The sequence below is a fragment of the Triturus cristatus genome, chromosome 11 (genome assembly GCF_964204655.1).
Source record: "Triturus cristatus chromosome 11, aTriCri1.1, whole genome shotgun sequence".
NCBI lineage: Eukaryota > Metazoa > Chordata > Amphibia > Caudata > Salamandridae > Triturus > Triturus cristatus.
The window spans coordinates 545,584,183-545,656,271 of NC_140594.1; positions in this window are offsets into that span (position 1 = coordinate 545,584,183).

Genomic DNA, 72,089 nt, shown 5'->3' on the forward strand with positions numbered 1-72,089 from the left:
TGAATAGAAAAGAGAAGAAAAGAGAGAAAAACAGGATAGAATAAGAGAAGACAAATCAATCTCCATTTCACCATCCAATGGCAATTTTTCGCACTATCGTGTTAGGGTCCATGTGTCCAGCGGCCGGTCATCACCACTCCAGAAGCGGGGCTCCCCCCACCAAGGCCGAAAACACTGTCTCCTGGGCTTGGACCATCTTCTTCACCTCTGGGCCTCGGTTCTGCAACTGTGAAGATCACTCACTGGCCGGGTCACCAGTACCCTCCCGGTTCTGTATCTGACGCAGAGGGCCTCCCTTTCTTTCTGGCACTCTTCCTCTGAGGGCTTAGTATTGTTTCTTCTCCTGAGGCCTTGTCTCCTGCTCGGTTTAGGTGGCTTCCCAGAGGATGGGCCTCCCTCCGACAACTCCGAATCTCCTGCCTCCGCCAGGGCACTCCCAAGGATTTCCTTTGTCTCCTTTAGATTCCGTACCACCTGCAGCTCCTTATTCCAGATAAAAGACAGTCTAAATGGATGTCCCCATCTCTAGGACACTCCCTGTTCTCGGAGGAAGTCTGTGACCGGTCTCAGATCTTTGCGTCTCTGAAGGGTGAGTGGCGAGAGGTCCTGGAAAACACCCACCTGTATCCCCTCAAACTCCACCATCACCCGATCCTGTGTGGCAGCCATGATGATCTCATTCTGGTGGTAGGAGTGTAAGCAAGTAAGAATGTCCTGAAGATGACCGGGGCCGGAGGCAGGCCTCCCGGCGTGGTGGGTGTGGTCCAGTGTGATTTCCTTATCCTGCAGGTCTGGCGCTATATGTCAAAAGAAGCAGAGTACCCAGTTATCCAATCTGCCTCAGTCCACTTGGAGTGGCACACCTTTGATGCGGATATTGGAGCCGAACAATTTTCCAAATCTTCCAGTTTGAGATAGAGCTCCTCATTCCGTTGGCGCAGATCTACAAGTTCCCGGGCTTGTTCAGTGATTTCTTCCGCCTTGCGGTCCCTGTTGCATTCCAGGGAGTCCATCTGGTCTCCCACTTCTTGGTGCTCCGTTCGCGGTTGTTTGATATCGGAGGCCGAATATGTCTCTTTACACCACAAGCAAATACCACGCGGTAGGTTCCAACACGGACGTTACATCGTCCGCGTTGTTACCATGCATGGCTTTACAACGCAAATCATTTCTACGACTTGCACTAGAGGGCGCCCTGGACTTAGGAATGTATAAATTACTATTCCTACTCCAGTTAGCGCAACAGCAGGGAATGTGTTGGATTTGAATATCCAACACATTCCCTGGTGTTGCGCGCTATGTAGCGCAACAAGTCGTTGAAACGACTTGCGATGTAATGCCATGCGTGGTAACGGATCACTGACGAAATATCGAGAAGGAGAATATCGAAATGCCAAAATATCGAAGGAAAAATATAGAATGCCAAAATATCGAAGCCCTATCTCCAAACAGGTAAGTACAAAAATATAGAATCCAAAATATAGTTGTAAAAAATATCAAATATTTTTAAATGTCTTAAAATTAATGTAAAATTAATGAAATAAAACATAATTAACTGAAACATACTTAAAAATACTTAAATAACTTTAAAATTAATAAATAATTAATGTAAGTAAAAAAATATTATTAATACATATATATTAAAGTAATATTAATTTAAAAAATACAATATCTTTTGCATAGGATAGCGGGCGGGTAAAATGTACTATTACCACTCCAGTAAGTGCAATAGTAGGGAAAGCGTTGGATAGCGGAAGGGTAAAAATTACTATTCCCACTCCAGAGAGTGCAACAGTAGGGAAAGCGTTGGATAGCGGGAGGGTAAAAATTAGTATTCCCACTCCAGACAGTGCAATAATAGGGAAAGCATTGGATAGCGTAGGGGTAAAAATTAATATTCACACTCCAGAGAGTGCAACAGTAGGGAAAGCGTTGGATAGCGGGAGGGTAAAATGTACTATTCCCACTCCAGTGAGTTCAACAGTAGGGAAAGCATTGGATAGCGTAGGGGTAAAAATTACTATTCCCACTTCAGAGAGCGCAACAGTAGGGAAAGCGTTGGATAGCGGGAAGGCAAAATTTACTATTCCCACTCCAGTGAGTGCATCAGAAGGGAAAACGTCAGATGGTGTAGGGGTAAAAATTACTATTCCCACTCCAAAGAGTGCAACAGTAGGGAAAGCGTTGGATAGCGTAGGGGTCAAAATTACTATTCCCACTCCAGAGAGTGCAACAGTAGGGAAAGCGTTGGATAGCGTAGGGGTAAAAATTACTATTCCCACTCCAGAGAGTGCAACAGTAGGGAAAGCGTTGGATAGCGTAGGGGTAAAAATTACTATTCCCACTCCAAAGAGTGCAACAGTAGGGAAAGCGTTGGATAGCGGGAGGGTAAAATTTACTATTCCCACTCCAGTGAGTGCAACTGTAGGGTAAGCGTTGGATACCGTAGGGTTAAAAATTATTATTCCCACTCCAGTGAGTGCAATAGTAGGGAAAGCGTTGGATAGCGTAGGGGTAAAAATTACTATTTCCACTCTAGTGAGTGAAATAGTAGGGAAAATAATAATTTAATATTTTATTAAAAATAAATAAATTATTAATACCAAATAAAAATATTAAAATTAATTACCAATCACACAATCTTTAATAATTAATTTATTATAAATACCAATATGTTTTTTTATTAATAACCTATTAATAATTAATTAACAACCGATTAATTTTCAATACCAACAATTAATACATAAAATTAATACCAATTAATAATTAATTAGGAATAATTAATTAGCAATATACAAAAATTATTTCAATAAACCCCCTATAAACCCAAAACCCGCTACAAATATTAAATTAATACAATTAACATAATTATCAATTAAACAATTAATACTAATTCATTCCCTATTAATACAAATTATTTACCAATTAATAATTAATCAACAACCAATTAATTTTCAATACCAATTAATAATTACCTAAAAACAATTTAATTACTTCCCACCCTATTCCCCTATAAACCCACAACCCGCTACAGAAGTTAAATTACACAAAAATTAAATAACATTAAATTCATTACTTTAAAAATATTCAAACATACATTCCAAAATTTATACATACTTTTAACACAGATACTAACACTTAAAACACTATAAAAACATTCGATATTTTTAACAACTATATTATGACTGTCGATATTACTTACTTCTATATTATTTAAATCGATATTTTATTTCTTACCTGATTTTCGATATTCTTCACCACTATATTTTGGCAATTCGATATTCTGTCCATTCTATATTAAAAACTCGATATTCTGTCCTGTCGATATTTTTAATTCGATATTATGTCCGTTTACCGTGGTAACAACTCGGACGATGTAACGTCTGCGTTATAACCTACCCGCGTGGTATTACTCGCGTTGAAACCGCTGTTTCCCTCGGAGGCCACATCTTGCTGCAGGCCTGCAAAGTCGTCCCTGAGTGAGCTAAACAGCTTCTCTGTAAAGCCCCTCATGATCGGGACCTCTGCTCGCCCAGCCTCCAGATTCATCTCCTTCTTGACCGGCTGGGTCAACTGTTGCTCGGTTCCCAACCCCCCTGTTTTCTTTGCACCAGGCTTCTGAAGCAGATCTTTAATTGAGATGTCCTTCTTGGACCGTGGTGTAGTCATTGCAGTGGTCTGGTGTTGTGCAGGCCCATGGACCCTTCAACCAGCTTAACTTCATATAGGGACCAGTTACTCACCAATCTCCCACTGGGCAGTGGCCTTGAGGCTCTGATCGCTGAGCACAGTGGCCGGTCGCCAAAAGGTGTGTGTAGGGACCGCCCCCGGTCACCCGCTTTCGGAGCTCTTTGACCCCCATCGATCCTTACACCGCTAAGAGTTGCCGTTACCCCCTGGGCTATTTCGTCTGGTACAGTAGGTCTGGGCCTAGTCACAGCAGTCACAATAGCCGATCCACCAGTTGAGTGCAGAATCCACTGCGGCTGCACTCCAGGATTCCTCACACTGCCTTGGGAAGATGCACCTCCGGCCCTGACTCAGCAGTGGGAGCACAGGGCTGTCACCTGGTTACTCACTCCCAGTGTCCCTCCTGGCCGGCCTGCCTGCTAGAGGGAGTCAAGGCCCCACCGGGCCACCCGATATGAGTGAGTGTGAGGCTGGGATTCCAGGCCTAGTCCATTTTCGGGGCAAACGTAGTTATGTACACCCCACACGCTAAGGCACCTGCTGAGTTTTGGGCCAGGGATCCACTCCAATGTTGCCCCCTAGTCCCCAGGGCCTCAGAGTTTATTTAGAGACCGACTCTAGTCAGAGTCCTGCAAAGTCTCTTCCTTGCACCACTCACTACGGCTCCTTGGGTTTCCTTGCGCCACACTGTGCCTTTCCTCACGCTGACACGCCGGCGGCAGCCGGCGGCAGCCCCTTCAGCGCCAACGGATCCGCGCAGTGCTGACTAGGCACCCACCTTCTATGTGCAGCTCCTTGTGGCCACCTCAACCCTGCCCCAGAGACGACCTCTGGTCCAGGCTCCAGCCTCTATGGCGCCGACGGTAGTGATGGTAGTTGTCGATAACGAGGCCTCCCAATCCTACGTTATCATTCTGGGGAAGTATTGCTGCCTGCCTCTTCTCATCTAGATTCCCAGCAGTTTCTCAGCTCTGGCTCTGGGCCTCTCCCGAAGCAGCTGCCTCATGGTCCCGGGCCCCGAGAAGGCCTCCACTCCGCTCCGTGCAGGGCCGCGCTCCCACGGAGACAGGCACCTCTCTGCTCTGCCGCCTCACCTCCTGGTATCGCCGAGGCTCCGCCGGCACCTATATCTATGAGTGCCGCAGTCACCGCACCCCTCCTCCACCAACGGGCTCCTCATGGTGGCCTCCGCGCTATCCCCTTCTCCGCTGCCGCTCTTAGCACCGGGGTCGCTACAGCTGGGTACAGCGGAAACCAGAAGTCGCCCTAGGGTCTGCACAGTCCTCCGTCGTTTAGGGCACCCTGAGACTTCTTTGTAGCTGCCTCTCAGGTCTCAAAGCTGCAAATGGACGCCGTATGTCAGCCTCGGCGAGCAGAGCCCCAACGAAACGGTGTTTCTCCACCCCCATCTTGGCCACGCCCCAATGTCGCATATTTTTAAAGCCATCATATCTCGATGCAGCTGTAAGGTCTGTCTGCCGGGCCCTCATGCTATGCTTATCAGGTGTCTAAATTACACTGACTTTTCAGTTGATAAAGTTTTGACCATGGCAGAAAGAATCTTTTCATCTTTACCATAAGCACTAGATACTTTGGTTTATTTCTTCAATCTTGTTGAGTGGGCTATACTTCACTCTTCTCTCTCAATGTGGGTAGGCTTCCATGTTATAATATTAGGAGCCATAATTCTTTTGAGAAGTTGTCTAGCAAAATGTTAACCATAGTGAAAGAATGTTAACATTTCTATAGTCATTTTTTATATCTTTTTATATATTCTCCTCCCATATTTGGTCAGGTTGAGTTACTTTTCCAAGATAAAGCACTCTGCACTTTTACGGAAATATATTTTTCTCTATGTGAATAGGTCATATGTTTTGTCAGTTATGCTCATATGTTATGTACAAGCACTTGTCACTTTGTATTGTAATGTAGCATTTCGTGAATCTTTCTCCCTGTCTGAATAGGTCACACGATTGGACAATTGCGGCCATATGCTGAATACAAGCACTTGGCACTTTGAAGGAACCTGTATGGTTTTCTGTGGACCAGGAAAAATACAGCTTTACTTTTAACTTTGAATAATTTTTGTGGATATTGGTTTTAATTGAATAGCAGTATGAACTCATAATGTTATATGGTCTAAATAAAATTAGTTTATGTTAAACTGCTGGATATGTACTGTAATGTATCATTTTGTGATGATTTTTATTAATCAGACAGTAAAACTGACTTGCTTATTATTGGGTCTGACCAAAATCCTTGTCACACAGTACAGGTGTCATTGTTTGCAGAATTATGGGCAAGACCACCCTTATATCAATGAAGGTCCTAGAACAGTGAGGACACTAAGGGGCATATTTATGACAGTTTGCTTCACGCTTGCATCCCGCAATGTGTGCAAAAGCAGAAAAAGGTTCTATGGAGCATCATCTGTTATGACTAAAAAACTTAAATGATGGAAAAATAGCACTAATGGCATAAAATAGATATCGTAATCTAATACATACTTGCATGCACTGAAAAAATAAAGGCACTTCCATTCAGGTCAGCATTTAAAAGCGAATTGAGCAATATATTTCCGAAAAATGAATACTTTACCTTACAAAGTAACCTTAGAAATTATAGATTGCAAATATGAACACAGCAACTATATATTTCCTTAAATCAAATGACTGTAACACCTGCATACTTTCCTAAAATGTTTATTAGCCTGAGTAATCCTCTACAGAGACAGTTGAAACCTGTTTCTTTCAGATACCAACACTCTGTCAATGTGATTACGTCTGAACTACGTTCTCGCCAAGTAGAAAAACACATTTGTCATTTAATTAATTACTTTTATACGTTTTGTAAATTGAAAAAATAAATTAAATGCAGCTCCTTATAACTTTTGCCTTGGGCTTTAGTTCATTCATTTCAACTTTCACTTCAATTAATTTTAGAAGAGTAGTTATCATGCAAGACTATGAATATGAATTTAGTAAGTTTTAGACCTGAATATAAAAACATATTCTTTGGAGCTTGCCATGTATTCATCGATATTAGTGAAAAGGTATACAACAAATGTGTGTGTCCCTTCCTATCAAAGTGCAGATCTATTAGCAGAAGTGCAAAGGATCTGTCTGTGCATTCTTACCAATCAGCGGATCGATGCTTGTCAGCATTTTCTAAAAAGGTGGTGCCTACCACTGCACACACACACACACACACACACACACACACTAACCTTTATATAAATACCCATAGACACACAGAAGCTTATAAACACAATGATCACATGAACTTGTATGGATGTCTACATATTTGCAAACCTACTCATCCACATTTAACCCATATTTACTATGTGCTAATTTCCAGCTGATACAGCCTCCTCTTGACTGACAGATTCTATGTCAAATATGATCTTGTTTACAGCCTATTCACAAATAAATGTATGGTCAAGAGTATATGCGAGGCGCAAAAACATATTTGCACGAACAATATTTTCTTTAGCCGACGTTAGAAGATTGTAGACAGCTGAGCAATGCATTCTGAGCCAGAAGAATCTGAAAAAGAATGTGGAAAGGAGGAGCACTATTCTAACAGCGCAACCGAGCACCAGTATCATTAGGGAGAGAGTACAACCGTGGTGTAGGCCAACACCCGCAAGGCATAAGCGAAGGTCAGTATGACGTGGCATGGCTTCGATCTGTTGATGTTAAGAACTCGAGCTGATGACATCAGAGCTGGACACCCATGCCTGCACTAAATATAGACATCAATTTACAAGGGTAGGGATGCACTCCATTATTTTTCTAATTGTTTATTTACTTTAAATCTGTGTGCGTGCGACTTGGTAGATGCCATGCCCCAGCGGCATCTGGGTCATTAACATTCATAACTTGGAGGTACCGTTTCCTCCATCCAATCGCACAGCTTGAATGGCCTGCTGGGCCGTCATCTAATCTTTCCAACTTTCGCCTTATAGTCCATATTATTCCATATATTTAAACTTGTACATTCATCTTGGTATAACCCTTTTTCCTTCACACCCGGAGTAGTTATGCCAATTTTCACAGTTTCTAGTGTTAGAGTTGGGCCATCCGAACCTCTGACAAAAACACGAAAAGTGCAAACTCGTCTAGGCAGTGCTGTTTATTTAAAAACCAAATGCATTTTGGGCCACTGGTGCCCTTCGTCAGGGGCCACTACAACAACAAGTGAAACAGAACAACCATTAGTGTTTCAACAATAAAAACACAATTATACACATAGTTATGCATTTGTTAAAACAAAAACATTTTACGATGTATCATACTTCCTATTCTGGCGCTTTAGAACCTAAGGATACTAAAGGGTTCAACAATTTGATAATTAATTATATTCACACCTCGATGCTTCCCAAAACCCAAACTGTGTCGTATCCACGTTTCCTTAAATAAACAGGGTCTAAATGTGGCGTTTGGTTTATTCACAAGTACCTCACAATGTTGATTTATTCAACCTGGCATATAACTCCACAGCTCTCGCTCCCCATAGATCTATTATCACCTCCCCTCTGCTTCCCCAGCGTTCCACTCATTGGCCCGACATCCTTAACAAACGTTCCTGCAATCTATTGATGTACCCATGTTGCATTGGCCCATTTGCCCACTCAGCTCGAAAACCGCTCGCATTCAAATCAAAAGCCACAATGTTATCGTTACTGTACTGCAACAAGCGAAAACACAACATTAGTCTTTCTACACTGCAGTGTTAAAGATCCATACCTGCCACGGCCGTTGTGAAGCACTCGGCCCCATATTCTCCATCAAACAAATGTGTGTTCCCACCCTAGATCCGCCTCCTATTTAAGTGATGCTACTCTCCCTCATTGGTCCGCAATACTTTACATTTCCCGCCAGAAATACTACATCACAATCCTGCTTGTATGATAAGTGGACTCCATCCCCCATAATCCATTTCTGTGGCAAAATGTGTCCTCTAAACATCGTAATCCCATAACTATGTTGAAACTGAAAATATTTGTTCATCATGTCCGCAAAATACGTGATGAACAAATATTTTCAGTTTCAACATAGTTATGGGATTACGATGTTTAGAGGACACATTTTGCCACAGAAATGGATTATGGGGGATGGAGTCCACTTAACATACAAGCAGGATTGTGATGTAGTATTTCTGGCGGGAAATGTAAAGTATTGCGGACCAATGAGGGAGAGTAGCATCACTTAAATAAGAGGCGGATCTAGGGTGGGAACACACATTTGTTTGATGGAGAATATGGGGCCGGGTGCTTCACAACGGCCGTGGCAGGTATGGATCTTTAACACTGCAGTGTAGAAAGACTAATGTTGTGTTTTCGCTTGTTGCAGTACAGTAACGATAACATTGTGGCTTTTGATTTGAATGCGAGCGGTTTTCGAGCTGAGTGGGCAAATGGGCCAATGCAACATGGGTACATCAATAGATTGCAGGAACGTTTGTTAAGGATGTCGGGCCAATGAGTGGAACGCTGGGGAAGCAGAGGGTAGGTGATAATAGATCTATGGGGAGCGAGAGCTGTGGAGTTATATGCCAGGTTGAATCAATCAACATTGTGAGGTACTTGTGAATAAACCAAACGCCACATTTAGACCCTGTTTATTTAAGGAAACGTGGATACGACACAGTTTGGGTTTTGGGAAGCATCGAGGTGTGAATATAATTAATTATCAAATTGTTGAACCCTTTAGTATCCTTAGGTTCTAAAGCGCCAGAATAGGAAGTATGATACATCGTAAAATGTTTTTGTTTTAACAAATGCATAACTATGTGTATAATTGTGTTTTTATTGTTGAAACACTAATGGTTGTTCTGTTTCACTTGTTGTTGTAGTGGCCCCTGACGAAGGGCACCAGTGGCCCGAAATGCATTGGGTTTTTTAAATAAACAGGACTGCCTAGACGAGTTTGCACTTTTCGTGTTTTTGTCAGAGGTTCGGATGGCCCAACTCTAACACTAGAAACTGTGAAAATTGGCAAACCTACTCCGGGTGTGAAGGAAAAAGGGTTATACCAAGATGAATGTACAAGTTTAAATATATGGAATAATATGGACTATAAGGCGAAAGTTGGAAAGATTAGATGACGGCCCAGCAGGCCATTCAAGCTGTGCGATTGGATGGAAGAATACGGTACCCCCAAGTTATGAATGTTAATGACCCAGATGCCGCTGGGGCATGGCATCTACCAAGTCGCACGCACACAGATTTAAAGTGAATAAACAATTAGAAAAATAATGGAGTGCATCCCTACCCTTGTAAATTGATGTCGATAATTATGCTCCACTATGGGATTGCACCCGCATGAAAGAAAATGAAAAAAGAAAAAAAAGGAAACATTATGAACTTCATTCGACTTCACACAGCAGGCGGTACATCGTAGTTCGTCTTTTAAGCAAGTGTTGCAAATATAAGTATTGGCAAACCTTCAAGAGGACTAAATGACAACGTATTTTGCGGACATGATGAACAAATAGTTTCAGTTTCAACATAGTTATGGGATTACGATGTTTAGAGGACACATTTTGCCACAGAAATGGATTATGGGGGATGGAGTCCACTTAACATACAAGCAGGATTGTGATGTAGTATTTCTGGCGGGAAATGTAAAGTATTGCGGACCAATGAGGGAGAGTAGCATCACTTAAATAAGAGGCGGATCTAGGGTGGGAACACACATTTGTTTGATGGAGAATATGGGGCCGGGTGCTTCACAACGGCTGTGGCAGGTATGGATCTTTAACACTGCAGTGTAGAAAGACTAATGTTGTGTTTTCGCTTGTTGCAGTACAGTAACGATAACATTGTGGCTTTTGATTTGAATGCGAGCGGTTTTCGAGCTGAGTGGGCAAATGGGCCAATGCAACATGGGTACATCAATAGATTGCAGGAACGTTTGTTAAGGATGTCGGGCCAATGAGTGGAACGCTGGGGAAGCAGAGGGGAGGTGATAATAGATCTATGGGGAGCGAGAGCTGTGGAGTTATATGCCAGGTTGAATAAATCAACATTGTGAGGTACTTGTGAATAAACCAAACGCCACATTTAGACCCTGTTTATTTAAGGAAACGTGGATACGACACAGTTTGGGTTTTGGGAAGCATCGAGGTGTGAATATAATTAATTATCAAATTGTTGAACCCTTTAGTATCCTTAGGTTCTAAAGCGCCAGAATAGGAAGTATGATACATCGTAAAATGTTTTTGTTTTAACAAATGCATAACTATGTGTATAATTGTGTTTTTATTGTTGAAACACTAATGGTTGTTCTGTTTCACTTGTTGTTGTAGTGGCCCCTGACGAAGGGCACCAGTCGCCTGAAATGCATTGGGTTTTTTAAATAAACAGCACTGCCTAGACGAGTTTGCACTTTTCGTGTTTTTGTCAGAGGTTCGGATGGCCCAACTCTAACACTAGAAACTGTGAAAATTGGCATAACTACTCCGGGTGTGAAGGAAAAAGGGTTATACCAAGATGAATGTACAAGTTTAAATATATGGAATAATATGGACTATAAGGCGAAAGTTGGAAAGATTAGATGACGGCCCAGCAGGCCATTCAAGCTGTGCGATTGGATGGAGGAAACGGTACCCCCAAGTTATGAATGCACTACATATAGGGCACACTGTCCTTATTTGCACAAAGGCACACTTTAAAGGAGCTGCACCAGGTGCTAACAGGGACAGTTTGCCCTATTACAATAAATGCACTGCCCCCAGGGTAGCCGCAAACTCACGGTGCCCTGAGCACTGCACATTAGGTAAAATAAGCATTGGCGGCTTCAAAACCTCCCCAAGTTTATCTGTCCTCAGGGGGCAGACTGACAGTGTGCCACCCTTTTGTGCTGCACTGTCAGTATGCCTTCTAAGGGCAGGTTTGCCTTTACACCCCTGTCCCCAATACAGTACGGGCTTAGAGGCAAAGTGATAACCTCATTTGAAAGAAGCTACGCCTCTTGCAAATGAGGTAACACCCTTTCAGGATAGAACTGGCACCACATAACCAGTGCTATCATATTACAGAAGGGACCGCACAAGCATCTGCAGCCCCTGCTGTACTCCCAAAGTGCCCAGGGGAAAAAAGAAGAAGGTGCACTAGCCTGCTGCACCCCCAGAGCTATATTTTTAATACGGTACCAGATGGTTTTCTAGCAGCTTATGTACAGGTAAGAAGCGGTATCAGAGGGGTCAAATTTCAAGACCTGGTAATGGGCATTGAATGCAGCACCACCCTGACATCAGTATGAAGCAAAAACATGTAGATCTACTCAGCGCAGGGGAGTAATGTTATGTTATGTTATGTTATGTTATTTTAATTTATTGAGCGCGCAGATACTCGAGAGTGTCCCGGCGCTAGCAACAGAAAAGGCAGCCATCCAACAAAATTCATCAAAACAGCAGGGTCTTCAGGGACTTCCTAAACAGGTGAGGACCACGAATGGCCCTCAAAGACAGGGGAAGGGCGTTCCAAGCAAGGCAGGCTCTTCGGGCGAATGAATTGCCCCCCAAGCGAACACGCTCAAATTTAGGGGTCTGCATGAGCAGCAGTGAGGATGACCTCAACTGTCTCCTAGGAATGTAAAAGGAGAATCTGACCTGCAGATACTTGGGGCCCAGACCATAAAGGGCCTGTTGTACAATTGACAACATTTTAAATTTAAGACGTGACTGGACGGGGAGCCAATGAAGTGCCCGCAGTTGTTCCAGGGCACTTTGCCGGGAAGACAGGCCGCCCAGAAGTCTAGCTGCCGAATTCTGGACCACCTGCAATTTCCTTACAAGGTAGCCAGGGCTCCCTACCAGGAGGGTGTTAGCATAGTCTAAAAGGGAGAGAAGCAAAGCACGCACCACCGTTTCTCTAGCCCTGTCTGGGAGCAAGGAGAGAAACTTCCTAAGACTCCGCAAAAACCCAAAGCATGTGCCAGACAGTTTTTTTATATGCGAGGCAAAGTTCAGGTTTTCATCAAACCACACAACGAGGTTTTTGACGGCTCCATTGATCGCTGGGGGACATGGAAAGCCCGAGGGCCAAAGTCTTGTTCTAAACTCAGAGGAAAAAGAGCCGAACAGCAAAACTTCCGACTTTGCCTCATTGCATTTCAGTTGTGCATTGGCCAGCCACTGAAATACCGAGGACAGACACTGATGAGGTTTGACCACCGAGTCGTCTGCTTTGTTCCAGGTAAACAGCAGTTGGGTATTGTCCACATAGGCCATCACTTTAGCCCCCAAGGACTCCGCCAGAAAAACCAGTGGAGTCACATAGATATTAAAAAGCAGAGGGCTAAGTGACGACCCCTGTGGTACCCCCGTGGTGACTGTCAGGGGAACCGAAGCGCACGGAGGGAGCCAAACCTGCTGCAACCTACCCTCCAAAAAGGACCTGATCCAGATCAAAGCATTCCCAGACACTCCAATGACCGAGAGGCGGTCGAGGAGCATGGCGTGAGGCACCGTGTCGAACGCCGCCGAGAGATCCAGCTGTATAAGTGCTGCTCTCCCGCCGGCGTCCAGACACTCACGAATCGACTCCGAAACCTCCAACAGAGCGGATTCGGTACTGTAGGAGGCACGGAATCCAGACTGCGCAGGATGAAGCACGCCAGCCGCCTCAACATAATTAGTCAGTTGAAACGTGACTGCCTTCTCGCAAACTTTGGCCAAACTGGGCAGGAGTGAAATAGGACGGTAGTTCTCTGGGAGCAGAGGATCAAGGGAGGGCTTTTTGAGAAGTGTCAGAATAAGGGCATGTTTCCATGCCAAGGGGACAAGAGCTTCCCTAAGAGATTGGTTGACCAAATAGTTAACCTCGGAGTTGATGGTGATAGCCAAATCGGAAAGTAATCTGGCGGCACACGGATCGTGCGGAGAGCCAGACTTGAGGGCTTTAAGGATTTTAAGAGAGTCAAATAACTCAATAGGACAAAAATCAGAGAAGCAGGAGAGAGGAGAGAGCTTAGGCAGGGTGGGAACCAGCTCAGTGCTAGCCGACTTCATCAGAGGCCGAAAGGTCTCCTGGATGCTGATGATCTTGTCCTTGAAAAAAGATGCCAGGGTGTTGCACCAAGTGTCCGAAGGAGGGGCCACAGCTACCTGAGCCCTAGGGGCAAGGAAAGACTGCACTATGGCAAAGATCTCTTTGGCGTTGTTGTTTGCTCGTTCAATACGAGCAGCAAAGTACAGGCCCTTGGCCTCCCCAGTCGCTCTATAATAGCGTTTTTGCTCAGATCTGAGAAGTACTTTGTCTTGGAGCTGGTATCCGCCGGAGCGCCAGGACCTTTCTGCAACTTTGCAGCTGTGCTTGAGACTCCGTAACAAGGGGGTAAACCAGGGTTTGGAGGGGGACTCTCTTCTCAACCTGGGTGGCCCAGTCGCCGAGACTGAGGCGACAGCACCTGTAATCCACTCATTGAATTGGATAAGATTAGCCTCCAAAGCTGAGCCAAAAATGGGTCGAGAGGCAGCAAGCGCGAGGCTAAGCTGGGTGGAGACCAACTTCAATGAAAGAGGCGGGCGATAACAATTGGATGGTCTCCAAGCTTCTTGCAGTGCCCAGGAGAAAAAGATGGGAAAGTGATCTGACCATGACACAGGGCGCGGCTTCAAGACAGAAGTGGGGAAATTAGTACAAATCATGTCAAGAGTGTGACCACCCTGGTGAGTGGGAAATGCGACTATTTGGGACAGGTTTGCAAGATGTAAAGAGTCCAGAAAAGCAACTGAATCTACCTCTTTGCTGCAATCGAGGTGGATGTTGACATCCCCAAGAAAGATAAATTTCGAAAACCTCAAAGCTCGCTCAGCTAAAGCCTCGCTGCAGAGAGCTAAGAAGTTTGCAGCTGAGCCCGGGGGGCGGTAAATTAAAGAGCCACCAAGAGTGAAATGGGCCGAAAGTTGCAGGCTGAAATGCAAGGCCTCGCAGTTACCCCAAAGAGTAGAAGTTTAATTTCGAAAGGTCCAATTGTCCCTATACCAGATGGCCAAGCCACCACCTCTGCCAGTACCGCGATCCAATCGATAGACTTTAAATCCTATGGGTGTGGCCATGTTCACTAAGGGATTAGACGCGGCATCAAGCCAAGTTTCAGTTACAAACAGGATATCCAGATTATTATCTAAAATCAGTAATCCTTTGACTCAGTGGGACCAGGGTGGGTGTTCCACATCTCTTCATTAGCAATGGCAGCAATGGCAGTGATATGGGTAAGGCTGTGGCATCGTGAGATAAGAAAAACACACCAGAAAGCTAGACCACTGAATGAGATAAGTATTTGTTCATGTTTCTATCTGTGCTTAATGTGATTATGTTTTTTCTAGAAATCAATTATGAGGGTAAGGATTTGGATGAATTCATAATAACATAATTCAGTTACACAAAGGTGACTGTGGTCGTTGTCTTAGAAGTCTACCAGCAAATTGTATTCCAATTTCCCCTCTGTCACCGACTCTGTGTGGCTGCTACAAGTGCAATCAATGAATTAGACACGTCACTCCACAAAACCCTAGAACAAGACAAGCTAAAAGAAAAAGAGGAGACATGGAGCAAATGAAGGGCCTAAGGAAAAGAAAAATGTCCACATTTACAACCCATAAGGATGGATGAATTTTCCCAGCATTTTATTTATTTGAACATTTGGTTTCATACATGACTCACTCCCGGAGGAGTTTCTTGGCACTGCAGTGCTCAAAAGAGGATAAAGCATTCTAAAATAGCCAGGTCTTCAAACCCTTCTTAAAGGAGGTGAACTCTGAGCTAGAGCAAAGACTAAGAGGGAGTCTGTTCCAAGGATAAGGGGCTGTGTAGGAGAAAGATCTGCCTCTTATCTTAAGGTACAGACACATGGGATCACCAGAAGTGCCTTATCTGAAGCTCTTAGACATCTAGGAGGCAGGTAGGATGTAGTCTAGTGAACAGACAGGCTGGATGGGACTTGTGGAGTACTTTATGTGACAGGCAACATAGTTTGAAAATGACTTGCTTTTGTAATCGGCAGCCAGTGATGCTTCCTGAGACTCGGGGAGGAGGGCCAGAGAGAAGGAAGTTTGCATATTAGCCAGGCAACAGTGTTATGGATGACCTGCAGTTTGGACAACAAGGAGTCATTTACTGATGTCAGAGTGTTCCCATAGTCAAGGTGGCTGGTGATAAGGGCCAGGACAAGAGTCTTCCTGGCAATGTCTGGAAGCCATTGGAGAGTTTTTTTTTTTAAAGACTCATGGTGGCAAAACCGAGGCACAGGTGGCATTAACTGGGTTTCTCATAGAAATAGATTGATATAACTTCACTCCAAGATTTTTTACTACCTGCTTAGGAGAGGGAGTGGTACCAAGTTCTGAAGGCCACCATTCAGCTGACTATATCTCAGTCACTTTTCCAAATAACATGATCTCTGTCTTGTTGCTGTTTAATTGGAGACAGTGTTACTCATCCAAGTGGTGATTTACCTCAAACAATTTGCAAATTTGCCTTTCACCTCGTCTGGGCCAGGGCCAGGAGATAAGAAGTTGAGTGTCATTAGCATACAACACAATCTTCACATCGTGAGCTCTAATGATTTGGGCTAACGGGGCTACATAGATGTTAAACAGAGTTGGGCTCAGGCAAGATTACTGAGGCAATCCTTTGTTCATTTGCATAAGTTGAGACTTAAAAGAGACCAACCAGACTTGCTGCGTTCAACTGGCAAGGAAGTTCCAGAGTATGTGTAGCGCCCTGCTGTACAGCCCAGTTTGTGAAATGAGACTGACAAATCCAGCAGTACCAACATGATTGGGGTTCCAACAGCTAAGGAGAGCCTGATGTTATCAGCCACAGCCAGCAATGCTGTCGCTGATAATGTGAAGCTCTCTAAAACCCCATTCCGAGGAATCCAAGATGTGATTTTCTTTAAGAAAGGCTGAACATTGTTTATTGATAAACCTTTCAAGAGCTTTTGTAAACAAAGAAAAAAGCATGGAGCTACCTCTAATCAAGGAGCTGAGCTAAATAAAAGAACTGGCACAACCACCAGGTTAACTAAGGTACAAGTGAGTTTGTCTTTTTTCTTATTCCCCTATTTATATAGCTCGACAATGGTAATGAGTGATTGCGGGTTCAAGTTGGGTTCCCGGCGATTCAGGGTCCATTGTAATGGTTAAAGATGGATTATTTACCTTCTCTTATTTTGAAAGGAAAGGCAGGAAGCTTTTTTGTTTGCCAATTTTTATTATTATTTTCTGGTTTCTCAGATTAAGTATATAAAGGAAAATGATTAAGTCCCTAGGCATATTACATCTCAAATTTGAAAATTACTCCACTATTTTAATTGCCCAGTGGAATGTACCACTTGTTGTAACTAGGCAATATTTAAACATGTACTTCAGGCTGAAGAAGGGGGGAAATGTCAGGTTTACTCACGTCTCCGCTGGAACGCCATGCAAATGATGAGAGATCCTCAAACTTCCCCGGTCACCATTTGTAACCAACCAAATCTCAGTACCAAACGGTAACAAGGGGAAGAAGGGAGAAAACGAGGAGGAAAAAACAAGGTCCCACGCTGCACCCCACTCAAGGACGGAATCCAGACAGCCAAAAATGGTCTCTGTTAAGAATAAGGACAGATAATGAGGTAAGTATGCTCAGTATTGCTACCCCTAATGTGTGTCTAACTATGCATGTTTTATATGTGTATATTAATAGCTCCCTTTTTCCGGAATTCTGGTAACTGGTGATAGGGAAAGGATGTTGTGTGTCTAGAATGAAGAAAGGTTGAAGCAATAAAGTTATTCAAATCTTGAAGAATAATAAGGAATACCTATATGCAGGAGAAAGTTATACAAAAAGCTCACCTAAAAACATGTAGTGGCTGACATTTATCTGTGATCCAATATAAGGTAGTCTTTGACTCTTACTAATGCATTTTTTGTGTACTCCACCATAGCTTCAGGGGAGCCTAACTAGGGGGCATATTATGAAGCACGGTGTTAAAATTATCGCCGCTTTAGTGGCAGAAAACTGCTGCTAATGCGGCGATAATGGGCTTGATAATATGCCACAGAGAATTTCATTAGAAGCCCCATGTTGACAACAGAACATGGGCTTCTATGGGAATTCTCAAGGGCATATTATCAAGCCCATTATCGCCGCTTTAGCGGCAGTTTTCTGCTGCTAAAGCGGCGATAATTCTAACGCCGTATCTTGATAATATGCCCCTAGATCCCTTGTCTTTTCAGGAATTACAGAATTGAGAACTCAAGAAAAAAGAAAGAAAAGCTGACCTCCATAAACACTGAGTCCACTTCAGATAAGTAGCATAAAGAATAAAAAATAATAATCAGTATATTCAGCACACAAGCGCTGTTACCCAAAATGAATTATGTAGCTTTCTTCTTTCTCCTTTTATATTTCAGGATACAAAGGCCGGGACCATGAGAGGAAGGGCAGAGCTAGGAGAGGAGATGCCGCTTTTGAGTTCAGAGTCCAACTGGAACCTGGAGACGAAGAATGGAGCATGGAGAAGAGGAGCCGTGTAGACAAGAGGAACGCCGATGCCGGGACCCAGAAGTGCAGGTAAGGACCGGAAGCACTACTCTCTTTCCTGAAGCAGGAACGTGAAGCGTCTCTGCCCGGAATCCAGGAGAATTTGTGCTCTTCCGTTGGCTCCCGTGCATGCGTGTTTGCGGGAGCCAGTCATTCTTTTAGTTCGCCAGTTGCATACGACTAAGCAAATCTGACAGTACACCCCCCCTATGATCCCTCCTACTGGCTTGGGTTTATCAGGATGTCTTCTGTGAAATAGATGCAGTAGACGAGGGGCATGTACTTGGCTAGCTGGTTCCCAGGTACATTCTTCAATATCAAATCCGTTCCAATGTATCAAATACTGAAGTTTATGTCTCACCCCTCTCGAGTCAATGATACACCTGATTTCATATTCAGGTTATTTGTCTACGGTTACTGGAGCTGGAGTGTCAGCGATACAGGTGGCAGATTCTACAGGTTTTAAGAGAGAGACATGAAACACTGGATGTATCTTTAATGTAGCAGGAGGGTCTAATTTCACAACTAGAGGATTTATAACCTTACATATCTTGTAAGGTCCAATATATTTAGGTTTAAATGTACAATGCCCTTTCAAGGAAAGGTTTTTAGTAGATAACTTCATTTCCAAGGGCGTACATAGGCTCAGAGTGTCTATGAAGCTCCACTTTTTCTTTGTAATTAGCTTTAGCTTTTTTAAAGTTGATTATTGTCATCTTGTGTATGTCTTGTAGGTTTTTTACAAAATCAAGAGCTGCAGGAATAAGACAAGAGGGAGACAGCAGAGAGAGCATAGTTCGTGGGTGAAAACCGTAAGTACAATACAAAGGAGAAAAAACAGTAGAGGAGTGGCAATTATTGTTGTAGGAAAATTAAGCAGCCCATATAATTGTATCCCAGTCTGATGAAGAGTCTAAGGACTGACATCATATATACTGTTCAAACCATTGATTTACCGTCTCTGTTTGGCCATCTGACTGAGGATAATGGCTAAACGATAATCTCATATCCATTTGTAATAGAGTACCCATCCCTCGCCAGAATTTGGAAATTAATTGAGCACTTCTATCGGATATAAGAACAGAGGGAAGGCCGTGTACACCTACAATGTGTTGGACTAACAAGGAAGCTAATATCTTAGAGGTTTGTTTTGCCTTCAGCGGGATAAAATGGCCCATCTTAGTTAATAAATCGACCATGACAAGGAGAGTAGTGTTTCCCTGAGCTGTCCACAATGAAATCCATAGACACTATATGCCAGGGACTAGGTGGAGTGGGCAGGGGTCTGAATAATCCGTCAGGGGCCTGATGTGAAACCTTCTCTTAAGCACAAACATGGCTGGGTTGTATGAATTTTCTAGCATCCTACCCCATAGTGGGTCACCAAAAGTTTCTTTTCAGTTTTTCCATAGTCCTTTTATACCCAGGATGACCAGAAAGAAAATGGGCGCATAAGCCAATATGATATAGACAGGTCAAGCACAAATGTGAAGACAAAGTTATTTAAAGATCTAATATGTAAATCATGAAATATTCATTTCCCCTGAAGGGAAACTCCTTAATGCTAAACTAATATTTTGGGTAAAGTAGGGAAGAATTAAGCAGCAGGTGTGAACATATATAGCCCCTAAGCATAACCAAATGAAAGATCCAATCAAGAAAAGAAAAAATGTGCTTGTTCGAGAGGTTAACTCCATCAGCAGAAATAAAACAACCATGGGGTTCAAGAGCGAGACATGGACATACACCTCCAAAGGTGGATTAGAGCAAGTCTATCTGACTAAAATGAGTGATACACAATTAAAACATTAAATTTTACACTCCTATTATTTCGCAGAGAATGAATCAATCAACACTAAACATTTAAGAATATTTTGGTATTTGACCCTCTTTTAATGGGTCATATAATTAAATTTCCAGCGACATTGCCTGCATAGATATCGCACAAGGGAGGATTTTTCTCTAACGGCCCCTTTCTTGCAAAGGTGTTAAGATTTATTGTCCAACTCATTAAAAAGATACTTTTGATAGCCTTCACACACAGTCCAACAATACAGTTAATAACAGAATTGCTGCAACTTTGTTTTCTTCTAATGCGAGAGAAAAGATTATGCACAGCAAGGAAAAACCCTACATTTCATTTAACAGGGAACCTTTCAAACTAAGGTCTAAAGTAACCATGGCCAACTCAACATGCGCACACTCTAGCTATGGCTAACTGTTAATGTGAAAATCATTCATTATGGTCAATCTAAATATAAATGTATGCATCAATATAAGTAGGCATTCATTATATATAATGTGTATCAACGTGTAGTCAAATAAAAATGAAAAATAGTGACATTGCATCCCCAGAAGGAAGCCAATCCTTGTGCCGTGCTAGATTTGTGAACATAGTAATAGGCACAGCAACCGACAAGCTGTATTACTGAATCTCGACACATACAATCCAATAGAAAATTAGAGCAAAGTATTTGTTTTCATTTTTACGACAAAACACAATTAAATAGAAAGGGCAAACATTTACGCATATTGGCATATGTATAATAGATGCAAAGTGTCGTAACCATACTTAAGCATTCCAAACATGTTATGTTATATAAATTTATAGCGCGCACAGATACTCAACAGAGTGTCCCGGCGAGTACTTGGGGAAAGGAACCACAAACCAAAGCACTATTGAAAGATAAAGGTTTTTAACTTTTTTCTAAAGATCACAGAATCTTGAATACTGTGCAGCGCCAAGGGTAAAGCAATCCATGCCAAAGCAGCTTTACGCACTCAAGAACTCCCACCCTGCCTTTGACGTTTGAACTTGGGGGTCTGCATCAAAAGTTGGGAGGATGAACGCAACTGTCTCACCGGGTGAAAAAAAGCAAACCTTTTCTGAAGGTAGGTAGGACCAGAGCTGTATAGGGCCCTGTGAGCAACAGCCAGAGTTTTGAATTTTATTCGGGACTCCACCGGGAGCCAGTGCAAAGAGCGTAAGTGAGCATGCACACTACACCTGCGAGATATCCCCAGCAGGAGTCTAGCGGCCGAGTTTTGAACAACCTGCAATTTTTCCAAGAGGTAGCCGGAGATGCCCACATAAAGTGCATTGGCATAGTCCAGGCGAGACAAAATCAGGGCATGGAAAATTGTTTCTCTGGCAGGTCTTGAAAGAAGAGGAAGAAACTTCCTCGAGGCTTTCAGTGTACCGAAGCAGGTCCCAACCAGCTTTGTAACCTGGGTAGAAAAGGACAAGGTCTAATTGTACCAAACCCCCAGGTTTTTTGCAGCAATGCCCATTGCACTAGGCAAGGGGAAGACGGGGGGACATAACCTCTCTCTGAAATTAGCTGGAAAGACGCCATACAAGAGGACCTCTGATTTCTCTTCGTTACATTTTAGCTGCGCCTGGGAGAGCCAGCAGAAAACCGAGGCCAGACAGTATTGAGCCACAAGAACTGAATTATCATCCCTTCCCCACGAGAACAGAAGCTGGGTGTCGTCAGCATAGGCCATCACCTTAGCCCCTAATGACTCCGCTAGATAGATCAGCGGAGTAACATAGATGTTGAAAAGTAGGGGACTAAGGGATGACCCTTGTGGGACACCAGTGGCCACCTGCTGAGGCACCGAGACACATGGTGGAAGCCAGATCTGCTGTGAGCGGCTTTCCAAAAAAGATTTGATCCAGCACCAGACAGAACCAGATATACCAATCTCTGAGAGGCGGTCAAGAAGCAAAGAGTGGGGCACAGTGTTGAATGCCGCTGAGAGAACAAGCATAACCAATGCAGCTCTCCCGCCGGCATCCGAACACTCGCGAATTGCCTCTGTTACCTCTAGTAGTGCTGATTCTGTACTAAACGAGGCCCGAAATCCCAATTGAGCCGGATGCAGCAGACCCGATACCTCGACGAAATTGGTCAGTTGATTAGTGACAACCTTCTCACAGACCTTGGCCAAGCTTGGCAAAAGTGAGATTGGACGGTAGTTTCCCGGTATCATTGGGTCAAGAAACGGCTTCTTGAGGAGAGGGAGAATTTGTGCCTGCTTCCAGGAAGACGGAACAAGACCTTCCCGCAAAGTCATATTAACAATTTTGTTAGCTTTGGGATTAATGGTATCTGCAACAGCGGCCAGAAGTCTAGAGGCACAAGGATCAGTCGGAGAGCCTGACTTCAAAGTCTTAAGAATTTTGAGAGAGCAAGCCAAATCAATAGGTTCAAAGGTTGACAAAGTATTGATGAGGTTGGCGGCTTGCAGGCCAGACAGAGAGGCCGTGGATGCCATAGTGCAGGAGGTAAAACTGTCTTGTATAGTGCAGATCCTATCCAGGAAAAACTTAGCAAGAGTATTACACAAGGTCTCTGAGACTGGTGCAACTCGAGCTTGAGCACTAGGAGACATAAAACTTTGCACAATAGACAATTTTTCTTTGGAGTTATTGTTGGCCTGATCAATACGTAAAGAAAAATAGCAACTTTTTGCGGCTGCTTTAGCGGTGTAGTAACTTTTTTATTTAGCTTTAAGTGTATGTTTTGCTGGAAGGCCGTAGCCGCTAGAACGCCATTCCCTTTCCAGTATTTAGCATTCATGTTTTAAGACTTTCAGCTCTAAGGAAAACCATGGTTTGGAGGGAGAGACACTGAAACAGAGATCCAGTCAGTAAACCTGGACAGATTTCCCTCGAGATCTTGCTGGAGAGTAAGCCGAGATGTAGCCAAAGTGCTGGAAAACTGGGCAGGGTCAATTTTACTAAAAATTGGTATTTGATGACATCCGATCAGCATAGCAGACTGGGTGACTTCCCAAGAAAAACATATGAGAAAGTGATCTGACCAGGAAACCGGCGAGGGCTTGACCACCTGAATTGGGAAGTTCGAACAAACAGGGTCTAAAATATGGCCCCCCAGATGGGTAGAATGGGTAACCCATTGTGAGAGATGAGCCAGTTGAAGGGAACTGAGGAAGTCAGCCGAATCTCCAGCATCAAATTGGTCGAGATGAAGATTTACATCCCCCAAAACCAAATAGCGAGAGAAATGTAGTGTTCGCTCAGCCACCGCATCCCCACAAGATTTAAGAAAAACATCCATTGGACCGGGGGGACAGTAGATAAGAGAACCCCCTAGTGTGAAATGGGGCGAAAACTGTATACTGAAGTCCAACACCTCACACTCACCCCACATACTGGAGGTTTCACTATGGAGCTCCCAACCATCCCTGTGCAAAATAGCCAGGCCGCCCCCTCTTCCAGCTGGACGGTCCACGCGATGAAGCTTCTAGCCTGCTGGTGTCGCCAACGCAACAATGGGATTGGAAGAGGAATCCAACCAAGTCTCTGTGATGAACAGCAAGTCCAGAGAATTGTCAGAGACCAAATCAAACACATCCATATAATGCTTCCTCAGTGATCTAGCATGAATAAGGGCCGCTCTGATACACAGGGCCTAACATGCATGCAAAAGAAATAATAAAGTTTTAAGTTCATTTTTATTTATGTCACATTACTCCAAGGAGGTCCACATAAAATCTCAAACTACATAAATTCAAATAAAATAAGATTCCAAATTACAATTTTGTGCACAGAGTACAGTTAGTTAAATGCTGATGCCATATTAACATTGTTTATACATTTTGACTGAAAGGCCTAATTTTCGCATTGAACAGTTGTTTTGCACAATTATGTTTTTCTCTTCCACTACAGATGCTGTGATTTTCCGGAAGCTTCCTGTTAATCAGTGAATAGGCATTTGTTATGCATCAGACAACTGATAGTGAAGGTCTCACTTGGAGAAGAGCATATGGCAGGAAATATGACTGATGGAAAGAACTGTCTGAAAGGCAAGATGAGGACAAAGTATCTTTTCAAGTATGTGAATCTGTGGCTTATTGTGAAGATGTGAGAAGTTAGGGAGTCTTAGTACTCCCTGGATACTCCCAGGATTTGCTAGAATCCAATTTTATGTCAGGTACATGGAATGTATCAAATGTAACCAACCATATTTTAGCACATTCATATTAGTGTGTGTTCCTAGTGCAGGTTAGGAGCACTCTGGACTATCATTTTTGGATTTTAGGATTATTTATCTGATTTCCAGCGATACAGGTACAAAATCCTTTATTGCTTAAGTGCAAAGCCTTTATGCAGTGGCACTTTCATTCTCTCATCAGAACTCTTTATTTGGGTTTCTGGCAACTTTTCTTTCCTTATTGAAGAAATTGTCTTACTAATATGTAACTTTGATTATGGATTTCCTTTCTGGAGCATAAAATGTATTTGCTCTATTATTTTTGCAGTATTTACTAATTTGCAATTTCGCCTTGTTTTGAAATACATATTGATGGATTCTTTGAATGTGTACTAATGGCTACGAAATGGTTCATTTTTGTAAAATAAAACTATTTAACCTTATTGGACTGATAAAACCTTTTAGATTACTTAAATTCTCCTAATTGACTACTTTGAAGTTCCTAATGAACTTTGTTATTTATGAAGTTTGATGTAAACGATTGTTCCTTTCGATTACTCCTTGCCGATCAATAAAGGTCTATACAACCAGTCGCCGAGTTATTTTATGTTTACCACCGAAGATTAGGATACAAACATTTCATTAAAAAATGCAAGCACTGGCAAAGGAAATACATTGCAGCTGTAAAAGGGACGTTATTGGCTTTGCCAATGCTTTGTTTATGGCCACTCACAAGCCAATACATGTATCACAAATGCTGGCTGGCAATGCGGCAGTTAATTCTCTATGACATAAAACCTGTTCCAAGGTGGATGCCATGATGTAGGCACGTGTGTGCGTAGTCATGCATGGCGGCTACTTTTGATTTTTAATTTACTGTTCTAACATAGTGGATGGCTATGTTGGAACAGTAAATTTAAAGTGAATAATAAAGTGATCACCATTGCAAAAAAAAACTTAAATAGTAGAGTGGGACAGGGAGTGTCAGTGGAATAGGAGAAGGGGTTAAAATGAGAGTGCAATGGAGGGAGAGGAACAAGCTGGAAACACTTAATAGCTCATTGAGTGCTGAATGATAAAGGAAAAATATTTCCCCCAAGTAAGCAGTGGAAGGATACAACTCATGCAATCAGAACATTGTGAGACTGAAATACCCCTGTGCAGGACAAGCATAAGAGTTGGGAAGAAAGTCATTGAGTCATGATCAGAGATCAGTGATAGACAACAAGCTATTACGTCATGAGAAAGGGGCTGACCCAAAGCCCGCTCGAAATACAGGTCATGCATTGGCTACATTAGGTCTACCGATGGACACATAATCCTGTTTGTTGCCCAGAACTCTGTGAGCTTTCTAAAGGGAGATGTCATAACAGAATGGAAGGAAATGGAGCAGACTGCACTGCCATTCACATGCAGGTTGGAAAAAGAGCAATTGTTGGAACTATATAAGCAAATTTATTTCCGAACATGACTTTTTGTTTAATCAGTTTCCGCTTTCAAATACAATTATGGAAAAGCTGTGGGAGTCCCCAAAAAAATCTCACATTGCATATTCCCCCTGCTGCTGTTCTTGTGCTGTCTGTCTGAAATCAGGAAATCTCGAAATCATTCATTAAACTCCAAGCAAATTTGAAAACAAAGAAAATCAATTTAATTATGCACAGTAGGGTACTAAGACAATTTTAAAGCAACCTCTGCTTCCTGAAGAAACATAATCAGCTTATTCTTTTGTTCACTAAAATCGCAATACCAAGTATGAGAAAATAAAACGGCAAGTTTTTGTTGCAGCCTCCTTTATTATTTACACAAAACTATGAAAAACTACAAAAGCTGCAAAGTTCCACCTAATTGGTCATACAAAATTGAAATATTTGCGATGCTGTTAACATAGCATACTTTGCATCTGTACATTTTATACATGAGTATAATATGGCATACCTTTCCTTCACAATCGTCAAGTTATTTCAAAGGTGGAAGAAATGCCAGTCGCTGCCAGCTGGTAATCAATTGCAACATAACAAGCCATTTTACCTCACTTTGGTGAGCACTGTTGTAACCTACTTTGTCAAAGGAACATGATTAACGGTGAAGGATGATACGTTGTGTCATGAAGGTACTTGGAACAATGTAAATGGTGAAAAGGGTTTATTTAGTAGGACACAATGTAATAAGTCAGGGTGACATTCATTGCAGTCACCGACTCAGGAAGAAGCCTTTGTATTTGAGAGTTTATGGTAGTTGGTGGATAAATGCCATGGTCTCTACAATATGGCCTTGTCGTGGCTCTATTTTAAGTTTATTATAACAAGGTTTTATTAATTGCACTGTGGAATATTCTTTATGCTATTTAGTTGTTTACGTTATTAGTTCTGTTGTATTGTAATTTATTTCCTTTTCAATATTTTTGTTATCACATTTCATCACACAAATAGGGTTAGATTGCAGAGCTTCCTTTTTGTATTTTAATCCATGAGTGTACATTTAATTCTCCTTATTGTCTTTCGTTAAAAGGAAGATGTGTTGTAACCTACTTTGTCAAAGAATCATGACTCACAGGGATTCTATGTGATGTAATGATTCTACCATGGTGATAATAGAACACAAAGTAAGAGAGAGGAGGAAAGACAGCTAAAGAGATAAGAGCTGTGCTTATTGTGGTGTATGTTGGGGGAATGAAGAAGAAGATTTTAACTTCATTTGACTCCAGAAATCCTCCTTAACAAGACCTTGTTAAATCATGAACGATCAACCAGGGACACAGGAGACGCAGCTATAAAACAGTTGACTTTTATTTCTTAGGTTACAACGAAAGGACCTTAGCCACAGCTGTTCGTCTCGAAACTCCTTCTGTCACTCCGCGCAGGGAGCTCGCCTCAGAACGTTCGCCACCGTGACATTCTACAGCATGTCACAGTGGTGTCAACCAATGTAAACACAGGGGAGGGGTTGGGTGGCAAGGCCAGGGTTCCTCCCTGCAGCGGAGGATACCACAAACCTTTTGGGCCTTTTTGTAAAATCTTTTTTACCTTTTAATCTTTTCTAACACAGCGTGAATAGTTCACATTCTCCTGAGCATCATATGTTGAATGTGTGGTGCATACTTGGTAAGAAATGTGGATGGTTAACTTTCAGAATGATGTGGCAGTTGCAGACATAAAATCAAGCCTCCCTGATGTCAATCAGTAGCATTGTTTATTCCATCCCTCTACAATGTGTTCGTACCCTGACACTGCCCCTTCTTGCGTCATTGTCTCTACTTTGGATTCTTTTCTGTAAGGGTACTTAACATCCTTCTGCCAAGCAATTGGACACCAGGAGCCCTGAGCATTGTCACATGTCCATCACCTATTTTAGTGCACATTAAGAGAGCCAGGGAGATCTGACTGTAAAAAGGAGGCTGACGGAAGCACTTTCTGGAATGCGTTCAGGCAAGATCCATTTCACATAATTTGATATTCTGGCTCCTCAACCTCCTGGGTTTTGCTGAGAAAGTAACAAAAGATGCCAGTTAAGTCAAATCCCCATGGCTCAATACCAACCCTTAATTAAGAGGTGAGAGTGATTCCTTTGTGTTGCATGTTTGTGGGCTTTGGACTGTTTGTAAACATCAAGCTCAGCATCAGTGACTATTGATGCAGAGCTACCAATCAATGATTTGGCTGCAAATCCAAAGAGACAATATTTCAGAATCCTGGTGTTGGAAAGTAGGATCTGCTTCGTATGGTTACCCCCACGTTTTGCTTCATGGTAAACTTGTTTTGACTAGTCTGACTGGGATCCTGCAAATCAGGACCCCAGTCTATCTGCTTTTTCCCTAAACTGTATTGTCATGTACTTAGGTACACTCAAGATTGGACACTGGGGTACTCTTGTCAGTCTCTACTATATGGTACCCATGTAACCAGGGAATAGGTACCAGAGAGGCCTTCCATGGGCGCTGAAACATGTATAATGCCACCCATGAGCGGCCATGCAAAATGGAACTACAGGCCTTTCATTGCAGCCTGTGTAAGTTGGTGTATGCACCACTTACTTAAGATATAGGTTTACTATGTCTAAGGGTCACTAGACTTAAAACCTATATGTCACCCCTATAGCAGGCCTTGTCAATCCTGAAGGCAGGGGGCTTGGTTATGATCCAGCGGGTTACCAGCCTCAGGTACTCAAACACCATATACTCCCCTGGGCCCATAAACACACACACGTTCACACAGGCTAGTAAATACCACTGGTGGTCAATTGTTGTAATTGCTGTTAAGATTAGTTATCTGTCATATTTTAACCAATCTTACACTGATCAAACAGTTCTTTCGTCAGGTCAATGGACCTATTAGTTGGAACTAGTTGATGGTGAAATGACATAAATTGAAATTACCTTTTTGGTTTGAAATAACCACAGACTGGGAAAGATTTTAAATGTTTATCTAGTTAAATTTTTCATGAGAGCTAACATCAAATACAGTACGTACTCTGTTTCTCCAAGGAAGGAAAATCAATTAAGCCATTAATCAGTCATCCATTAATCAAGATTTTCAACTACAGTACTCAGAAAGGAGAGGATAGAGAGAGCAGTACAATGACATACTACACAGAAGTAGATTTACCTAGGATGGTGTGAAAACCAACCCTTTAGCCAAGGAGCTGGAAGGGTCCCCTGGGAAAGAACAGGTGACAAAGACTTCAGGACAGATTTCAGGACAGGATAGATGACCTCTTCTAGATCCGACGCCTGCGTCGCACCCCTCTCTGACACTATCTTCCTCCTCGATTCTTCCGCAATCTTCTTCTAATTCTTTTCCTTATTTCCCTCCAAGATTCTTCCGCGATCTTCTTCTAATTAATTAGGTTTAGGCTCTGAGTTCTGCATTCGATTCTCCTTCAGCATTCGTTCAGCTCTCGAACAGCATCCCAGTTGCTCAGCATCTCGGCAACACGAGCTAAACTAACTAACTAAACTACCTCAATTATACCTTTCTAATGGCATGTACCACTCCTTAATGTTTCAATTTTATGAAACTCCTAATTCTGATTGGACAGGCAAGGGGTAATGATCATCACACCATGCTAAGTTTTAATGATTTTTCTTTGGTTCTTTGTTTAATGTTCCTGCCCATTAATTTATTTTCGCAAGCTTTATTTCCCACCCATATTCACATCTTTATCAACAACAATGTATACATATAACAGTTGTCTGTTCACTTTTCAGGATTTCCATCAGGTTCCCAGGACATGTTGCGAGAATAACCTTGGACGGGATTCAAATACGACATCATGGTTTCTGGCTTGTCATTACTGCGCCTGCGTGAGGAGTCACATGCTTTACAAACTTTACCATCGCTCGGAGGCCCTAATACAAACTAGTAGAGAGGTCAAAAGAAAATATATTAAATTCAAAATAAAATGATTTCACTGTATACCACCTATCTCTACTCTAACCCCATTTTCTTATAATAGCTCTCCCTGCATTAGCATTTAGTAAATAGCATGGTTTAGTTTTGGCAAAGCAGATGCCTAGCATGTGAGTTTCAAGCGGCCATTTTAAAAGCGTTTGCGCAGATGCAGGAAACTCCAAGCAAAGACTCGTCATACTGCGTAGATGCAGTTGACGCATGCGCAATATAGTTTCCCACGTTAGCAGCCATTTTAAGTTTCACTCGAGTTACTTGTAAGCAAACACATAATCAAGCATCATTCTAGCTAAAATATGGAATGTGGTATATATTAGTTTACACAAAACTTCAATTAATATAATGTTACGAGTTATATAAGAGGATTGCTTCTGAGCAAGTCTCTTTTATACGAGTCCTGGCTCCATCAATCCCCTCTCTGATGGCATTTGTGCCATCACAAATTACCCATCACCAATCAGATGCCAACTTTAGCACATCTCAATTCCCTTTTCCACCTTTTCATTACCTTCTTTATTATTGCCTTTTAGATTTTTCATCTTTTTGTATAATTCACCTTTCATTTCTTCTAACTGAATTTCCTCATACTTTCTTTTCTTTCCCCTTTCGTTCACTTCATATCTCTTTCTTTTTCTACAGCATGTGCACCATATCATTATTGCTAGGACTAATATTGTTATTCCAAATATGGGGAGTATTATATGGCCTCTAATACTCTTGCCTATATTAGTAAGCCAATTCCCTATTGAAGTAATATATTTGTGTTAATTTCTTCCATACACTGTCAACTTCCAGTGGTTTTAAGTCTTCTTCTAATTTTGAAATATGTTTAAGTACCCTCCGATTTCAACACTTTTATCAGGAATATAAGTGCAACTTGTGGAGAAGTGTGGCTCACTGGTTAGAGTAGGCAGACCTGGAAGCAGAGGTCAGCCCGGGACCAGGGTTCAATTCCCGGCTCGGCTGGGTCTTGAGTCCATAAATTGTCCATGGACTCGATAATTCTCGCTCCAGTGCATACTCGATTCATGGGTTCACACTCTGCGACTCTGGGCAATAGCTTGCTTAATCTCCACAATGGCCCCTCGCGGCGGGATGCCTGGCTTTCACCTTGTGGATTCCCTGCTGGGTTATCTCACAGGGGAATACCAGGACGGGTTCCCTAAGCAAGCGCTTAGAGACCGGTTGGTGATTTGCGCTATATAAATATCTGCACATTTACATTTCAGCATTTTACAGACTCCTCCCTCTTTTGCCAATAATATATCAATATCAAGAGCAAGTTGATTTTGTAAAACCACTGACCTAATTGCAACCATTTCTGTATTGATCATCAACAACCCTCCAGCAGTATCAGTCGATAGACGATCAACCACTGTAGATATTTGACCAATTTTTCGTGAATTTAGAATGACTCCCACTGAAGGTATCAATGCACTAAATATGTCACCTACTATTTCTGAGAAACTAGCTCTATTTATACGTGTTAGTTCCTTTGTGTTTTCATTGATTCCAGTGATTCTCTTCACATGATAAACTTTAGGGAATACTATTCCAAAATAGCAACTCCCGTACCAATGTGCAGGCAGCCAAAAATAGGCTTTATTCTCACACACATAATATACTTCAGGAAATACTGGATCTGTTCCACCTTTTAGTCCCCATCTCCCAATAATTAAGAAATTATGTTCACATTCACTGGAACCAATAAATGCATTGTTATGATCAGTCTTTAATCTATGGAGGCAGATCTTCCCTTTCTTTTCAAAATCTAGGGACATCGCAGCATGAGTCTTGCCAGCTGTAAAAAATTTCTCTTTCTCAGCCCATTTAGGAATCTGAGGTCTCTTTTCAAAAGCCTTTCTTTAGAAGTCCTGTCTCCTTTCCTCTACTAAATTCCAAAATATATTTTCTTCTTCATGTAATGAGCATGTTAGAGCATGTTTGTGTGCTTCTGCAATATCTATTGTTTTCATAGTTCAGAAATATTCACCCATAAACTGTGCATCTTTAGTACTAAGAATTGGATTCATACACTGGTGAATAGGAATTTCTGAAAAAATCACATCTACATTAGAATAATAATACTGTAGCTTTCCTGTTCTATAGAATAAGCTTGATAAAATACTACATGAAATGCTATATGTTAATGGTAAATGGTGATATGTGACACCTTCTGCTACTGATGCTGGTAATTTCATACACACATAACAATCACTAACCTCCATAGTCTCTACATATTGAAATAATAACTTTGTGAATACATTTAAAGCTGTGTCATTATTTGTCACAGTGTGATGTAATTTTAACTCATCTGGTGCTTCTAATTCTACTCTGTTTTCTTTTATGTTAGCTACCTTTCCATTAGTATTTATGTTATTTTTCTTTTCTGTCACTATCAAATAAGGGATGGCTATGGTTAATATTAACCACATTATGAGTACTAAAAATATACTACATATACATATTCTACAACATTTCTTTATACAGTTTTGTTTTGGTCTTCCAGTAATCCTATCATCAGCAATTTTAGTTTAAGAAGATTTCTCTTCTTTTAATTGCTTTGCTTTATGAATTTTTATCTCTCTGGTTTTCAAGGAGGTCTCACTTCAACTTCCCCAATCTGTTCAACAATTATTTCTTCATCACTTTCTTCATTCAAATCTAGATTTTCAAATCCTTCAAGAATCACATAAGTCCATTCAGGACCTTTGAAATTATTGTTCAAAATTCGCAATCTTTGATTCTTCGCCTAGGTTTCTCAGTCAATTGCTCAGACTGACTGGTGACTTCATTTACTTGTTCAGGTTCTTCACTTATTGTTTTTAAGCGATATTTTAACCTTTTAACTCCACCTGGCCAGTTATCACCCTTCCTGACCTTTTTGGCATGCACTGCACTTTTACTTTCCTTGTTTTTTTCGAGTATTCTTTTATTTTCATCAAGTTGTGGCACAATTTGATTATCTTTGTTTTCAGAGTCCCTCTCAATCTGTTCTTGTTCAGGGCTTATTGTTGTGACTTCAATTGCCTGAACGTGTTCTTCTCCCTCTATCTGGTCCTATTCAGGTCTTATTTCGATTTGTTCGTCTTCCTGAACTTGTTCTTCTTTTCCTAACTGGTCCTGCTCAGGTCTTTCTGCACTTTGCTTATCTATTGCTTGAACGTGTTCTTCTAGGCCTATCTGTCCCTCCTCAGATTCTTGAATATGTTGGTTCACCTCTGTCTAAGTATACTTTTCTTTCCTTGTCTGATCCTGCTCGGGGTCTCCAACAGTTTTATTTTCCCTTTCCTGAGCTTGTTCTTCTACACCTATCTGTTTCTCTCTAATTTCCTGTCTTTCTAATCTGGTTCTGCTTCTTGTTAGAACAATCATCTCGGGTATGTCAACTAGGGGTGGGCGGAATTTGCGAAAGTGACTTTCGCAAATTATTGCGAAAATGTTAATAATCTCCGCAAACACGCAGAAATATCGCGAAGATGCGGAAGTTTTTTTCCCGCCTGTTCGCGGTATTTTCTGCGTGGTCGCGGCTCGCCAACTTACCTATGCGGTTGCTCGTGGGCGCGGCCATCTTGTTTTCACTCTTCTCGCGGTGCATGATCGCGAGAAGAAAGACGTGATCGCGCGACCAATGACATTACTGCGGGCGCGAACTGCCGTGAGACAGCGCAAATGGCTACCAACAATCCAACATCTCGTGGAGAACGCGACCGGATCGGGAAAACTTGTCGGCGAACGCGGGGATTCAGGTAAGGCGATCAGGCGCGCGCAAGAATGTATTATTTTACAGTGCAAGCAAGAAACAAATTATCGCTAAGCTGCGGAATGCAGAAATTTTGACATTTTTGCGCTCTCCGCGGAATGCGAAAATGTCAAATTATCGCAATTTCCGTGAGTGGAACGGAAATTTAGCCCAGGCCTAATATCAACCACTGGTATCCAGTCTTACTGACTTTTGCTCGGTTGTTCCTGATCAGCTACTTCAGGATCTGTTATCCTAGGTCCTTCGGCTGCACAACCTTCAGCGGCCTCAACTGCAGGAGTTAGTCGAGGTCCCTCTTGTCAGGAGATGGGACCCTCTTGGTATGACTGGCATGTATCCAGTTAGGTATACCTGCACATTTCACTGCTGTTGTTGTGACCAGTAAAACCTGATGCGGCTTATCCCACCTGGGTGCTAGGCATGACTCTCAGGTGTAATTCTTCACCACCACCCAGTCTCCGGATTTCAGATCATGTGCTTGATTCGGCTGCCTGGCAACTGCGTCTTCTTCAACCTGGTGAGAGACAGAACGCACTAGGTCAGCCAATCCTTTACAATAGTCTAATACCAGATCATCAGTTATATTCACCAGTTTGTGTCCAGGTATAAATGCTTGTCTCATTGCTCTTCCCATGAGAATTTCATGGGGTCTCAATCCTGTGTTTCTATCAGGAATACTTCTGAGTCCCATCAGAACAAGAGGTTATGCATCTGGCCATTCCAGTGAAGTGGATGCACACACTTTTGCCAATCTCGTTTTGATTTTGCCATTCATTTGTTCTACCACTCCAGAAGCGTCTGGGCGATATACACAGTGCAGTTTTAGTTCAGTTAGAAATGCTTCACAGATTAATCAAATTATTTCATTATTAAAGTGCGATCCTCCATCTGATTCTAAAGTTACTGGAAAATTAAACAGGGGTATTAGCTCCCTCAACAGCAGTTTGGCAACTGTTATGCTGTCATTCCTCCACCCACCGGAAAAACAAACAAATAATAACAAGGACGTACTTCAATCCCCTGCAGGGTAATAGCTCATGTTCAGATTCTTTCAGGGGTTCTTCCTGTATGTCTTGACAGGGCTTAGTGGCATAATTCAGTCACATCCAAACAGTCATGCTCAACCTCATCACTCACTTCCTCTCAGCATACATCTGGCAATAGTGTAGCAGAGTTAAGCATAGTACACCTGACCACTGACACATTTTCGGCTCCTAAAATGATTCTTTCATATTTAGTCATCCTACTAGGAGTAAGGTACTGTGTTCAAGTTCTTGTTAGAAGAATCTCGACTGAATGTGGAACATACACCTTTACAGGTTGTCCCATCACAATTGACTCATTTTGTTCCAGACTCATACAGGTAGCGGCTACTGCTTTTAAACATCCAGGTAATGCTGACGCCACAGGGTCTAAAGTAGCAGAGAAGTATGCTGCTGGACGTCGGCTTCAGCCATGTCTTTGTGTTAAGACTGAGACTGCATAACTTTCTCTCTCACAACAGAATAGTGCAAATTCTTTTGTATAGTCTGGCATACCTAAGGCAGGGGCTTCACACAAGCAATTTCGTAATCTAATAAAAGCCTCCATGCTTTCATCATTCCATCCTATTGGGTCTTTTACTCATTTCCGGTTCATTTGTATTAAGGGTTTGGCTAACAAAGAAAAACCTGCAATCCATTGCCTACAATTCCCCACTACACCAAGGAACATTCTGATTTCTCTCTGGGTTTGAGGTAATTGCATTTGTTTTATTATCTTTATTCTTTCAGGGGTCACTTTTCTCACTCCTCTTTCTATTTGGTGTTCTAAATATTTGACTCCAGTACTACAGAATTGTAATTTCTCTGGAGACACTTTATGTCCTCCATCAGCCAAATGATTTATTAAGGCTATTGAATCAGTAACACAATCATCTTGCGACTTTGATGCAATAAGCAAGTCGTCGATATACTGAACTAGAACTGATTTTCTGGGCATCACTAAAGTTTCTAGACACTTCTTCAAAATTTGACTGAATATTGAAGGACTTTCTGTGTGCCCCTGAGGAAATCGATTCCAGACTAAGATACGGTCCTCAAACTTAAACAAAAAGAGATACTGGCAATCTGGGTGTAAAGGGATGGAGAAAAATGCTTGGCATAAATCAATTACAGTAAAGAATCTTGCATTGCATGGTATCTGATACAGAATCACTGCTGGATTTTGCACTACGGGACAACAAGGCACAACAAGTTTCTGTATTTTCCTCTAGGTTTCTTAATTCCAATTATAGGCGAATTGCAAGGACTGCTCATTATTTCCTTCAAGATACCTTGTTTAATCATTCGATCAATTTCTGCTGCAACACCAGCCTTGACCTCAGGACTCATTTTGTTTTGTCGAGTATTTGGATAAACTGCACCTTCCTTCACAGTTACTTTTACTGGGTCTACATTTGCCATCAACCCCACTTCTTTTCCTGTAAAGTCCCATACTTCTGTGTTCAAAGTCAATTTTAATTTATCTGGTAAATCATCTTTTGTCATTAATGAATGCATCTCGTCTACTTCTGTGCAGTGTTTTGCTAACATTATTTTGTAGACACCTTCTTCGTCAGGGGTCTAAATCGCAACACCATCCTGTGTGCAAAATATTGTGCAATTCACTTTGCACAATAGGTCTCTTCCTAGTAAATTTACTGGACTGGAATTGCATACCACAAATGTATGCATTTCCCTGAAATTGCCAATGCGCACCTCCATTGGTTTGGTAATTGGGGTTCTAATCTGTTTATTTGAGATGCCTACTACTTGGATGGCTTCTCCTGAGAGGGGTAGATTTGGAATGTCTGCTGTTCTCACAGTAGAATGGGTAGCACCAGTGTCCAACAAAAAGGTAATATATTTTCCTTCTACCTTCCCATCAATATATGGACCTGACTGATCTACCGGGAAGGATGCGCCAAGTACGCACTCCTCTTCCTTTCCCCTCAGGCACCGTCGTTAATCATCTCAGTGAAGATAACTGTTCTGCAAAAGAAACTGTGAAGTTACAGAATTTTTCTTATCACTTTGTCCTGGAAATCTAGTGTTCACACTCTATTTCACACTCTATTTTGCTCTGTTCACAAAATTTGGCATAGGGTCAGGTAGCAACTGACTCTGTGGATTTACAACCTGCTGTGGTTGACTCATTATCACCTCATTCTGCGTCTGTGGATTTAAATTTTGATTTGGGCCATTATTATTCTGAATATTTTGACACTTGTTTTTCCAAGTTCCAATGTCCCAATTTTCCGCACCCATGACAAGGACATTTTTTCTTTGCTTCCTCTCTATTCATTTGTCCTCTTTGTTTGCCCCCATTATTATCATTCTGACCCTGTCCTTTCCCTTGACCGTCAGTCTGACTGTTTAATTTAAGCTCTTGATGCTCAGCCAAATTCACTTGTGCCCACATCACCTTTTCTTCCAACTTTTTATGTCTATTATCAATGTCATCTCTGCAATATTTTAAAATTTTGTCAATAGGTTTTGCCTGCCAGCACAACATGTGCTGCTGAATCATCTGGGAGATTTCTGGTCTTAAACCAGACACAAAACAATATACCAAATGTCCCATGCACTTGTCTCCGATATTCTCAAATCCGCTATACTGCTTGAACACCTGCAACAGACACTCATAATAAGCATGTACAGTCTCATTTATTTCTTCTATTGTCCTATCTATTTTTACCCAATCTGTTTCTTTTGGTGGGGTTTTCCTTTTCAAGAAAGTGATCACCTGGTGATATTTCTCCATTACCTCCTCTGAAGGTGCTCCTGTTTTCTCATCTCTCGGGTACTCTTCACTGGGCCAATCAACTGTGATTTTGCATTCTGTCCATAAATCAACAGGCACCACTATGTCAAATAGACCATCCAAATCCTTCAACAAAAGCTTATAAACCGTTACAAACCTTTCAACCTGCCGGTACCATTCAACAGCTTTTTCTCTTAATTTTGGATAATCATTAGTAAATGACAAAATATCTTGTTGAGTCGATGGAACATGTACATACCTCCCTCCTGGTACTTCTCTCATTGGACACAATCTTTCTGCCTTACCAGATTCTTTCAATAAGAATTCAGATGTCGTTCGATTTGCCGGTGCTTCTTCCTTTTCCCTCATCCACTTAGCTTTCTATTTGTCTAAGTCTCCCCACTTTTGTAAAATGGTAATTAATTCCTTAATCTGTAATTTTCTCCCAGACACATTCATATTTTTCAAGTCTTATCAGTAAATTCTGCTCTATATGGCTTCTGTAGTACTTTTGATCTCCCTATTTCAATCCCCATTTCGGAGGTAAGATCTGTCAATTTCTCATGAAATATCTACGTATTTCTAGTGATGCTTCTACAAATGAACAGTAATTCTTCCTCACTGTAAGCATTTAATCTATCTAATCACACGTTTCCAGCTATCATTTCTTAAAATTCTACTTTCAGTTTGTAAATATCTAAAATCTTCATTGGTTGTTTCTGTTTATCCATTCCCTGTGCCCATCTTTCTAATTCTTCTGGGGATACTATTGTGGCACTTTTGGTTCCCTGTAGATGTTTCTAATAGTATTTCTTTTGAACAGCTAGATGTAACTCTTCTCGGAGTTTCATTTATTTGTCCTCTTATCGGCAAATCCATTAATGAAATTACAAAATCACACTCACTGGCTTGATCATCAATTATTATATTTTCTTTTCTAGGTTCAATTGTAGGAGTTGCCGTGACTGGTGGTTTGGGGCAGCTTGCTTTATCCCCATACAATGGAACACCAGGACCTATAGTTACTGGTATAGTCAATGCTTCAGGTTGTGTGTTCAATTGGATTATCGTCTGTATTAGTTCTGCTCTATTTTTATTTATTGCTTCTCTTTCTTTTTCCTGAAGTACCCTTTCGTTCATTGGATCATGTATTACCTGTGGAACCAAAGGTGTTCCCAAGGCGGGGGCACTTGGAGAAGTTCTATTGGGTCCCTCTTGGTATGGTGGAGGGTTTTTCGTTAAAATATCCTCCATAATCTCATCTTCTAATTCCCCACAACCTGTCATTGTCAAATGTTTAGTTTTCCCTGTACATTTTCCTCCTTACCGTTCCTCAGCCATCAATACAGGATACAGTCCTTCTGCAACCATTGCTTGTCTCCATTGTTTCATCTGATTCTTTCGTGATTCGCGCATCTGCCTAGGGAAAAATCCTCTATAACTTCTGCTACTTCTGGATCTGTTGTGCTCAAATGACTCAGTTTCGCATTCTTTTAATGCCTCATACTGAGTTAATCTAGGTCGGGCTCTAATTCATCCATCCACATTCTCAAATTATGAAAGATTCTCCTGTTAAATGTACCATTTTCTAGGAAAGCTAAGACTCCATCGCTTTTGGTGTATTCTATCCAATTTTCTAACCATACAGAGGTATGGTAGCCTCTCTCCATCATCATAAATGAGGTGGGTGTCTTCGGTGGTGGAATAAGAATTCCTTCTCTAGTCTTAATGGGTTTATCTTTCTTGAAGTAATTTTTAATTTTCTGCATAAACAACATCTTTCTCTTTTCTCCATACATTTTGGGTGACGATCTTTTTATGTATTTGTCTTGAGCAAATCCTAAATATATCCTGTCTGGACGATTCACTATTAATGTTGGATCGTACTTCCACATACAATTTCCACTATCCAACACTATTATAGCTTATATTTTTACAACCAATTTTAGATTCTTGCTCACACTCGGAGTTTGACCAATCCCAGCGCGGCTTCTATTCTTTTGACCAATCAAGCTTGGGCTCACGTTTCTCGTTTAGCCAATACTAGCAAGGCCTTTTTTGTGACATCAGTATCACTCCTTACTACTGACCCCTCCTTTACAAATTTGTGTCAGTCACACACCCGCTGTTTCAACAAATCCCAGTGCGCCCCTCTGTGACGTCAGTGCAACTCCGGCTACTGACCCCTCCTTTACTTATTTTCTTACAGCCTTTCATAGGATCTTCATTAATAACAACATAAAAACATTCGCTACTCCGTCTGTTCTGCGAAAACCAAAGGACAGCTGATTTATTTTGCTGCGAGTAAAACCTTCCGCTTACTCTTCACACACTCCGAGTAAAGCCTTCCGCTTACCCTTCACTCAAGCTCCGACGAACCTGTTACTCCTTCGGTGTTACCCTTTCTAGGTGACATAAGACCAAAGTTTCACCAGTGACGTCTTTTGCTATTCAATCACTCACACTTTTATATGAAAATAATCCCTAAGTTAGCACTGCCTGCCCTACGTAGCTTCTCAACGCTATTCCAACAAACGAGTAACCTCACTGCAGTGTGGCTTTCATTTACCACCCGCTATTCACTTTCCAGGAATTTCCAGACAACATAAAACAAATACAAACGGTTTTATTAAAACATGAATCAATTAATCGATACTTATCACCAAACTAGTCAATAATAACCATAGCTCTGCTACCAGAAAAGTGATCCAGCGTGTTACCAGCCTCAGGTACTCAAACACCATATACTCACCTGGGCCCATAAACACACACATGTTCACACAGGCTAGTAAATACCTCTGGGGGTACATTTTTTTAATTGCTGTTAAGATAAGTTACCCGTCATATTTTTACCAATCTTTCACTGATCAAAAAGTTCTTTCCTCTTGTCAATGGACCTATTAGTTGGAACTAGTTGATGATGATATGACATAAATTGAAATTACCTTTTTGGTTTGAAATAACCACAGACTCGAGAAAGATTTTAAATGTTTATCTAGTTAAATTTTTCATGAGAGCTAACATCAAATACAGTGCGAACTCCGTTTCTCACAAGGAAGGAAAATCAATTAAGCCAGTAATCAGTCATCCATTAAACAAGATTTTCAAGTACAGTACTCAGAAAGGAGAGGATAGAGAGAGCAGTATAATGACATACTACACAGAAGTATATTTACCTAGGATGGTGTGAAAACCAACCCATTGGCCAAGGAGCTGGAAGGGTCCCATGGGAAAGAACAGGTGACAAAGGCTTCAGGACAGGTTTCAGGACAGGATAGATGACCTCGTCTAGATCCGACGCCTGCTTCGCACCCCTCTCTAACATTATCTTTCTCCTTGATTATTCCGCGATCTTCTTCTAATTCTTTTTCTTATTTCCCTCCTCGATTCTTCCATGATCTTCTTCTAATTCATTAGGTTTAGGCTCTAAGTTCTGCAATTCGATTCTCTTCAGCATTCGTTCAACACTTGGACAGCATCCCAGTCTCTCAGCATCTCGGCAACACAAGCTAAACTAACTAATTAACTACTTTAATTATACCTTTCTAATGGCATGTACCACCCCTTAATGTTTCAACTTTATGAAACTCCTAATTCTGATTGGACAGGCAAGGGGAAATGATCATAACACCATGCTAAGTTTTAATAATTTTTCTTTTGTTCTTTGTGTAATGTTCCCACCCATTAATTTATTTTCTCAAGCTTTATTTCCCACCCGTATTCACATCTTTATCAACAACAATGTATACATTTAACAGTTGTCTGTTCACTTTGCAGGATGACCATCAGGTTCCCAGGACATGTTGCGAGAATAACCTTGGATGGGATTCAAATACTACATCATGGTTTCCGGCTTGTCATTACTGCACCCGCGTGAGGAGTCACGTGATGTACAAACTTTAGCATCGCTCGGAGGCCCAAATGTATCTAGTAGAAAGGTCAAAAGAAAACATATTAAATTCAAAATAAAATGATTTCACTGTATACCATCTATCTCTACTCTAAACCCATTTACTTATAATAGCTCTTCCCACGTCAGCATTTAGTAAATGGTATTGTTTAGTTTCGACAAAGCAGATGCCTAGCATGTGAGTTTCCAAGCAGCCATTTTAAAAGCGTTTGCGCAGGTGTATGAAATTCCCTCCAAGCAAAGACTCGTCATACTGCGTAGATGCAGTTGACGCATGCGCGATACAGTTTCTCGCTTTAGCAGCCATGTTAAGTTTCACTCGGGTTACTTGTAAGTAAACACATAAGCAAGTGTCATTCTAGCTATAATATCTAATGTGGTGTATATTAGTTTACACAAATCCTCAATTAATATAATGTAACGAGTTATATAATAGGATTGCTTCCGAGCAAGTCTCTTTTATACGAGTCCTTGCTCCATCAGTTCTAAGTGAGAGGGTGCCACTACATAAGCAGGACACCCCCTGCAGCCTACGGAGTCCATTCTCTTGGGTTGTTAGTGCAGCAGCTATTTACGACATATAGAGTGGCATTATGTGACCGTTTGATGACCAACTCTAAAACGGCTGAAAGTAACCTTATTGTGTTTGGTGTCAAACATTGTAGAATTATATCTCCACACCTGTAACCGGTATGGGAGGTATGATTCCTCCCCTCAGCAACGAGCTTTGTGAGGTCCCTGGTGTTCCCGGTACCAGCCTTCTACTCCCGGGCATCCCAAAATGGTTGCTGCTGCCGTCCTGCTGCTGATCCAAGTTTGAGCAGGGGAAGGCAGGACAATGGACATCTTGTCACAGGGAGGTGTGACCACCTGCCATACAGGATTTAGTGTATTAGGCCTGGGTGGGTGTGCTTGCCTGAGACCGAAAGTCTGCATGAGGGGCACATTTTGTGTCCCTATGCATAGTCCAGTTCAAACCAGTTCTGGGAGCCATTGGCTTCTGCTCTGGCGCGAAACTGGACAGAGGACATGGGAGTAACTTCCTGAATCTGTCCAACCCTCTCCCGTGGGTACAAAAGGGCTTACCTGGCTGTAGGACCCTAGATTCAATGTAGACAAGATTCTGAACCAGAAACCACTGAATCTCAACCGCCTGGACACTCTGGACTTCGCTGCACTTTGTTTGGGCCCGACTTCATCTCCCACTCTGTCCAAAGCATCGTCTGTGCCCATGCACCATACAGGCTCCATGCAGGACCAGTGGAGCATCAAGGACAACTGACGACATCTCTCTTGGAGTGAAGTAGTCACTCCCATGCAACTGTAGGCACCACATCAAGATTGACCAGTCTGCTGCTCTTGAGCTCCTACAGACTCTAAAGACTCCAGCAACGCAGGAAGTGGGTTTCCAAGTCCCTCAAGGTCTGAGCTGCCCTCTTACCAAGTTTGAGGTCAGAATCCCTCTTGGGGGTTGCAATACCCATACCCATATGCTTGTTGGTGTTTCCAAAACAAGTGCACTGGGCTGCCAGTAGCTCCGACCTCTGGCACCATTTCCTACAAAGAACTCTGGCCTCCTCACACTGAGTGCTACATGGACTGCTGATTTGTGAGACTGCTTGATGCCTCCTTGCAACTCTGCCTGTGGGTCCTCTTGAGGGTCAACACTGCTTTTCTTGGGCTCCCCTAATTGCTCAAGGCTTACCCTGACTCCCCTGTGTTTGTTGAGTCTCTTGGACCTTGCTGGTCCGAACTGTAACCTTTCTTGACCATCTTTGTGAGTTGCTGCTGCCAAGGCTTGTTGGTGCTCCAGCCAGACAATGCCCCTCAGCACTTGACATCCTTTGTGGGACAGTTTGTATCCAGCTCCTGGATATCCTCGACGTCTCCTGGTTCCAGTGGCTGCAGAGTCAAGAACCCCCTCAATGCACCTGAAGGACCCGACATTGGTGGGCATTCGTTTACCGAGCCCCTGGTCAATCCTGAGTGACCCAGACTCTGTCCCCTCTGCTTTCAGGCACTCTTTCTCAAGAATCCACCATTGGATTCTGACGGAAACTTTTCTTCTTCCCAGCAGTGGGTCTTCTTCGAAGTCCTCCATAGAGATCGACCACGGTTTCCGATGCCACTTCAGACCTATGCGCACAGCTCCCCTGGGATAGATAACTCTGGTACTATGGTATCCATTGGTGGTGTGGCTCTCCAACCTCCTAACTTCCACGGGGTTTCTTCGAAGTCCACTTAGAAGTGTCATTAAACTTTAAAACTGCGACTCTCCCATCGAATTGTACGGCGCCCACGGTCGTGTTCCCACACTGCACTTTTCCTCCATGGGATCCCTATTTACTAACTTGGGTGGTTCCTTGGAGTCCCAGCAATTCTACACCCTCTAGACACTGTCTTGACTCAAGTCGTGGTTCTTATACCTCTATTTTAGTGTATGGTTTGGTGATTATTTTTGTGTAGAAGATAGTGTGTTTCACTTAGAGTGTGTTATATCAATAAACACATATTTTTATAACTACTGTGTGGTTCTCCTTTCATTTAATCAATACTATAAGGTTGTATTCGGGTAAAAAAAGCTGCTTAACATTCCTTCGAGACTTAACCTGAAGGCTGCTCTCCACAGCTACCACTTTGATAGCTTTCTAAGGTTATCTTTGACCTCTTAAATAACCATAAGGGTTGTTTGGACTGGTGCAAGATGCCCACTTTAATTAGTGCAAAGCATATACCAGGCCAACTTCTCACACCTCGTCTCTGTGCTCTAAGTGGCTTTTCAAGACTTCCTCTTGACCGCAGGTGAAATGCTATAATCTAAAGTCCATTTAATTAATGCCAAATGCAGTCCCATGCCGAAAGGGTATTGCCAAGACAACATTGCTAAAGTTCAGCATTTTTCTGTAGTTAACATACGACTGAGGGCTCATTTATAAATCCTTGATTGCATATAGATGCACTGGCACTATCATAACATTTAGGTTCCTCTCTTGGTATAAGATAGTGTTAGTACTCTTTAGTTTACTTTGTTAATTGTAATGTTTTGAATCCTATTACAATATTATGTGGATAAAGATCGTTCTCCTCCATCTTGGATGTCAGGAAGCACAGCCAGGGACTGGGGACCAGGGCATGTTCTCCATGCAGTCCGTAATGCAGCCTGCATGGAGAACAGGGAAAGTGCGCATGACTGTATTGGGCGCCCGAGAGGGTCGACCAAACAGTCATTGCTCACTTAGGAGGGTTCTACCACTCATACCCTGCTCTGAAGCTCCGCCCTGTCATGCAAGGCAGCAGCAGGTGGAGGACAAAATAAAATGATAATTTCATTATTGTTTCTTTTTTTACGTTTTATACTGCTTTAAGGCAATGGGCGACGGCTCTTCACCTTAGCGAAGGAGACATCACATGTATATTGGCCTTTACTCGGGCTTATTCAATTGTACCATTTTGTATGTAAGTTTGTAGATTATGCCTTGACTGGTCAGCCTAACTACACCACAAAGTCAAGCCCCAATCACGGCTTTTTTGAGACACAGTATAATAGCACCTAGTGACTCGCGACAAAAGTGGTAAATGACAGATACTACCTTGAGAGCTGCCCATTAATGACTGACATCACTACGGCCTGAAGAATTTTTTTTATCAGAGTCACACATATATTTAGCTAACTCACCTTTAATCATTTTTCTTCAAATGGGTTTTTCATATCCTCTTTAGGCCAAAGCCTTCTCACAGAACAATATAAGTTTAGAGCTCTTTTTAGGTAAAAAAAAAAAACAGTCGCACACTGAAAACTTTCACCATCCATCCAAAGTCTATAGTTACCCCCAAACCATTCCCTCTTCACTGAATTCTGCCTAGGATACTTTGGCAGTCTGACCAGTTTAGGATTACTGTTGAATTCCCCTGAAATGTGGGTTCGGATTAAGGAGTTTCTGTAAAAATCATAACAGGTGATTTAATAGTAGACCTTCATAAGAAGTGTCATGTTTAGCGTACAGACTATGGGGCAGATTTACAAGCCCCTTGCGCCTGTTTTACGCCGCTGTTGCGTCACTTTTGTGATGCAGCGGCGGCGCAAAACCAGCGCCTTGCTGCGGGGTATTTATAACGTGACGCATCTGGGAGATGCGTCACGTTGTGAAGCTCTGCGCCAGAAGCAGGCGTTCTGGCGCAGGGGGGGGGGGGCGTTCCGGCGCAGGGACGCCTCCTAAAAGTGGCTGAGTGAAATCTACAAGATTTCACTCAGTCACTTTTAAGGCCATGCTGCGTCAAAACCCTGCGCCTGCTTGAAGCAGGCGTAAGGATTGACGCAGCATGTTAGGGATAGGGCACCCCCGAGCCTTGCTGGAGCTGCTTCGCGCTTGCGACGCAACTCCAGCAATGCGCCACCTTTCCGACAGGGGATGCGTCACGCATCTGCCCATCCGAGTGCCACGGTGCGCCGCATTATAAATGCGGCGCATCAGTGGTGGCGCACGGGTGGGCAGATGTGTCGCAACTCTTCTGGCGCATCTCTACTGATTAGCAGGGATGCGCCAGAAGTCATAAATCTGCCCCTAAGTGTTATGTAAGTCAGCAGTTTTGTGCAGCTTTCCAGTACTTTATGATAAAGAGTGCTATGGAACAACTTATTGACTGTGACAGAGGTTTTCAAACAGTACAATAAATTCATAACGTTATGCATAGTGTAAGACCGCATAAGAGCTATTACCCATGTTATAGAGTTCACACGTTGGCAATTTTGTAGATAAATTCTGCATATTCGTTGCTGAAAATAAATTAAGTGACCTCTATATTTCTTTGGCTTTGTATCTTTTAGACCCAGGTTGGCCAAAGCATCATATTTAAGTTTCACAGTTTATAATGATTGCTCTTGTATCGGAATTAGTACCTTAATTATTTGAAGATTAATTTACGGTGCCCGCTTTGCTCATGGTCAATAAAGCTGTCTAAATGTGCACCGTGCTGCAGGCATCCATTTTTTAAAAATATCTCTATCTTAGTTTTCTTGTTACAACTTGAAGTTGTTAGAACACCGGACGATGACAACTGACCCTAAATGACTCCATTATCTACAATGTGAAAGTAGATGTCTAATTAAGAAAAGTTAATTGGTAATATACTGACGCTACTTCCTGTGCAAGTGATCCTTTGTTAGAAGAAAGTTTCAGCACAAAATAATTAACTTTCAGTGATGCATTGTCCCCTGTGCAGTAGTCTTCAATGATAACACTGTTGTTACATTAATGTGAGAGCATACTGTTGGGAATACTCATCATGACTGCAGGAGTTCACCTGTAGTATGTATTATACTTATTCCTCAAAATATACATTAAGGGGCGTATTCATCATGAATTCATGCAGTGCAGCAAGCCACCTTGCTGTGCTGTGTGATAGGGAAAAGGCAGGAATGCGTCGTACTGAACATTATATAGTGCATTGCTGTCTTTTCCTTGCACTGGTGCACAATGTGCTGCCTGATGCCAACACAGGCACCCTTGCGCCATGGTGCAAGAGTGCCTGAATTGCCGAAAGGATTGCTTTTGTGCAACACCTTCCTGCACAGAAGCAATCCGCTGAGGCATTTTCCAGAATACAGCACACATAGAAAGAGGAACAAACAAGGAGAAATACAAATATTACTCCTCGTTATGCCTCCCCTGGGGAGGCCTAGCATTTTGATGCATTCCCAGGTCTACCACTACTGGCAAATCTAGGAATGCGCTAAAATCTATGGGTGAATGCGTGGGAACTCCCATACTCCACCCATGGAACGCCTCCCTGGAGCACAGTAACGCAAAGCAGCAGTTTGTGTTGCTTTGTGTTACTCTATATTTTTCAAGCCATGCACAGACACACTGATAAATAGAACCTAGTAGTGGTGTCGCCCATGCACCCCCTTGCATGGTGGAAGGGTGATGCAAATGTTTTATAAACTTACCCCTATGTTTCAAGGTGTAGAACAGATATAAAAAATACACAAAACAAACAATATCATGTTAAAGGTTTTAAATGCAACAATTGTGTTATATGTTCAGTTCAGTTCAGTTCATAAGCTTTATTTTGATTACTGAGACCACAAAAGACAATCACAACAATACACACAACATTTCCATTAGGGGATAGGGTCACCCTATTACCATAGTAGTTTGTATATATATAAAATTAGTTTAACATTGCTATACAAGGATTTCATAACCGTATAAAAATTAAGAAGTTCACTAAAAGCGTAAGACCATTGTATTCATTAATAAACCACACATATTGTTCTTAAAATGCTTAAAAATGTCGATTTCCATAAAAATATCATACAAGTGAACAATTGATAAGATAAAAAAACATATACATCCTCAAATGGCCGTAAAGTGATCAACATAACAACTGTCAATGATGCGTCAGTATATGCAACACTAATACAAGTACACAATTCTATACCTATGACAGGAGTTATGCCAAACAGAAGTTTGCATTAGACGTTACTCGTCGGGCTGCCAGTGTAATTTTATCCTAACCGTTTGTACGTCGGCTTACTCAGTTTGCTAATCACTAGGTTGGAAGGCCTTAGGGATCTTAGTCATTTTTTGACGAATTAACCACATCCAGCTTAGGAATTTATCAGTTGCTATTACACATGATTCGTTTGTATTGGTCAGCAATATTCTCATTGCAATGGAGCAACACCTGGTACCTATGTTTCTACATAAGGGTTTTAACCATTTGCTCCGGGGTGCCTTATAGTCCGGGCAGACAAATAAAATATGCGAGTAAGTCTCCTCAATTTCCACACACAATTGGCACTTACTATCATTTAAATTGTGCCATTTGCATGTGAGAGAATTTACTAGTAATGAGTCCACCCAGAATTAAAAATAGAATTGTCTTTGGTAGGTTTGGATATAACATCACAGAACGGTTCATACTGGGGACAGGGCTTAAACTCTAAAAAATTTCCCTACAACGTCGCACTACTTGAGACTTGTGTACTATTCTTCACAACCATAGACCAATAAAGGTCTTTCATTTCTTTTTTTGAGGGAAACTGTTGGCCCTCTGGGTCATTCCATAAATGCCGCTAACCCATGTTAACCAGTGTGTTTTTGACCTTTTGAAAACATATAATTTTACATGAGGTGTCAGCTTCCCAGACTTCTTTAAGGGCGGTGGCATAGTGCGATAGCTCGGGAGTGGACCATAATCTTCGCCAAAATGCTATTGGCGAAACCTAGCTATCTCATCCAAACCATTATAGCCTAGATCATAGTATAGAGGCTTGATTGGAGTGTTCTGGGGTAGACCAGTGACGCCTCTCAAAAATGTGTTTTGAGCTAGAACTACTGGCGTCAGGTTGCCATAACCCCAAAGTTTGGCGCCATATAATACAGAACCTAGGACTTTGGTGTTATAGATCTTCAGAACTGGATTTATGGGCTTGGTTAATGAGGACTTGTGTTACTTTAACAATTGACCAACTAGTTGGTGATGTTTTAGGGCCATAGATTCTATCTGGGGCTTCCTGTTAAGTTTATTTCCAAGCGTGATTCCTAGATAGTTAAAGACATCTGTTTGGTCAAGATACTCATTATTTAGGGACACCCTCCCCTTAATAGCCTGATGTTTGTGGAGTATCATACATTTGGTTTTGTTTGTGTTTATCACAAGGTCACAGACTTTGCAGAAGTCTTCAAACCTCATTAACGCCCGTTGCAAGCCGCGCTGTGTTTTTGAGATGACAAGAGTGTTATCTGCAAACATGAGTATTGGTGTTTTTATGCCTGCAAGAGTGAGTGCATTGGTCAGGAATGTGGAAAAATAGTTGCCGACCCCATTAATGAATAGTGAAAATAAGATTGGGCCATGACACACCCTTGGTGGACCCCTTTGGATACCAGGAATCGATTAGTGGTGTTACCATGTATACCCCATCTAACCTGGGCAAAATTCCCCTTGTGAAGCCTCAGCACAACAGATTATAATTCTAAAGGCATCCCTAGAACCAAAGTTTGTTGCGGAGGACCAGATCATAAGCAGATTTTAGGTCCAAAGGTTAATGAGAACTTGCGCTGAAACCTAACTTTCCTCAAATACCATTGATGAGGTTAGATTTTAGTACATATAATGCATTTACCAGTTAAGTAATAATAAAAATATATTGCCTGCTACCATGATGGTGTTAATAAACACTTGGGGGAGAGGATGTTGCCTAATGCGGTCGACCTCGAAGCCGGAAAAGTTGGGGAACTGGGTTCAAGTCTTGGTAGGGATGCTCAACATCTTATGAGTCTGGGCAAATCCCTGTATCTCCCCGTGCCTAATAAAATGAATGTGTCCATCTGTAACGCAACTAGTGCTCATGTAAAGTACTCTGATACCGTCGGGTCGAGTTCACTCTATATAAATCTCCCTCCTCCAAAAAAAAAAAACATACGACAGCCGCTTCCTTGGCTGCAGTTCCTTCTCCTTCACGCCACCTTCACACCTCTACCCAGCTAAAGTTAAATTCTGGTAGAACAAAGGGAAGCTACACAAAGGCTAGGTTGTAGAGGAAAGATTAGCGCCCGTCCTTCCTTAGTCATCTGTCCTTGAGTTGCCCTTCTAACACCCATCTTTATCAAATTGAATGGTGGGGAAAAAGACAGTATGGGAAGCACTAAATATAGGCTCAAGTGAACAAGGGAGGAAAGCTGGGAATAGTAATAAAGTAGTTAGGAGGGAGAGCTCAGTACAATGCAGCAAAGATGGTACCACATTGGATTTTGTAGTTCATGGGCAAGGTGACAGCTTTGTGTCTGGAAAGATATCTAAGGGAAAGAGTGTTATGTTATGCTACGTTTATTTCTAAAGCACAAGATAACAATGATTATTGGTGCTGAATTAACAGAATACAGTATAAACATGAGAGTAAGGAAAGACCAGGTAGCATTATAAGAAACAACAGAATAAAATCAACAGACGAGGATGGGAAATCGGGATGAATTTTAAGTAAATGTAAATAATCTAATTGTTAAAAAATCAAATGTAAAAAGTTTCCTAAAATAATTGATTTTGTTCAGCTCTCATGTTGCAAGGTATTGAGTTCTTGAGTTTACCAGTAGCTACAAAAAAAGGACATTCTTGTTTTGAACATTTACAGAAGGACTTAGCTTGATAAGCAAAGGGACCTGCATGGGCAATAAATAGTGAACCTTGAGGCTTAGAAATCAGAAGAAGTATTTTGATATTTCACATATTTAGGGCTTTAAAGAAGATTCTGTAGAAGTCAATAAATAGACCATAACACTGTTTAAATAAAGGACTGTTGTGAGCCAGCTGAAGCAGATGGAGTTTTCAATGGCATATAGGTATCTGTGGTTGAAAATGTTTAGTCTGAAATAAATAAGACATTTATAACAGGGTTGATGAATTCGAAGTTACTGTTGATGAATGGGAGCTTTCTGAATATCTGTGATTGGCTGACGCAGACATTTTCCAGTTTTGCCACCTGTGAGGCAAGTGCCAGTCTTGAGTCCATGAGGAATCCCAGATTACATACAGCTTTCACTGGGCCAGTGGGGGTCCAATATTCCTGACCAGGAATTGTTATAAAAAATGCTGATATATCAAGAAGTGATCTGAACCTCCAACTTTGTGGAATTTAATTTGAGAAAATTCAATAATGAATTTCAGTCACTAGGCAATTTGCCAGAGATCTTGGGTTTTGAGTGGACAAAATATACAAGGTGTCATCCACATATATGAGCAATTAGGTTCTTAACTCTATAAAGCAGTATGGCAAGGCATCACTTGTACAGATTGAGCAAAAAGAAAGAGAAAATGTATCCCTGTAGGATACCACAGCTCATAATCTCGGTTCTAATGAAACAATTATCTCACTGAAGTTATATTTGGAAGGGGTAAACCTGGGAATTTCAGTTCTACTTCTTGAGGGTTTTTCACCAAGACCTAGCTGGTTTTACCCTTTAGCGCACCTTGCCTCCGAAGCCAATCTTAAAATAAATCCACTTGGAAAGGGGGCATTTACTGCTTCTATTCATGGACAATATTGAATGTGCTGCTACCCACTGTAGTTGATTGGTGTAAGCAACTCACATAAAAATTTAGTCATATCTTCTATGGTTCTCAATCCCCTAGTCAGGACTTTATTTATCTCATTGTGGCACTGTGTTAACACAGGGCAAGGAGGAAAGATTAGGCTAACCTTTTCATCTGAATCAAGCATTGATCCTCTTCCCAATCTAATTGATCTACAAGCAATCGATTAGAATGTTGAAATTTAAAATGTTTTAATATGAAAAGCTGTAAGGAATCCATTAAAGGTGAGTGGATGTGTACCTTGGATGTAGTTGAGCCACCTACCTCAATTTAATGTTTCGTTTGTATTTCTGTTGCAGACACAATATGTGCTTTCAAGCCTTCCATTGTTTGCATTTTCCTTGCCCTTAAAACACAAGATGGTGAAGCTTTAACTTGAGATTTGATTTCCTGATCAGCATACTTGAACACAACACAGGGCAATGCAAAAGCGATGATCTAACAGACCCCTAAATCTGAAGAATTGCCAGAGTTTAAATGTCCCTAAAAAGGATTGTAAGATTTTTAATATGCGAGAGGCCTTTTGAACAAGCAATTTGCTTCTTTTGCTCTGTTCTCAGCTTTGAGAGGGCTCTGCACCATAAGAGGTTCTAGCCTGCTGACAGGGGCATCTAAAGTTATATGTCACAAATAATGGCTCATCTTGCTCCCAGGAATATGCGCCACAGAGGAGATTGCTAGCTGCAGCAGTCACCACTATTTTCTACGTCTGTGACCACTCTTCAATTACTCCTTGACAGGAAAGGCTACTGCCTTGCAGAACACCAACTTCTTGACACTGCATGGAATTCTGCATTCAGTATCTACTGGAGTCCTTTGCTCCTGGAGAGGTGATTTTGTTGTCAAGGGCACATTCCTTGACCCTGGATTATCTTCTCCAAACATTCCACTGCCAGTGGTGTCAAAAGACTTCTTCATCAAGGATGGATTCACCAGCTCTTAAATACCAAGTCTCTCTGGCGATGAGGTCCACGCTCATAGAGAATAGACAGGAAGGGCGTCTGAAAATGGACATTCCAAGGAACATGAGCGTGGCTGGCCACGTCCACGACAGGCAAGCAAAATCTTTTACTGCATAACATTATTTCTAACAATTAGTAATTCCAATTTGTTTCTGCTGTAACATTTCTTTCTCTAAACAAGTTCTTTATTGTTTGCTCATTTTTACATGCTGCATTTTTATCTGTTTGAATCCAAAACTGGGCCAGGGATTCCTCAAAGAAATAATTTTAACTTTTAAGTACCAGATCATTTTGGCACTGTGGGAGCTGTCACTGCTCACATCAAGACTGTTTCTCTCTCTCACTTGGATAACTTAACGCTTCAACTCCATACATACTCTAGGAGAATTATAATATGAACACATGGTCAATATGTAGGAGAAATATTACCTAGCTCTAATTAAAAGGTACAAAAGAGTTATAACATTTTTTAACCTGAGTTTAAAAATTGGAAAATGGTCACTATCCTGAGAAAAACTAGGAAAATCATTCATCAACTTGTAGCCATTTTTCACCAAAGCAGATTCTTGCCCACTCTGGGTTCACCAATTAGGATTGAAAGCTGAGCACAGATGACTCAGACTGTTGATGAAGCTGCATGATCACATTTGTAAAGCCCAAATATGCTCCTGATATAATTTTGGTAAATTGGTAGACTGTTATGAACTATTTTATTGGTGAGAGAACCACACCTAGATCACTTGTTTATAGTGATTCAAATTTTAGCTTGGGGGTACATTTCTCACCTGTGCTAAGATGGTCACAGTGTGGCAAAGCAGTGGCTTTGACCTAATGGCAAGGTCTGGATTCACAAACTTGATTTTGTACTATGTACTCATGCACCAAGAAATGCGATTTACAAACCTACAGAATGAGACCTCCCCTGTTCCTACCTTTTCTGTGTAGGGATCTTTGCCAAAGTGGTGGAGATTTCAGCATACATATCTATAGATTTATGTAGTAAAGGTGAGCGGGTAAAGATATTAAAAACAGACACTTACAAAAGAGTATTCCACTTGCTACTTGACTCTCAAACTACACTTCACATTCGAAGTTACTGCATCTTTAAAGGCACCAAAACCTTTAGGTATCTAATGTACTCCAGCCCAGTCTTGGCATAAGTCAAAAACCACACATGGTCATCAACAGGTAGTGCGACAATGATAGGAAACAATGGAAGCAGGGAAATAAATTAACACAGCATAGGTACTAATGCTAAATTAATTTAAAAAATCATTTTGACAATTAAATGATATCAATGTGTGTGTTAAAAAATATATTCGAATGAGATTCTTAAATATTTGAATACGATTCTTAAATAGACAGTGAGTAATTCAAGTAATAGGTTAGAGTTCCAACTGCTGTTTAAACTATCAAAATGGAGGCATAATTTGTCAACACTTTTTCCCTGGAAAATAAACACTGGTTAGGAGAGAGGAGACATTTGCAAGCTAGATTTCATAACAGGAATGCCAGATCCACAACATATTCTGGGCTACATCTGTTTGTTAAAGGGACTGGCATTATACTCCTTGTAGTATGTTTTTGCAACAATTTACTAGCGTATCTATTTTGACACTACAGAATCCTCATGCGTTCAATGTATTTGGAAGCATACCATCTGTTTCATAAAGGTTGAACAAGCATACCATCAATTTCATTAGAGCACTCAAGACATAAAGGATTTAAGCTTTCTGGGGGAAGAAAAATAGTTTTGCCATATATTATAAGAAATATAAAAGTGCTCTCTGCTACCAAATTGTAATTTTTGTATGTGTTTAAGTGTTGCAGGGTGGGCTAATCCCATGTTAAACAACCCTGTCCCTTCTAAACATTGCCACAAGGTGTTTGAAGAGGCAGTTTTATGCAGGTGTTTGTGTGTTGAAATTCATGTTTTTTTTTCTATTTGTTTGATTTAAAAACCTTTTTGGATTTTTTTTTCTTTTTCTGAATTTGCATTAGGCTCAATCTACTGCCAAGCAAATCATTTCCATCTTACCTTTTGTTTCTTTATGACTTTTTTGTATATTTCGGCATATTTTTATTTTTAGAAAATGTTTCTTTGTTGCTCGTACATATTTTTTTGCAGAGCTTAGGAAAAAGCTTTTTTGTTTTTCACCCCTGAAGACACAACAATTTTGCACATAGTGCAGTATGTTGCATCTTAGTGCATTAAAGAGGGCCATACTTTTTTCCTTCCTACCACAGAACCTCAGGTGGTGCTCTTTCCTCTTTTTCATGACCTTCTCTCATTTGCCTCTCCATCTCAGCTCAGGCAATGCTATTCAGGTTATAGGACCAAAGATGCTTCCGCATGTCAGATGTCCACATGGACTTCAACCATGACTTTCTTTGAGGCAGCACATGACCTCATAAGATGCATTAATAAGAATGGGCATTAATATTTTTGTCCTTGTGGATGGGAAAAAACTAACACATGACCGATTCTTTTTCAGGCCTAGTCGATGGTGTTGAGGATCTTTAAGGCACCGCAATTACGTCCTCATCCTCGGATGATGATGTTAAAGTGGGAACAGGGCTTGCACTGGCTGATGGCTGGTTCCCCTCAGTTTCTCAGGACCCCGTGATTGATCTGGTTTCTAATTTGTTCCAGCTGCCTGTGTCAAATATCTAAGACAAATGGTTTTTAGGATGTTTCTTCCTGTTTTGTTCTATGGCCTGTGGCGTTTTTTATCTACTATTTGCATCCTGGCCAATCAAATGCCTAACAGCATTTTTTGATGTCCCATAAGTTACAGTGGGAGTCCTAGGGGATTCACAGAGTCAATGACTGAGTGGTGTCTCACTCCTATGTAGTCTTTACTTCCTTTTCCAGGTCCCAAAGGAGAACCGGGAACCCAACCTCTTGCAGATGCTCAACCCCTCTCAAGTGCCCAATCAACCTGCTGCACACAGCACAGCGGGGGGCTCAGCCACAGGCCTGGCCCCTCTACGACCAACCCCACCATCCAATAGTAACACCCTTCTGCATACTCCCATTGGGGGCCCAACCACCACAGTCCCATCCCCCAACAGTACCCAACTTGCATTTTCTTCTCCTTTTTAAACTTTTCGGACAGAGAGGTACTTCTATGGCACCTGCAATGCAAGCTTCACCTCCAAGGTACTGCTCAAGCTTCCTCCACTTTACCATAGAAGAGAAGCTTGAGGTGCAGCTCCAGCAGCACTTTCATGGCACCTCATGGGAGGGTGGCACTAGATCCTGTGCAAGTACTGCAGTACTCGCAACCTTTTTAAAAAAAGAGAATATATCCTCAGGTGCGGGTCATTTGGGTCCCACCTATGAGTGCCTTAGTATCAGGGTCTCCCTAACCTGCCATCTAGTTCTACCTAGTTCTAAGGCTTTTGTAGGACATACGGACCGAGTCCCTGAATTATGTAATAGTTGCTGCAACATTTTCTTTGGTTTTAGCCAGCCAATAGAATCACTCAGGATCATGAGACCAGGATTGGTCCTGTGCTAATGAAATGGTCAATATGAGAAAAACTGCAGGAACCCCACGCAAACAACTGTCGAGAGATAACTAACTTCTTAACTCCTTTAAGCCCACCCCAATCCCCACTTCAATAAGAAATTTCTCGAAATTAGTTATTATTACTCTTCGTTCACAAAGCCTATTGCACACTGTCAGAATCATTGATTGATCTCATAAGTAATTTCAACAATGCTTTTATTCTAATGTAATTATTAATATAATTAATGATGTAATTTAACATGTCATGATGGGAGTGCAAGTTTTAATTAGTGCTTTTTGTGTTTTTAACTTTAGCTCGTGTGTTAGTTCAGCAACTAATTCTAATCCCACTTAAACCAATGGATTTGCAGTAAAGTTCAGGAATTTTGACATAAATTAAGTTCTCAGTAGCTGTCCTGAATATAACATCTTTGCTTTTTTCAGTGTATATAGTATATATTTATCAAAATGATAACATTTTCAAATTAGGGAGCTGTTAAGTAACTGAGAAGATGGGAACCCGCTGTTTCATGTCTGCATTAACATTTCAATGCTCATTTACTTCAGCCTGCTCATTGGGAAAAGCTTTAAATTCAACAGCTCTACTTACAATAAAGTGACCATTAGGAGTGCCTCAATTTGTCTTCACTACAAACTGCTAGTGCTCTAGCTGTTCATTAGACACTGCATTTGAACTATAGAGTTAACTGACGGACTGCTTCTGGTGTTGGAAGTGCATATTACACTCTGCATGTAAGAATGTTTTACTGAAATGGACAAGGAAGATATTTGAGAACTCACAGAAAAGATGTCCTAATTTTAGCGTTATAGATCATTAACCACAATCTCTATTACAAATGTAACCTCCTAATTCTGTTCCTTTCTAAAGGAAATGCTTTATATTTTCCAGCTTTCATTCCATCAAAATGGCATTCAGGTGTGCCACAGGTTAGTCATAAATACAGACTGTTAGCCCTAAGTTATTCATTAGAACAATGTGGGAAGCTGCAGTTGAACACTGGGGAATCAACTAGTGGGCGGCTGCTGCTGTTCGAAGTGCACGTTTTCCTCAGAATATCTGACTTAATTCTGATAGGCCTGTGAAAGAAAGTGGCAACTTATAGAAAACATGCTCTCATGTTAACTTCTAAGTAGGGGTTGGAGGTAAGCTGCGCTCCTGTGGCAGAGTTTGTGGAGTTTCGTAAAAACTCCACCAACCACGGCATTTTGGAGTATTTACTAACATGCATCTTGTCAACAATAAGTTGGGGAGTGCAAGAAAAAAAATCAAGCACTAGACCTCTCTCTGTGAGATTTTTCGAAGCTGGTGGTTGCGGCAGGCTGCTTTTGCAAGCATTGACAAAGCTGCCACTCGCAGTGTGAAAGCTGCTGAAAATGTACTCAAGCGGCAGAAAGAAGCAGTATGGGACAAGCTCCCGGTGCTAAAACTCAGCACAAGCAGCATGAATTACCACAACTCAATCGCCATAGAACTCCACTGAATCTCGCAGAGTTTTTGAGTAACTCCACAGAATGCCACAGACTGAATTCCTAAAATTAGTAAAACACCACCAACAAACAACTTTGTCACTAATATCTGTTATCACCTTTCATATGGTTTCCTTTTTGTGACGCTAAAAAATGGGCAGGCATGTACTACAATGCATTTCAATGGGAACCTGTCCTGCAATGGCTGCAACAAAATGTTATCATGTGTTGTGGCAAGCCAATAAAGAGGGGAGGGTTCTCTTGGGGCCCACTCACATGTCCTTGGGGGTCACAGTGTACTCACCTTGCCCCCTCTTATTTTATTTTCAATTAATTTTCAGGACTTGTGGACCATAACCTTGAGTCCTGTAATGGCTGCATCAACATGTTGCTGTGGTCAGCCAATCAGGATTGACTAGCCCTTTTTTAAAGTGGCCAATCTGAGCATATCTGGACACCAGAGGTCCCTCTATACCGAACATTTTAACCACTTTATGCCCTGCCTGTGCCCTCTAACACTTTATCAATGATTTTTTCCAAAATAGCTAAAAATAATTTTTTTAAAAATCACAAAATGCATTTTCAACATTCTGCCAAATTACATTTTTTAGAAATTGGGTTTAGTTTGACTGAGGTATGAAGCAGCGAACACAAGCCAAGTCAGGGTAAGAAGCAGGCAAACCCTAAATTAACCTGTACTCACCGTATGGTAGCTTGGCACAGAGCAGTCAGGCCTAACTTAGAGGCAATGTTTAAACTATTACAGCAACACTTCAAACAGTAAAACTGTGAAAATACAACACAAAATAGTTCCACACCAGATTAAGGGAATAGACCTTAATTTATTAAATAAAACAAGACCAAAACGACAAATCGAATAAGTAGAACTTGAGATATTGAAATTTAAAGTTTATAGTGAAATATAGGGCTTAAAAGCAAAAGGGGCTAATCGGGATATCTGGTCTTGCCGGACGGGGACAACGTCCAAAGTTCAGTTGGACCACGATGGAGTGCAGGCTGGCTACAGGGACCTAGTTAAGTCAGCTGAACCAAAGTACCTTAATCCTGATTGTGGATCTCTTGCATGGATCTGCATCGAAGATGTGTTGCATAGCAAAGGCAATGTGTTGGTTCCTAATGGGGATGAGACTGCAGTGCGAGGTCCTGATGCATCAACGTTGAGAATCCTGTTGACGGGGCTTGGGAGGCCTGTGTCAAGGATGCGAGGCGCAGTGGAGATGATGCATTGGTTCCAATGTGTGGGGAAGCCATGATGTGGTGGTTCAGCATCATTGTTGAGGCTGTCGTCGATGAGAGATGCAAGGAGCTTGCACTGGGAAAAGCATTATCTGATCCAAAGGTGATACGTCGATCCCGGATGTGGAATACAATGGCAATGCAAGTCTTTTGCGTCTGGTCCAATCCACGCAACAGCAGCAATGCATTAGTTCTGCTTGAAGATGCACTGCTCAGATGAGGAGATGTGAAGGTTCAGTTTAGGGATGCATTGCTCAGCAGAGGAAGCATCCACTAGAGAAGCACCTTAGGCCCACTACCAAGGGTCCAAGATTGGGGTGACATCACTTGGCAGAGTAGACTTACAGATGGCAGTGTCTTAGATGCACAAGAAGGTTGGTTAGAAGTCTTTTATGTCACTAAGACTTCAGATCATGAGGTCAGCCAGCTAGCCCTTAGAGTCACTCTGTGTTCAAATGACGCAGGTCCAGTCCCCTCACCCAGACAAGAGGACAATGGGCAGTAGGTCATTACTCAGCCTGGGCACTGTTCCGCGAGTGGCAGAATGCAGTGCAAACTGCAGTTTGTGCTGGTATTCCTGCAGCTCGGGTAGAAATTCTACCCAAGCGGCAGCTCGCGCTCGCGAACTTACCGTTCACGATCACGAACTTTCCGTTTGCGATTGCAAGCTGGAAAAAAACTCCGCCTCACATCGCGAAGCGGAGTTTTCTGCACTCCGCAAGCTCTGCAGAGGGCGGATTGCAGAAAACTCTGCAAACTCCGCGAACGGAGCGAAGTTCACCACCTAGGACTGGTCATTACAGCAAGGTAGGAATACAGAAGTCAAGAAGAGTTGCCATCCTTTTAGCAGCACAGAAGTCCTTCTTCCTGGCAGAGTTTTCACACTTCCAGAAGTGTACTGAAGTGGTGGTGTCAGAGGTCCAGTCCTCATACCCAGTCAGTTCTTTGAAATGGGGGAGACTTCAAAGGCAGGCCTTTCAAGGGCACAGAAATCCTGCCCTTCCTGCCTGCGCTTTAGATGCACTACGTGGGGGGGGGGGGTATGCAGCCCTTTGTGTATGGATAGGATATAGCCTATTCAGGTTTTAGTGAGGTTGGGTCCAGCTCCTCCAACCCATTCTGTCAGGGTGGCCCATCAAGTCACACCTAAGCTCCCATTGTATGTGGCTGTCTAGGAGGAATACACAAAGCCAAGCTGTCACCCACCCCAGACGTGATCGAGACAAGCAGCAGAAACCAAATGGCTAAAGTAAGAAAATGTCGATTTAAAAAAAGTTGCATTTTAAGAATTGCAAAATAAAAACCGACTCAACATAAGTTAGGATTTAAAATTAGGATTCCAGAGACACCAGACTTGGAGGTCTTATTTCGTCCCAATTGGAAATTGCACTTATAAAATGTAATACACTAATCCCAATATTGTCCTATGGGAGAGATAGGCCTTGCAGTAGTGAAAAACGACTTTATGAGTTTTTCACTACCATGACATGCAAAACTTAAAAGTATGTCCTGCCTTTTGAAAACATTGCACCCTGCCCTTTGGGTTGTCCAGGACCTACCTTAGTGGTGACTTATATGTATAAAAAGGGAAACTTCATGCCTGGCAAAAAGCTTATTTTGCCTAGTCGAAATGGCATTTTAAACTTCACATAGAGACTCTGCAATGGCAGGCCTCAGTCATGGTTAGGGGGAAACTTAAGTGGGTGGCAGAATCAGTGCTGCAGGCACACTAGTAGCATTTAATTTGCACTTACTGGGCTCATGTAGTCCACTTTAGTAGGGACTTATAAGTAAATTAAATATGCGAATTGGGTATGAGCCAATGTTACCATGTTTTAAGGGGAGATCACAAGCACTTTTGCACTGATTAGGAGCGGTAAAGTGCACAGAGTCCTAAAATCCAGAAAAACGAGGTTGAGAAAAGGTGGAGGAGGAAGGCAAAAAGTTTGGGAGTGAACCTGGAAAAAAGCACCATTTCCAATACAATATAATTCAGTTCAGCCATGTTTTCTGTATCAGGGAGCAAAGTTTCCTATTAGACTTATGATTGGAAATCACACTTTTAGGACCCCCCTCTTTTTCTTGGCTCTCGCTAGATGGATCAGCACAAAACTTTCCATGAAGGAGAAGAGGTGGGTTATTTTTTAAATGGTGCCAGAGTCAATAGCTAAGTGCTCCTCCATTATCATACCTAAACCTTAACTGTACGAGATTACGACATATAACATCTGAAATGAGGTGATATTAAATGTCTGCAAATTCAAAGATTTGGCCCCCAAAAAATATATTTGGAAATTTTAGATCTCAAAGTGTGAAGCTGCGCAATTCCCATACATTTCTTCCTCATTCTTTTAACGATAAGAACATGACACTTTATATTCTGTTGCATCTCTTCCTTGCAATACTGCAGTTCCTGAATCCTCATTTTCTTTCCCTTGAATGAAAGTGCAGCCATTTTGAAGAAACAGATAAGCATCCTAACCCACCTATTATAGTTTGTGCTTCTTTACCACTTGTTTTCATTTGATGCTAAATTTGGTGCGCAAAATTTGTTTCAGTGACTTTTTGCAAATTGTGAATGTTTCATATGTTCCATTAGCAAGTGGCATTTTTAAAATCTCATTGAATTGAACATTTTTTTTTTATTCTTTTTATTAAATGACAAAAGAAACGACATTCGTGGTTACAATCAGATGGGATAAGTTAAGTTTTCACATAGACATTTATACGTAGTGCTGTTGTACATTATATTACTTTGAATCCTATTGTAAATTCATCTATGGCGTATCTGGATCTTCGAAAGAGGAAAAAATTGGTGGGACACAAATATTACTGTGATATCCATTCCATTTGCTCCATATATAAGACCATTTTTTAGGGCATCCTCTTGCTACATATACCATTTTTTTCCTTGTCATACACCAATCCATGTCAGCCTTCCATGCCTCCACTTTGGGTGGTGCACTTGCGCCCCACAGCCTAGCAACATTCCTTTTGGCTACCATCAAACCCAATGTTACCCATGTTCTTTCTTTACTATTTAAGTTGGTGGGTTTCCAAATGTTCAACAGGCATCTTTTGGCCTCGATTCCCATATCCAGTCCGAGACCTCTCTAAAACAGTCATGGATTCCCTTCCAGTATTTCTGAATGTACACACATTCCCACAGAATATGCATGAATGTACCTGCCTGGGAATTTAACTCTTTCCATGCTCATGACGGAGCCACGCCGTCATGAGCCACCGTTGCCGTGTGCTCATGACGGAGTGGTTCCGTCATGCTGCGGCCGTTGGCGGCCGCGCCGCCCACGCGGCGCTAATTCCCCGCCTGTGCGGGCGATTAGCGCTGTGGGCGGAGTCATGACGGAACCACTCCGTCATGAGCACAGCCCAACCGTGGCTCATGACGGCGTGGCTCCGTCATGAGCACCGGGCCACCGCGCTGCCCCCCCGCACCCCCCAGCACTGCGGCGGAATTTCCGCCGCAGCGAAGGGGTTAAAATTTTTGATGTTTATTGTGAGGCTTTTTATTGTAATCGGTATGCTGTGCATTTTTGTGATATCACTTTTTTGGCTTTTCATACAGTCTGATGCTCTATTTTTGTGCAAACAAACCACTCTGGGGATGGTTTGCAATTTGAAAGTCATATCAACATCTTACCTTAAGTTCCATGGAAGAATAAGTCATCCTTATGGACAGAAGCCTTGTACACCTTGCACCATTTCGTCCCAGAGGAGCCAATGCTGTTCATTCCTTTCCTCAGCTAAAAGTGCGACCCTGTACACTAGCTGGACAAGACTTCCAGGAAGTCTGTGGACAAATCTGCCATTATGTGCTATCCGCATGGTGCTTAATTTTTTTTTTTTAAAATGAATGTAGCTACAATAAAGACCCTGCTAAATTCACTATGCCTCTATGTAATAAACTGCCATAATAAGTATACATAAAATAATTTAGCATCCTAAAAAATAGAACATAGTTTAAAGGTTGTTTGTCTACTAAAAATCAGATAAAATAATACCTGCAACTTGTCAGTGAACTCACATTACTAAAGCAACCTATATATGATTACTACTACATCTCTCCAAACTGAGGTGCAGTGTGAGCTCTACTGTTCATACCAGGACTAGCCGTTTAACACAGTGGACTTTTTCTCATAGGGCTGGAGCCATAGGAGCCTGATTACTACAGATATGAGCAAAATACACCTAGGGGCATATTTATCTTGGTTTTGTGTCACCCTTGAACCAAGCAGGTGGATGCAGGGTGACACAAATCCTAGAATGAGATTTACCAAGCCACCGAAGGCCACCTTGTGATGCATGGCTTAATAGATCTGGAGTAATGCCAGACAGAGCAAGTTACTGCCGTGTGTTACTTTTCCCTGGGAAGGCGTTCCATGTGTTGAGAGTGGGTGTTCCCACCCATCCACTCATTGATTTTGGTGCATTCTCATATTTACCATGAGTGGTAGACCTGGGAATGCGCCAAAATGCTACGCCTTCCCTGGGGAAGTGCAACATGGAGAAATATGTTGTTTTCCTCTTTCCTCTGCATTTTACACCACACAGAGAAAGAGTAAAAATCCTCAGAGCATTGTATTTGTGCAGGAAGGTGGCCCTTCCTCACAGAAACAATCCAGCCTGCAATGCAGGCACCCTTGCATCATGGCACAAGGGTGCCTGCATTGCCGCAAGGCAGCAGATCTTATGCAAGCACAGGTAGAGAGCAGGAATGCGCCATATATTGGTAATTTTACCGGATTCCTGCCCTCTCCCTGTGTTGCATGACATTTTCTTAATTCTGCCCTCAATTTTGCTTGTAATTCCTCATTTTTCTGGGAAAGCTCGAAAATAGACATATTTATCACACTCAGTGAATACCACTCCCTGAGGTATAGCATTTACTTGTTGTGGAAAGTGCCTCAGCCTATTCAATCACACTTGTAATCATGGCCTATTTGAAAAGTACATGAATTCCAGGCACAGTTTTATACTAAGTACCCTGGTGGTGCCAGGTGCGTGTGCCCACTTTCTGCATCTCTTAGGCACTTTGACATTTCAGGAAGGACCGCAGATTCTCGTGCCACAGCTTCTGTAATTTTGATTGCGTTGATGCTACATGTATATCAACGAAATCTCACAGCGATGAGAGCATCGCTGACCGTGTGCCACAATGAAGTAGTGCACAGTCAATGTGCATCTCAAGACGAACATTGAAAGGGGGAAAAGGAGTTCCTTGGGCCCTCAAAGATCTGGGGGCATATCTTCAACAACCGGCGATAATTATCGCTAAGAGCACTTAGCGCTAGGATAATTATCGCCGACTAACGTGGATTTTTATCGCTGAGGTAGCGTGCAATTAGCAACGCTTATCTCAAAAGCGATAAAAATCCTAGCGCTAACTGCCTAACGTGAGATTATCGCTGGAAACCCAGCGATAATCTCACGAAATGTGGCGTCAGCTTGTTGATAGGGACCCACAAACTTAGCCATGATATCCACCTTCCATAGGATATCATGGCTAAGTCAGTTCTGAAGCAGGCGCAAGGAAAGTAGCCATAACAGGGGTTATTGCTACTTTTCCTGCCGCTATGCTTCATAGTGTGGGGCTTGATGATAGGAGAAATGTCGCTTAGCGACATTTCTCCTGTCATGTAGGTCAGGAACGCCCACTTTGCATCTCATTAGAGATGCAAAGCTGGGCGTTAAGAATTTGTGCGCTAATGCAAGGTTTCGCGCGTTAGGGTGGCCTTGCTAATTAGGCGATAAAATTATCGCCGCTATTCGGCCGAAAACGGCCGCAAAAGCGGCGATCATTTTCTATCGCCGCCTTGTAAATATGCCCCATAGTCCTCCATGCTGCTCCTCTTTGTAGGGTAATCCCCCCCTCCCCTTTTACAAAGTAAGCTAGATTTCTGCCTGCACAGTGAAAAGTAGACTGGCTGCTTTGAACTGCCAATTCACCTTCGACTAATATGCTGCGAGAGCACAGTGTTCGAGTCGCTGTCTAGGGCATGCTCATTTAAAAGTGCGGCATAGCACAAACAAAGACGGTGCACTCTATATATAATGTGGGCCCTGGTACGTAAACTTGTTCGAAGAAAATAAAAAAATATATCTTATTTTACCACATGGCCATTTGAATGGTCTACTGTCCTCACTTCAGCTTCTTCTCTGATTCCACATCCTGTTTTAAAAGCTAAATTGGGTGTATTAGGCATATAACCCATGTGGTAGTAATACATGACAATAGCAGGCTTTTGGTTTGAGAAAGGGTGGGTTTCAAAACATTTGTTTTTAAGGAGCAGCAGACGCGTTTTCAAAACCAGTGAGTATAAACACAAAAAGATTTCCCTATGCACCAAAATATGCTTCAAAACATTTGCCAATTAAACTTCGGAGATCATTCGAAAGAGTTATCGAAACAGTTTAAATGCTTTGCTTTGTAAAAACGGGAACAAATGTGCATGGATAACTTAACGTAAATAATTCATAAACTGCGATGGGATTTCAAGGTCAAGTTTAAACAGTGTGAAATAAGCTATTCTGAAACACTCCGCAGAAACATGAATGCATTATTCTATCTTAAAATTCATAGTTCTTTTTTGATTTTCAGAAACATCACCACTCTTTGTTTATAAAACATTGCAAAGCCTTTAAAAAATAGAGGTCAAGAATTGATCAGTGGAAGAAATTGTTTCTGCTCTGAGTATTGAGCGATTCTTTAGTTAATATCAGACAATCAACATTCAATGACCTCTCTATTTGAACCTATTCAAGGGACAACTGCCTTACAGATTGGTTGCCTCTGAAACATTCTGCCCATCTGATACCATATCAGTTTCTTAGATTAAATGGCAGAACTGATATGCTGTTTTTCATCATTTCATAGCCTTTTTAAGTTGGACTACACAAAAGCTTCCTCTGTCTGACAGACTTCTTGTCAGGCAAACAAGAGAAAAAGGAGCATGCTGACATGGACTTTGCCTCCTCTGCCCCTTGGTTTCTCTGGCTTTTTGTTGCAACTCAGCATTAGATTGGCTAGCAATTGTGTTATTTTCTATAAGGAGTGATTCCAATGTGGAGTCTTAAATAGTACAGGAAAAATCTCTGGAGCACAGCAGTGGCTGCAGTAGCACAGCAAAGACTGATGACGCAAAGCACACACTTCTAGAACACAACACAGACCGCTGGAGCACAACACGTATGTTTGGACAAAACACACACTACTTGGGTGCAACAGAGAGTGACTGCTGTTTGTTACACAGCAGGAATTGCATAAGAAAAAGAGAGCCTTTAGGGGCACAAAATAGTTGGATGAAGCACAGTAAAGATTTCTGGAGCACAGCAGAGTCTACAGGAGAACAGGACAGACTGACGCAGCAGAACACAGGTGGAAAGCAAATAGCACAAATTGTTAGAGTACAACAGAGTGATCTAGCATAGCAGAGACCCCAAAAGACAACATTAACTGCAAGAGCATGGCTCACACTCCCTGCTGCATAGTAAAGGATTCAGGACCACATCAAATCCTATCGAAGGAGATAAAAGACTGTAGGAGCACAGGAAATGCAATAAAACCACTGCACAGGCTACAGAGCGGCAGCACACACTGATATAGTACAGCAAAGCCTGCAGGAATACAGCAGATATTGTTGAAACACATCACTGAATTCAGTATGATAGCCAGGCACGGACAGCACAGGCAAGAGCGGTGGGGTTGGGCCAGTGCAGGGCAGGGGGTGGAGTCGACAGACAACAGGATAGGGAAAATAAAATACAAATAAAAAATAAAACCACTTACCTTGCGCTCGTAGCATTGGCGACTCGGCGATGCGGCGAGCAAGGTAATTGGTTTTATTTATGTTTTTAGTTTACTTTTTCTATCCCGTCATCTTGCGACTCTCCCTCCCCTCTCGCATGCCAAATCAGGGAGGCTGGCTTGACCCCAAAATGGCTTCGTTTGTATTTATTAAACCCATTTTGCTAATCGGAAAAGCCTTTCCAACTCACAAAATGTGTTTTGGGAACCATTTTATATAGGACTTAGGATAACTAATGAAATGGCCTTCCCTTCCTAAATGAGAGTTGCAAAGATATTTATCAATGGTTTGAGCCCACAGTGGTGGTCACAAACCATTGATAAATACCATTGCAATTGTGGGCGCTACCATTGACCATTTACCAACACCTCAGCAGAGTAGGTTTTTAGATTCCTGAAGTGGGAAGGGGCTGCCTTAGAACACCTTCCCCTTTGTAATCCTGCTGGGCAACCTCAGTGGCTTGCAGGTACTGGTAAAGGAGGCTGCTGCCTGTCGCTCCCTATGTTTTATCACATCGGCAAACTTTTATTTTATTTTAAAAAGCATTGTTTGCTTTAAGGAACATAGCCTGCTTGAGAAAAATGTTTCCCGTTTGGGAATGCAATCACAGGGATGTGGTTTGCTGTCCTGTGCAGGCTAGCATCCCTGGGTTTGTATTCAATCACAAGTGGTTGAAGATAAGGATGTGCCTAATTATTATTCATAAGGCAGGTAATTTTGCAACCCACTATGATTGAAGATTTTATTACTTGACCGCTGCTGAATTTTTGATAAATATTCCCCTTAAAGTATTAGCGGACTTATCTTGAAGTGATTGGTCCCACCTGACGTTTTCACTCTGGGTGCAGTTGTGCCTTGTTTTCTAAAAACCGGGTTGCACAAATAAGCCATTCAAATGTGGCTGCTGGATGAAAATATCCGTTCACCTTTCAACATGGTATAGAGATTAGTTTATATCAAAAACACTTGTAAATTCCCTTATCTAGTATCCATTCCCAGGGATCTTAAAGGCTACTAGCAAATGCAGAAGTTGGTTCTACCGTCCAACTGGAAAATTCTCACCGCTATCTCATCTTGTAAGCAGCGGATGAGGGGAGGGAGACACGACCTTGGCAAACAGGGTGGCCATAAATATGAGCATCAGATATGTAATTCAGAGGGTTGCATAGAGTATGCCAGATTTTATTCCATTCAATATCAAGAAAAAGACGAGTGTCTATATATACCAACAAATCCTTGCACTCCTCCTCCCCTCGCTACCTGCGAATAAACTGAAACTCTCTGGAGGCTCCAGACCATCACGTAATGCTGAAAATGTATTGCTTGAACCTCCCACTTTCAAGAAGGAAAGATCGATGGCCCAATCCTTTTCAGGCAACGCGGTGAGAATCTGGAACTCACTTCTGCCTCAGCTCCGGACCACCACCTCTTCCCAGGCCTTCAAAACTGACCTCAAAGCTCTCCTCCTTCAAAGACACTTCCAAATTTAATTCACGCCCTCTATTTTCTGAAGGAAGTCCCTCCATTACAGGAAATTCTGTTGTCCATGCCTGTAGAAGTGCCTTCCCAGTGTGTTTTTGTGTTTTGAGTGTCTGCCATTTAGTGCAGTATTATACCTCTACTTGTACTTTGTACTCTTTTGTAACATGCACACGTCACCTTTCCTTTTGTAACGTATCGTTTGCTACCTCTTGCATTGCGTCATCAGTCTTTGCTTTTGATACATGCACAACGGCCACCACTGCCTCATGTAACGTAACTTTTGTTTTAGTGTTTTGAGTGTCTGCCACTTATTGCAACTTTTTACCTCTGTGTACTTTGTATGCTCTTGTAACCTGCACACGTCACTTTTTCCTTTTGTAACGTATCGTTTGCTACCTCTTGTATTCTGTTTGCTCCTGATACTTGCACAATTGTCCCTATTGCCTCATGTAACGTAATGTTTGATTTTGTAACATGCTCACTTGTAATTTTTCTCCTTATGTATCATTACTGCTCCTATTGTGAAGCGCTCTGACACCTTTCGGTAAAGTCCGCGCTATATAAAAACGCATTAAATAAATAAAATAAATAAATAAAATATATGCAAAAAGGGAAAGTGGGTATTGGAGTGTGTTATGAGGGGTGACCTGCTGTGATATATATGTAGGGTGCAGCCGCAATATATGTTTTATTTAAAGTCTTTTCCCATAGACACAGAATGGGCACAATCCTTTGATACATCTGCTGTGTCTTTGGTTGAAATGTAAACGCGAGCATTCGAGCAAAGAAGGCTGTGAATCTATCTCTGCATGGCCATGGTAAGTATAAGAGATTATGTTGTTTACCTGTCCTGGGTCATTGACCATTATACTGAATAATTATATACAAGGATCGGGCATCCATCGGCTGGAATTCTTTTAAAAACAAATCCACGGAGATCTTTCATGTGAAAATGCACTTGTTCTCGGCTTCGATTGCATTTTGACATTCGCATTGGCATAATGGAGTCATTCTCTTACACGAGACAGTAAATCATTATGCAGGGCTAACCCTTCGACGTGACATGCGCAGCAAATAGAGGCTGTGCATAAGAAATGATGTATGTTGTGTTGAAAGGCATGTTTACCTTTCATACAGTTAAATGTCAGATTTCAGCACTTTACACAACAAAGTCAAATAGGAAAAAAACTGTCATTCTACTGTTACTCTGCAGTCACACGATAAACATGTCAAATTTCAAACTCACTACTGAGTGGTTATGTCAACTATCTCCGGTGTTCTGTTGTCTGTCACATTTCTATGTGCAAAACAAAAGTTTCTGATATTTTACACGGAAGAGGATTTCTTGAGTTACAAATAAAAGCAGAATAAATTAGCTACTCATTTGTTCTGAGTACTACATACTGATTAGCAATTAGAAAGAAATGCGAAAAGGACTTCACCTTCTAATTGTGAGTCGCAATGACATGCATTTGATGGATTGCGAACACAACTACAGTGGCAAATCATTGATCAGCAACAGGGCCGGAATAGCCGTAGCGGGCACCGGGCAATCCCCGGTACGCCGCACAGGTGGGGGCAGGTTTTGGGCCCCTGGGGGCCGTTTTTGCTACAGGGCCGTTTTTGCAGCATAGCTGCAAAATCGGACCTGTAACAAAATCGGCCGAAAACCGACCCTGGCAAAGAGCTCGGCGGCACCCCCAACCCCTGGGGGAAGGGGGGCCTGCCGAGCACTTTGCCAGGGCCGGTTTTGGTTCCCAGTCCGGCCCTGATCAGCAACCGATACCTGAGTTGCAGTGATATCTCATTCGTAAAGGGAAACTGGTCCCTGCAGACAGCGCCAGTGCTCAATTTGTTCAGGCTCTTGTCAGTAGGCCAGTGCAGCTTGTATCACCCATTGCCACTGCCGTCGTTGCCAATGCCACTACCTACACAACTACTATCTTACTCCTACGAGTGTGACAATTCAGACTATGTCAGGCCCCCAAGCTGTAACAATGGCTTGGGTAGGTAATAGTCATTTTTAATGTATACTGAATGAATAATATACTGTTGTTGTGGTCATCTATAAATTTGCCGAACAGCGCCATCTTGTGACAGACTGTCACAGGCGCGGATGTGCACAATTAAGTGCCGGTGACGAGTGTCAGAAACCACCTGCTCAAATTAAGCACTGCATCTTCCACTTTAGGAAGCACGTCATACAGCATCATATGAAGAAGACAATGATGCAAAGGGCCACTGCATGCACCCCCGAGATTTCCTAAACAGGGAACTTGAACATGTCTGTTTAAGGGTTTTTTGGGGAAATGGAATGCTGTTATGGAGGTTAGCTCATCCATGTAGGCCACCATGTCTGTGTTAATGGAAAACAGCAGAGGATCTCTAACAGTGGCTTGCTTAATTAATATTTATCAGGCAGGTAGTTTTGTGGCCTTTTTCAAATGGGCATAGTGCAACCCGGCTTAATAGTTCATACGTCTCATTGCAAAATGACCAGGAGATTGCAAAAAGTCAGTGCCTAATTTTCTCCACTATTTGTCACCTAACTGACTATCTGGCCCTTAGTTCCTAAAGTAGTGATACCATGGTATTCCGAGATCGTGTCCATTTAGTGATTTATTACATTGCAGAAAACAGCTCACATTAGGGTGAATTTACTGATCTGAGAAATATTAAATGGTCAGCATAAAACCACCCATGTTTAGATTAATGATTGTTTTGAAATAGGTTTTCCTTAATTCAGTTTAAAAATATAAAGGGGCCCGATTCACAGAATTAACTTTAGACAAAATCCTAAACTTACTACCAGTAAGTGCACTAACTAATTTTGGTATTCTCAGAAGGCACTTATTCATCTATGAGTAAGTGCCTACTGTGAATACCAAAATGAGTAAATGGTAGTATGTTTAGGATTTTGTCTTAAGTTAGTTCTGTGAATCGGGCCCGATATAGATATCCTCATTACCTGAAAATAGTCAACAAAATGTAGCAGGAGGGTGGTCCAAGCATAAATGCTGGTCATAGTTTGGATCGTTCTATCTTGTATTGAGAGGGACGTAGCAGCTTGTATGTCAGTTGACCTTCCATCCCTTTCTAGATACATGCTATGTTATCATTTCAATTTGAACCTTTCTAAAGAGTTGAGGTAGAATTTGATACAAAGTTAAGTCAAATAGATATCAAAATGCCTCAAAGATTTTGACGGGCCTAGTGGAGTCTGTTTAATGCAGACTAATGGTAATGCGCTTGAATAGTGCTCTGTAGTGGGGCTATCAAATGATTCACATGGGTAAATTCCAGGTTGTTATATTAATATATTTATTAATATTTCTTTTATTTTTTTTAGCTGCCTGTCTGACAGTTTCTTATGACTAAATACATATTTTTGACTGAATAATGAAAATAACTAAGTTATTAGTTATGTGTAAATAACATTTGGCATGTGTTAGTTAGTTATACTTTTATTTCAGGTTTAGTTGGAATACTGAAATGTTTTATAAGTGTGTTCTTCCTCTGGATTCTATCTATGCTTGGCATTGGTCCCTAACAAATCTTTGTACTTTGCACTTTAGCATTTGATACATTTCTTTTGGTTGTTTTGATAATTTAGATTTTAGATTTTAGTTGAGTGATAAATTCTTCTTTTCTAAGTTGTTGGCAGCTTTGCCCTTTTTTAAAGATTTCTAAGAATTGACACAGTTAGGCTATCTTTGGCCTAGTGTGCTTTGGAAGGTGTTGTGTCACCCGCCCAATGTGTTGTTTGCGTTGGCTTGTTGAGCCATGGTGTTATCATGTATGCCACCCTATCATTTGAAACTTGGGTTGGCATCTCTGAATGGAATGATGCATTTTTCTAACTCAAGTATCTTCAACATAATCCCTTGGAGGACTGAGTTGATGCTTGTGTTTTTGGTAGTATGGCGAGTCAATGAGGAGGTTGTAGTTGTTTGCTACTTCTGTAACTTGGACATATGCTTGGGCATATACTGCAAACTCCACTCTTAGGCCCTCATTATGATGTCGGGTGGAATCACTTCCACCCTACACAGCATCGGTCATGGGACTGACCGTCACCCAGTCAGTAGTCTTGACTGCCTCATTATGATGTGATCAAACACTGTTGGTTCACATTCCTACATTTTACTATGGAGCATGCATTCTGGCTGTAAACCGGCTGCAATGCATGATCCCAAAGTAAAATGGGAGGTATGGTTCATCCCTGCACCCTGTGGCAGGCACCTCAAGGTGCCTGCCACAAGGTCCAGGGATCAACAGGGGGCACCATAGGTGCACCCTTGGCCTCCAACCAGAGACTGTGCACATAAGGGGGCCCTCCTGGGGACCCCAAAAATGTTTTCAGACATGGTTTCCATGTCGGACAACAGGCATGGAAACCATGTTGGAA